The sequence below is a fragment of the Gossypium arboreum genome, chromosome 12 (assembly GCF_025698485.1).
Source record: "Gossypium arboreum isolate Shixiya-1 chromosome 12, ASM2569848v2, whole genome shotgun sequence".
NCBI classification, from domain to species: Eukaryota; Viridiplantae; Streptophyta; class Magnoliopsida; order Malvales; family Malvaceae; genus Gossypium; species Gossypium arboreum.
This window is the reverse complement of record NC_069081.1, coordinates 97,731,723-97,803,811: the sequence shown is the minus strand read 5'-3', so window position 1 is coordinate 97,803,811 and position 72,089 is coordinate 97,731,723. Positions and strand designations below refer to the sequence as shown.

At 37.5% G+C, this 72,089-nt stretch overlaps 1 protein-coding gene and 1 non-coding gene across 2 annotated transcripts; one reads left to right on the top strand and one right to left on the bottom strand.

Moving 5' to 3' along the window:
- Positions 1-12,188: 12,188 nt before the first annotated feature.
- Positions 12,189-12,294, bottom strand: LOC128286050 (small nucleolar RNA R71). Its single transcript, XR_008276597.1, has one exon. It is a non-coding gene; the product is annotated as a small nucleolar RNA R71 (small nucleolar RNA).
- A 28,294-nt stretch (positions 12,295-40,588) lies between these two features.
- LOC128285477 (uncharacterized) lies at positions 40,589-67,643 on the top strand. Its single transcript, XM_053022955.1, has 7 exons — positions 40,589-40,755; positions 40,939-41,020; positions 65,355-65,543; positions 65,988-66,080; positions 66,198-66,511; positions 66,578-66,716; positions 67,545-67,643. The coding sequence occupies exons 1-7, from the start codon at positions 40,589-40,591 to the stop codon at positions 67,641-67,643; spliced, it is 1,083 nt and encodes a 360-aa protein (XP_052878915.1).
- Positions 67,644-72,089: the final 4,446 nt, after the last annotated feature.

The window sequence follows — 72,089 nt, the reverse complement described above, 5'->3', positions numbered from 1 at the left end:
TACAGTCTTAGGTTGCTTCCAATCCAAGACAACCTCAATCTTTTGAGGATCGACTCTAATCTCCTCTGCAGAAACCACATGGCCCAAAAATGTTACTTCACGTAACCAGAACTTACATTTACTGAACTTAGCGTATAGTTGTTTCTCTCTAGAATCTATAGAACCACCCTGAGATGTTCATTGTACTCATCCTCGGTCTTCGAATACACTAGTATATCGTCAATAAATACCACTATGAACTAATCCAGATAGGGTGGGAACACTCGGTTCATCAAGTCCATAAATACCGCTGGTGTATTAGTCATTCCAAAGGGCATAACTAGGAACTCGTAATGTCCATAACGAGTCCTAAATGTCGTCTTATGCACATCAGCCTCCTTAACCCTCAACTAATGGTACGCTGATCAGATATCAATCTTAGAGAAAACCAAAGCTCCTCGAAAATGGTCGAATAGATCATCTATCCTTGGTAGAGGGTACTTATTCTTGATGGTCAACTTATTTAGTTGCCGGTAGTCGATACACATACGCATGGATCCATCTTTCTTTTTCACAAACAACACTGGTGCTCACAACAGAGACATATTAGGGCAAATAAACCCACGATCCAGTACTTCTTGAATCTGAGCCTTAAGTGTAACAGCCCAATTTTGGGCTTAGTCGAAACAGTGGTTTCAGGAGCATAAATCCGAAGTCAAGAAATTATTTTTATTATTATTTTGGTGTTATAACATGATTATATTAGTGTATGAAAAATTTGGTGAGGTAATTTTAGCATTTGTGAGCTTAATTCCAAAAAATGACTAAATCACATAAGGGGTAAAAGTTCTATTTTACTTGATAGATGTACCACATAGCTAGAGAACCAAAATTGGGGGTCTTTAAAGTGCAATTAGACCCTTTAGAAGCTGATGGTCGGCCATAGGGGACAAGAAAATCAAATGGTCAAAGGAGTTGGTGACTTAATGTATGATAAAATAATACCCTAGAGGCTAGCCTTCATTTTTTCATTCTCCCTTTCTCTATCACCGAAATTTTCACCCATTCTAAGGGTTTTGGAAGCTTGAAATTTCAGCCACTTATATCTCTTTCAAGTAAGTGATTTAGATGTTTATTTTTGATAATTTTGGTACTTTTGGAACCTTTATGGCATGAGCTAGCTAATGGGGAGACACTTTGTAAAATGGTTGATAATATAGGGATTTTTCATGAAAGGATTTATGATGTTTTCTGAGTTTTTATGGAAGAAAATGAATCTTAGTTGTGTAGTAAATAACTTTTGTGAAAGGACTCCTCATGAAAACCCTAATAAGACCGTTTTGTAAACTTTATAAAATAGATAGTAATGTTGCGAAACAATGGGAATTTTGGGTCACTATAAGAGCAAAAAGAGTTTTGCTAGGCTTAAGATTTGAAAAATTTCGATAAAAATCAATTTTCGAGCCTAGGGGTAAAATGGTCATTTTGGGAAAGTCTAAGGGAAAAATGGTCATTTTGCCAAAAATGTGAATTTATGATTTTTTAAATTTATTTAGAGGTTAAATGAGTAAATTTTTATTATTTTAGATCAAGAAAAACAAAAATCGGGCTTAGACCGGGGGAAGGCCAAACAAGTAGAGTAAATCATCTAGTCACCTAGATTTTGTAATCCGAGGTAAGTTGTATGTTAATAATGCAACTATATTGTTATAATGTGTCATTGAATTGAAATTGCATAAATTATTTTGATTGTGAATATGAGTATGCATGTTGAGAAATTAATGTAATAAATACTCCCGGTTGAACATTTGGAATAGATTTGGATATTCATGCTATGACATTGGATGATATGTGTGCTAGTGTAAGACATGTCTGGGACATGCATCGGCCACATTACGAGAGCCAGTGTAAGACATGTTTGGAACATGCATCGGCATTGAGACGAGAGCTAGTGTAAGACATGTTTGGGACATGCATCAGCCTTGAGATATACAAGCTAGTGTAAGACTTGTCTTGGACATGGCATCAGCTTGTTTAGTGTCAGTGTAAGACCTGTCTGGGACATGGCATCGATATCGATAGATGAGAGCTAGTGTAAGACCTGTCTGGTATATGGCATCGGCTTCGATGTATGAAAGTTAGTGTAAGACCTGTCTAGAACATGGCATCGACTTTGATGTGCTAGCCAGTGTAAGACCATGTCTGGGACATGGCGTCAGCATTTTATCCCATATTTGGGGCTATTGAATATCCTGTAGTATTTCAAATGGTTCAATGAGAGATTTTTGGTTTATATCGAAATGAGAGACTTTATGACCATGTGGTGAATGGTACAGGTACCTAAATAAGAATTACAACATTCGAGCTTCATTTACGTTGTATGTTTAGTAAATGAGGATAGTGAGTTTGTTATGCATATGACTACTTGTGTATTTTATACGAATTATGAGATGTGAGTTCAAACCAATGTTGTATGATTGGTGAGAAATAAATATTAACAAGTAGTGTTTATGAATCCTTACTTTCATTAGAAAATCAAGATATGTTGGGAATATGATCCCTTATGGTAGCTTATAGTTACTCATTATTGCATGCGACTTACTAAGCTTTGTGCTTACCTCTTTTCTTTTCCATTTTCTTATAGTGCCGCCAGAGTAGCTTGTAAATCATTGCCTTACGTCGAAGGAGCCAATCACACTATCCCTGAAGCAATTGTTATAGCTAGTTTTATCATTTTGATTATGGCATGTATAGGAACTAGTCTTTTTGTAATGGTCACATTGTTTTGAGCCAAATAAGTGGCTTGTCATAGCTCTTTAGTCATTTTGTATAATGCCATCGATATTGGCTAATATTGGTTATTGATAATTGCAAATGATGATGATTTTAAAGATGAGAAAATTGCGTGACTAATCAAGTTCTTGTTAGATTGTTAAAGTGCAATGTGGTTGTATTAGATATATTGTTGTGGTTGAATTGGCTTTGTGTTGCCGTGTGAATTGGTGGTATGTATTGCTTTATAGGTAGGTGTAAGTAAGGGTGGAAAAAAGGCTTGGTAGATACCCTATTTTTGTCCCCACGGCTAGACACACCGGCGTGTGCCTAGGCTGTGTGTGACACATGGTCAGCCCCAGGGGCGTGTCATTCGACCGTGTGTCCCCTGCACCTCGAATTTGCTAGTCAGTATGCATGGTAGTAAACACACATGCAGAGACACGGCCGTGTGTCTTAGGCATACCTTTGCCCACGGGCGTGTGCCTTGGCTGTGTGCCTCAAATAGGTTGTAGACATCAGAAACAGAATGTTAAGGTTTTTACACACGGGCTGCAACACGGACGTGTTATGGTTGTGCGAGGAACATGGGCTATAGACACAGGCTTGTGCTTGGCCGTGTGAAAAAATCCTGTAGGTTCGAATTTGGAATTTAATTCACACGGGCTCGAGGCACGGGAGTGTCCCCTTGTGCTTAGGCCATGTGAACCATACGGGCCTTCAGCACGGCCAGGTCAAAATGGCCACACGGGCATGTCATCTTTCCATATGGGCGTGTGCCCCTATCTCAAGTTATAATCTTTTCAAAATCTTTAAAGAGGTTCAGTTTTATCACGGATAGTTTCCCAAGGATGATTTGGGCCTTGTAAGCCCATATTGAGAATTTTTAGATTAAGAGCGAAAAGTTTTCAATTTGATTTAGTTATTATAACTCGAAAATGATCGTATGCATATGTTTAAGTCAGGTAATGCCTCATGCCCAGTCCCGGCCTCGAACTCGGGTGAAGAGTGTTACATTTAGTGGTATCAGAGTTATAGTTTAGTCGATTCTAGAACTAACCTAGCGTGAGTACGAGTCTAGCTATACATGTCATAATTGTATATTGATAATGTGATGACTCTTGACGAAATAAATTGTGTTTTTATATACAGTAAATGGATCCTGATATGGCTATGACGGATGAGGTGGAAAGTAATGCGCCAGCTCCCGTTGAAGGGACCACGCTAGTTGATAGTAGGCCCGTGACAATGAGTCAGGGTGGAGGGGCTAGATAAGCTTACCTCCATATGATGGACGAGTGGTACTTGGAGTTTATTCGTGTGAATTCGAAGATTCCACCTCCCCCACCTCCTCCAATTCCTCAAACAATCCCTATAGCTCCTCAAGGAGCAAAAATGTCTTGAAGAGAGAAACCTCCAGTAGACAAAATCTGTAAGCATGGGGCTAAAGAATTTTGGGCAAATATTGATGATGACCTAAAGAGGGCTGAGTTTTGGTTTGAAAATACCATTAGAGTATTTGATGAATTATCGTGCATGCTGGAGGAGTGTATGAAGTGTGTAGTATCACTCCTACAAGATTCAGCCTATCAATGGTGGAATACCCTCTTGTCAATGGTATTGAGAGAGAGAGTAACTTGGGATTTCTTCTAGGAGAAGTTCCATAAAAAGTACATTAGTTAAAAATTCATAGATCAAAAGAGGAAAGAATTCATTGAGCTGAAGCAAGGCCGTATGACAGTGATTGAGTACGAGTATGAGTTTGTGAGGCTCAGCAAATATGCGCAAGAGTGCGTATCTACAGAAGCCATTATGTGCAAGAGGTTTGAAGATGGTTGGAACGAAGACATCCATTTATTAGTTGGTATTTTAGAGTTGAGGGAGTTTGTGGTACTTGTCGAGAGAGCGTGCAAGGCCAAAGAATTGGCCAAAGAGAAGAGAAAAGCTGACATTGAGTCGCCTGACTCAAAGAAAAGATAGATAGGGAAATCATATCAAACCTCATCTAAGAGATCGAGAGATTTTCCTACTCGATCAAACGCGTCAGTGTTCTCGAGCAAGAGCAAGAATAAGTAGTACACAGTGACAAAAGCCCAAACCACTTCTATCGCAAGTGTTAGTAGTGCTCACCCAAATAGACTAGAATGTTTAAAGTGCGGTAGATGTCATTTAGGTGAGTACCGAAGAAATGAAAAAGGCTATTTTAAATATGGGTCGTTGGACCATTTTATTTGTAGCTGTCCCGAGATGGTCGAGAAAGATAAGGATCAAAGCCTAAGATCGGGTAATTCTTCTTCAAGAGGTAGACCGCATAGGAACCCGAGAAGTGGGGCTAGAAATAGAGGTGCACCTAGAGATGCCGCTGTGAGGTCCGAGGGCAGAGCGCCTGCAAAGACTTATGCTATACGTGCCCGTGAAGAGGCAGAGTCTCCTGATGTCATTACGGGCACCTTTTCTATCCATGATATATATGTCATTCCTTTGATTGACCCGGGTCTAGCCATTCCTATATTTGTATGAAATTGATACCCCGTATGAATGTGATAGTCGAGTCCACTGAATTTGTGGTAAAAGTGTTGAACCCTTTAAGCAAACATGCGTTGGTTGACCAAGTGTGTAAAAATTATCCCTTGATGATTAGATGTCATTGTTTTCCGGCTAACTTAATGTTATTGCCGTTTAATGAATTTGATGTAATACTTGGGATGGATTGGTTAACTTCTTATGGTGTTCTAGAGGACTGTGGACAAAAAGCTATTGAGTTGAAATGTGGGAGCGGGGATGTTCTTCTGGTTGAAATGGATGAATTAGGCAATTCGCTTGTAGTAATATCATCTATGACTGCAGAGAGATATTTGAGAAAAGGGTATGAAGCTTACCTCGCTTTTGTATTGAATACTCAAACATCTGAATTGAAGCTCAAGTCAGTACCAGTGGTATGTGAGTTCTTAGATGTGTTTTCGGAGGAATTACCCGGATTACCTCTGGTAAGGAAAGTTGAATTTGGAATTGAATTAGTCCCTGACGCGACACCTATCTCGATTGCTCTGTATAGGATGGCTCCAACGGAGTTAAAGGAGTTGAAGGTTCAACTACAAGGGTTAACGGATAAAGGGTTTGCGAGACTGAGCTTTTCTCTGTGGGGTACTCCGGTGCTCTTTGTGAAAAAGAAAGACGGGTCGATAAGGTTATGTATAGACTACAGATAGCTCAATAAGGTGACAGTGAAGAACAAGTATCCCTTGCCAAGGATCGATGATTTGTTTGATCAATTGAAAGGAGCCACCATGTTTTCCAAGATAGACTTGAGGTCCGGTTATTACTAGCTCAGAGTAAAAGAGCAAGATGTACCGAAAATCGCATTTAGGACGAGGTATGGGCACTATGAGTTCCTTGTCATGCCTTTCGATTTAACAAATGCCTTTGCGGTATTTATGAATTTGATGAACTGCATTTTTTGACCGTATTTGGATAAGTTCGTGGTGATCTTTATCGATGGCATATTGATTTATTCGCGTGATGAGAGTGAGTACGCGAAACATTTGAGGACGGTTTTACAAACCTTAAGAGATAAGCAGTTGTATGCCAAGTTTAGTAAAAGTGAAATTTGGCTACGAGAGGTTGGGTTCTTCGGACACATTGTGTTGGGTGATAGGATCAGAGTTGACCCAAGTAAGATCTCGACTACCATTGAGTAGAAACGGCCAAGGAGTGTGCCAGAGATTCAAAGCTTACTGAGTTTGGCTGGGTACTACAGAAGATTTGTAAATGGATTCTCGATGATAGCTACTCCGATGACAAATTTGTTACAAAAAGATGCCAAGTTTGAATGGATGGAGAAGTACCAATAGACTTTCGAGAAACTAAAGACCTTGTTGACCGAAACTCCAATTTTAGTGCAACCAGAACTAGGAAAAGAATTCGTGGTGTATAGCGATGCCTCCTCAAATGGATTGGGATTTGTGCTCATGCAAGAAGGCAAAGTGATAGCATATGCCTCGAGACAACGTAAGCCACACGAGAAAAATTACCCGACCCACAATTTAGAGTTGGCCGCCATCGTGTTCGCGTTAAAAATTTGAAGACACCATTTGTATGGCGAGAGGTGCCATGTAACATCTCGATTTTAGGCCTAGTCAGACTAGTGGTTTCAGGACCACAAATCCAACATAAGAAAGTTTATTTTTATTATATTTTTATGGTCTACAATTTCACAGGATGATTTAGTGAAAATTTCGTTCGAAAATTTTGACGTTTGGGCACTCAATTTAGTCAAAAGGACTAAATCGTAAAAAGTACAAAAGTTGAGTTCTAAATGCTAGAGGTGTCCAATTGTTATGAAATTTTAAATTGGAGGTCCTTCTATGGTAATTAGACCATTGGTTAAGTTGGTGGAAAAAATGGACATGGTTAGGCATGTTTTCAAAGTTTTTCATTAAGGGCATTTTGGTCATTTAGTTATTAAAATGAATTAAAAACAAAATTAAAAGCCAAATTTTGTCCATGTTCAACCTATTGGCCGAAAATTGCATGGAGAAACCATGGCTAGGGTTTTTCAAGCTTCCAAGCTCGATTGTAAGTCTATTCTAGCCCCGTTTTTAATGTTTTTTTACGTTTTTGCAATCCCCGTAGCAAGATCTATCTATTTCTACCATTAATTTGAGCTAGGGTTCATGTTTAAAAATTGACCCATGTGTGACATGTATGCATTTTGATGTATATTGGTAGAAAATGAGTGTTGGGTGTTAAATAAACGACTTTTACTAAGCGATTTTCGATGAAAACGTCCGAAAGGACCATTTTGAAAAAGTTGTAAAAATGGTATAAAAGGGTGTTTTAATGAGAATTGTAGTTTGCTATAGTTATAAAAATGGTTCGACTAGGCCTATAGAGTGAGAAAATTGAATAAAAATACTTTACGAGCCTAGGGGTAAAATTGTAATTTTAACAAAGTTTAGGGGAAAAATGCAATTTTGCCAAAAATGATTTTTGGATCACATTAAATAATGTAACTAATAATTAGACTAAATGTGATATTATAGATCAAGGAAAACGAGGATTGGACCTAGATCGGGTGAAAAATAGAAAATCGACGGTTAGGTTCCTTTTTACTATTTTGGTGTCGAGGTAACTTCGCGTGTCAATAATATTGCAATGCTATATTTGAATTTAAAATTCTATATTATTATTGCACGAATGGCATTATTTAATATATTGGAAAGTGATGAAAGAATGGTATATAAAATTTGTGAGAACAATGATATATGACTAGTAGCACATGAAATGTTTGATGGTTCAATCATTGATGGGTTGTTATATAATAGCTGAATATATTGAGAATTTGATATAACATGATGTTTTATTAAGTTAGATAACTTGCGAAAGAGTGAAAAGGAAGGTAAGTCCATTTGCAAGTAAATACAATGTGTGAGGTATGTTAATTGCTTAAATGACGATTATATGATAAATGTCTGCTCTTGATAAGAATATGATTTGAATGCTCAATGTATGAAAATTTATGAAACATTGACATGATTGATAATAAGAAGAAGAAAATTCTCGCTTGAATGAAATAGGATATTCGATGGATTCTTGAAAAGGAATTGATGGTGAAAAGGATCTAGCTCGGACAAGTGATCCAATCCCTATATAGCCCTCCTGAAGAATATCTGTAAACAGATTTAGACCGGACGGGTAATCCGAATTAGGTTATGAATTTAGCCTGGACTGGTAATTCAGATCCTAGCTCATTAGAGTATATGTCATTATAGGGGATTTAGCCTGGACTAGTAATTCCGTTGTAAGAAAGGAGGTTTGTGGGAATGTGCTTTTTAGAAAGGGAAAATACAAATTGACAGACATCAACTTGTAAAGTGATCTAGCCTCCCGAAGAATATGTGTGCTAAAATGGATTTAGCCCAGACGGGTAATCTGATTAGGATATGAATTTAGCCTGGACTGGTAATTCAGATCCGAACTCATAAGGGTAATTGTTGCTGCGGGGGATTTAGCCTAGACTGGTAATCCCGACATTACCATATGAGTTTATACTACGGGGGATTTAGCCTGGACTGGTAATCCCAATGTAAGAGTAAGGTTTGCGGGAGTGCGTATTTGAAATGATCACTTGTATGAATTGACGATGAATGGGATATCCATCGAGATTCTAAGAAATTCAATGAGATTAATATGAGAAATGAAATAAAAAGGTTCTTGCCATGATAAACTCATTTATGCTATATGATACTGTTATGATGCATATGAATTGTCACGTTTGGATGAGTGTTGTGCTAGATGATAGCATAGGTAAATACTCGAGACCCATGGACTTGTGATAAGAATGAAAATGAATGAGTGATACTTATCAGAGTAATTTCATGAAAATCTTGTGATGGTATCTTTATATTGTACTAAAATAGTTTGGACAGCAGCAGTAGTCCTACTTTGAAAATCCACCAAAAATTGTGGAAGTCAAATTAAAGGCCAAATAAAATATGGAATTAAATCTTATCGAGTTTAGTTTCTTATAAAGGAAACGGTGTAAGTAAAAGAATCTCCTATTATGAGACATTTGAATGTTTATGAAACAGGGTTAGAGTGATCTCAGACTCCCCTATCTTCAAATTTGGAAAATAATTAAAAATTTTATGAAAATAATCATGGGTTATAAATTGTATACTTAAAATCCTTAATGAGTCTATTTTCAAGGGAGATATATGAGAGTATTATCTGAGTCCCGTGCTATGAGATAAATAAATTTTAGTGAAGAAAGGTCAAAGTTGTAAAACAGCAAAATAGGGGAGAATTTGAATAATAAATTGTACTTATTGGCTAGAACAAAAATTATGAAAATTTTATTTTATGAAGATATATGAGTTTAGTCTCTAGAAAAATTAACGGTTCTCAATTTGAAGTCCTGTAGCTGCGGATATAAATAATTTAGTGACCGTGACTCGAGAAAATAGCTTAACTAGACTTTGAATAAATAGAGAGGAATTGAAAAATAGCATGTTAATACATTGCTTATTATTTTTCATGCCTTTCCATTTCATTTAGTGTTGTCAGGTCAGCTCAGGGTTGGAGATCGTCGGAGGCATCATCTCACTATTAAGCCAATACCTTTGGAGTATTGATACATATGTTAGAAATATCAAGTGAGTGGCATGTATAGGGACCTAGTTCTATGACCTGTGTTATTATGATCTGGCTAAAGTATTGGCCTATTTTGAGCTATTGTATATGGCCATGAGATGTGGCTCATATTGATTATGGCTTGTGAGTATAGCTAGTCAAGTTATGATTTATTGCTTATGATGTGAAGATATGATTATGTTTGTTTGTCATTGATAAACTGTAATTTATACATATTTTTATCCCATGCTTGGCACATTTTAAGGATGATTTTTCCTTAGATTTGGTGAATTCAATGCTCCTAATTCCTTAATTTCATGTTTTATACTTAGAAGAGCATAGGAGAGTGAAAAGAACGAGAAAGGGGCCAAAAACGGAGAAAATGGGCCAAAGTACGAAATCAACACGGCCTGGACTTCCTCACACGAGTAGACCACACGGCCTTGTCTATTTGGCAGAATCAAAGCACGACTCACACGGGTGGACCACACGCCCATGCCTATTTAACAGGCTTGACCACAGCCTGAAGTAATCACACACAGGCGTGTCCCTGTCGAGCTCAAGTTGAGTCCAATTCAGAAAAGGTCAATTTTGAGGGTTCTTAGGCATTCCAAAGCCTATAAATACACCCTAAAGGAGGAGGAAAAGGGGACGTACGAGAAAGAGGAAGGGAACTACTCAAGGAAAGCCGATTGATCCATCTCAGAGGCCGAATTTATCATTAAGACTGAAGATCTCCCCTCAATTTCCTTTCAGGAGTTTTGGGTTTTCTTTATGTTTTTATTATTATTCTTCTGAGATGTTTTCCTTTTTAGTTATGAACTAAACCCCTAAATACCTAAGGGGAATGAAACCTAAGACGAATCTTGTTATTATTTTCTGAACCGTATGATAAATATTTGGCTTGTTCTTAATTATGTGTTCTTAATTCTTGTCTTGATATTTTAGGATATTGATTCAAGTTAAGCTTTTATTCAGAGGAGGAATAGACCCTGTCTAAGAGTACATTTTTCATAATCAAGTGGAGTTGATCGTGCGCCTAGAGATAAGGTGACAAGATTTTGTCAGATTAGGGTGAAACCTAATAAGGGGATCCATAGATCGAGTTAATGCAACCCTAGGAAGTTAATTAGAAAGAGATTTCAATTATTCAACCTAGGGTTAGACGTTATTAGTCTCGAGAGGGATAATAATATAACTTAGGGATTTCTACGGATCAAGTCAAATGAATAAATCGTCTGATTCAGAGTCAAATAACAAGTGAAGTCTAGGTGGATTTTTCCTTAGGTATTGTCTTAATTCAATCGTTTTTCCAAAAGTAATCTCCCAATTCTATTTCCTGTGAATTCTTAGTTAAGTTAATTAGTTAGTTAAAACAAACCCCATTATTTTTAGGCTAGATAATAAAAAGACAGTATTACTAGTATTTTTAGTTTCTTTGGGTTCGACAATCCGGTCTTGCTAAAGCTATACTACTGTTCGATAGGTACACTTGCCTTTATCGTGATAATAGTTAGTTTCAAGAATGATTCATTATAAATATTTAAAACTTATCACACGCATATCACGATCATGTTTTTGGCGCCGTTGCCGGGGAACTAAGATATTAGGAACACTCAATTTTTATTACTTTAGCCATTTATTTTTCTTGCAAGTTAATTTTATTTTTTTATTATTATTTATTAATTTACTTTTTCTTTCTCTTGGAAGGTTTTTATAGTTTATGACTAGAAGAAACCCATCAGGACCACTACTTTTTGACGAAGAAATCGATCGAACAGTTCGTAGAAACCAAAGAGAAATAAGGCGAAACTTAAGATATACAGAGAATGAGCAAGAGGACGATATTCAAACCCCAACTAAGGAGATCGCTAAAAATCAAGACAATCAGCTACCTCCTACGACACCCGCTGAACTAGCAAATCAGAATCCTGCTCCTCGTACTATTTATGATTATGCTAAACCTACTTTAACAGGAACTGAGTCAAGAATAGTTAAACCTACTATTGCTGCGAATAATTTTGAACTAAAACCTAACACTATTCAAATGATACAGCAATTTGTTCAGTTTGATGGTTTGCAGGATGAGTATCCAAACACTCACTTCTCAAATTTCATGGAATTCTGTGATACATTTAAAATTAATGGCGTTTCTGACGATGTCATTCGTCTTCGGTTATTCCCTTTTTCATTGAGGAACAAAGCTAAACAATGGTTGAACTCGTTATCACGAGGGTCAATTACTACTTGGGAACAAATGACCGAAAATTTTTTATTAAAATATTTCCCGTCAGCTAAAATATCCAAATTACGTAATGATATCTCTTCGTTTGTACAGATGGATTTAGAAACACTCTACGATGCATGGGAGAGATACAAGGACCTTTTAAGAAGGTGCCCTCACCATGGATTACCTTTATGGTTGCAAGTGCAAACATTCTACAATGGTGTGAATCCCTTGACAAGACAGATGATTGATGAAGCAGCCGGGGGAACCATCAATAACAAAACACCTGAAGAGGCTTACGAATTTATTGAAGAGATGTCACTGAATAACTATCAGTGGCAAGTTATGAGAACAAAGCCAACGAAAACAATCGGTGTTTATAACATCGATTCGGTCACTATGCTCTCTACTCAGGTAGAACTCTTGAATAAGAAAATTGATGGTTTTCTTAGTTCTTTATAGGTTCACCCAGTAATGCAATGCGAAGCAAGTGGAGGTGGATCAAGCAATTCAGAATATCAACCTTATGGCCATAACATAAATAACGAGCCAACGAAAACAACCGGTGTTTATAACGTCGATTCGGTCACTATGCTCTCTACTCAGGTAGAACTCTTGAATAAGAAAATTGATGGTTTTCTTAGTTCTTTATAGGTTCACCCAGTAATGCAATGCGAAGCAAGTGGAGGTGGATCAAGCAATTCAGAATATCAACCTTATGGCCATAACATGGATAACGAGCAGTTAAATTACATGGGTAACAATCCTTGATCTCAAAACAATCCATATAGTAACACTTACAATGCAGGTCGGAGGAACCACCCAAATTTCTCATGGGGAGGCCAAGGAAATCAGAGACCACCTCCAGGCTACCAACACCCACCCTACCAATAGGAAAAGAAGCCTAACCTTGAAGAGATGCTAACCAAATTCATCTTGGTGTCACAGACTCGTTTTAAAAATACCGAGACGGCACTTAAAAATCAACAAGCATTGATCCAAGGGCTCGAAACTCAGATTGGACAGCTTGCCAAATTGATTTCTGAATGACCACAAGGTAGCTTGCCAAGCAACACAGAATCTAACCCAAGGGAGCAACTCAACGCGATTACTAGTCAAGATGAGGAAGGGTTAGTCACACTTGAACCAGAACCAAGGCAAGAAACTGAGATAAGCAAAAGCAAAGGTGAGGTAGACCACAATGAGTAGAAACCAGTAAGTACAGAATACAAACCTCGTGTGCCATACCCTAATGCGACAAGGAAAGACCGCTCAGATGAACAATTTGGTAAATTCCTTAAACTCTTAAAATAATCACATATTAACTTACTGTTTATTGAAGCTCTATCGCAGATGCCAAACGCAATGAAATTTTTTAAGGAGCTTTTAGCAAATAAGCGGAAGTTGGACGAGGCCTCGCATGTGGAGCTAAACGTAGTTTGTTCAGCTATTCTACAGAATAAGCTACCCAACAAGTTAAAAGATTCAGGGAGTTTTACAATTCCTTGCTTAATTGGTAGTTTAGATGTTAATAATGCATTACCTAATTTAGGGGCCAGTATTAACGTTATGCCCTACAAAATGTTTAAACAACTAGGTCTTGGGAAACCCAAACAGACTAGGATGAGCATTCAATTAGCAGATAAAACTATAAGATTTCCTAGGGGTATTATTGAAGATGTGCTAGTTAAAATCGATAAATTTATATTTCTAGTTGACTTCGTTGTTCTAGATATAGAGGAGGATAGCAATACCCCTTTGATTTTAGGAAGGCTGTTTTCAGCAACCGCTAGAATGATTATTGATGTTGGCACAGGTGACCTCACACTTCGTGTGGGAGACGAAACAATCACCCTTCAAGCTCGCAATTTCGGCAACACATCGAAAATTGAAGGTGATTGTCTAAACCATTCTACTAAAACTGACAATAAGGTGCAACCTACTTTGCAGGAGATTAGTTTGAAGGAAGCACATGAGCCATTTTCAAGCAATAGTAGATGACCTATTCATGAAGAACGAAGGCTACAAATCGAGGAGTTAGATGAATGGCGGACACATAAACCGAGAACACACGATAAACCAAAACTATGCCCGAACAAGCTCAATACCTTTCCAAATCAACTTAAGGTTGTAGATAAAGTTTTATTAGATGCCGCAGATCCTCACATTATCACTACCAAACCGAATGAAGAAATCCTCTTACGGTTTTAGCATTTTCCCATTCGCACAATGAGGTAAATCATCCTGTGTTTGGCACTTTTAAGGTAAACAATACCCGCCTAAAACCTTATTTTGATGAGATTCACAGCAGGAATGAGGAGTATAAACTCCTCGAACCACCATGACCATTCAATGGAAAGGTAAGTCGAGCTTAGACTATAAATAAGCGATTGTCGGGAGGCAACCCAAGCACTAACAATATTACTTTCTTTAAATTTTAGTTTTTAAAATCTAACATACTAACCAAATCATTGAACACAGGCTTTTCAGAACCACACGGCCAGGCACACGGGCGTGCCGTAGGCCGTGCACATACCACGGGACGAACCACGACCGTGTGAAAATAGGGCAAAAATTTCTTCCCCAACACGAGATGCGATAAGTAGCCATGGCCGTGTGACATGGCTGTGGGTGAAACTACCAAAATAACACGGGCGTGCATCACGCCCGTGTTTTTAAACCATGGGTAAACCTGTCAATTTAACAATGGCGTGCGCATGCATACACGGGCGTGGGAGAAGTGAACGGAGATCGACACGGCCGTGCAACATGGCCGTGTACACCAATGTGCCTAATTTTGAAAATTACGAACGCACGGTTGAGCTTAGCGACTGCAGTTATGCCTCACTACTGTGCCCCAATTTTCTATAAACACCTATTATTTATTTTATTTTATTTTTATCTCTATATTTTGAAATTATTTTTTTATTTCCTTTTAATACTATTTTATCCTGAGTTTTTTTTTTTACAATTTTTAATTTCGGCTAATTCATATTGAGTACTTACTCTTCCTTATATATTTCCTAAAAGAGTTCCTGATTCTATCACAGTTATAAAGAGCTCCAAAACTCACTATTACTCAGGAACTTGAAACTCCACTGGGAAAGGTTCTCCACGACTGCCATGTCCTACTCGACCACGACCATAGCTACCACCAGATATAATATTCTTTTGGCTCAGGACTTATGGTCTAATGAACCTCTACCACCACCGGAGTATTCTCCTCCACCCTCACGCCGATTATTCTCCAAAACTCCAGTTCAAGAAAATTCATACATCACTCAGGAAGTTTCACTTCTCTCTCTTTCTTTTATTTATATTCTTTTCTACATATCTATCTTTGTACATTAAGGGCAATGTACATCTTAAGTGTGGGGGGGTATTCATTTCACTATCAGAAAAATCCTTGAATGATTGCCTTGTTCTCTTGAAAAGCTCTCATATCATGTTTAGGATGAATTTTGATTGATTTGTGACTTTTAATGATATATCTTGAATTAAAACATAGGCATTTATTCATTGAGGGTTTAAACTTTAAGAGATTAGGGAATCAAGCATGATAAGTTGATTTTTGAAGAATTAAAAACTTTTAGGTTGTTTCCCCAAGTTTAGGTATTATCTTGAGTTGGAATTCAAAAGTTTAAACATCAAAAAGCCATAATTTTTGTGAGATCTTGAGCCTTTAGAGCATCTATTATTTCTTTCATGCTCACTTTCATTATAAGTGCGTCAGTATTGAATTGCTATTCTAGAACTTGCTTGATTATGCATGTCAAGACCACACCATTTGATTTGATATGTCAAAATGATAAAGGCACTTAGGTTTAACCCACTTACTCCATAAAATCCTACCTTCACAATTAACCCTTAGTGAACCCCCTTGAGCCTAACAACCCATTCATTGATTTACTCTCGAAATTAACCCATAACTCATTATCGTTGAAATCCCCTAAATTAATTTGATCCCTATTTTTGTCGAGATTTGAGTAGGAATAATTGCTTAGCTATGTTTTATTTTATTTTTTTGTAATTTGACTTGTTCTTTAAAAAAAATACATGTATACATATTAGTAGTAGTGATCTTTTGAGCTAAAGAAGTTAAATTCCATATTCTGAGAAAAAGCTCTATTGTACGTAATTGATGACTAGTCATTTTTCTAGTTAGGTTATTTTTCAATTCAATCTCAATTCTAACCCTTTATTTTAGCTTGTGACCACACCCTTTAACGAAAGACACGTTACAACACTCTAAAGACCTTTTGATTGATGTTTCATCTCAATTTATAGTGGTGGAGATTTGATTTTCATGCAAGCCTATGGTAATGACTCTTCATTATTGACTATTGAGTGCTTCATTTATTGTCCTTAAACACCTCGACTGATTTGAGTGAATCTTTAGTGAGGATGTGAAACTCTGTGATATTTTGAATCAAAGGTAATTACTTAAATGAGGGGAGACACCTATGTTTTCATGATAAAATGCTCAACTTGGAATGTTTGAAACTTTGATGTTCTTTCAGTTGAATTTTCAATGTATGATTACCTATGGATTATTTTGAGATATTAACGATAGAAATTATACATTGAGAAGAATTTATTTTGATTATGAGTTGAGGAGTTTGCTTGAGGACAAGCAAATGCTTAAGTGTGGGGGTATTTGATAAACCATAATTTATACATATTTTTATCCCATGCTTGGCACATTTTATGGATGATTTTTCCTTAGATTTGGTGAAGTCGATGCTCCTAATGCCTTAATTTCATGTTTTATACTTAGGAGAGCATAGGAGAGTGAAAGGAACGAGAAAGGGACCAAAAACGGAGAAAATGGGCCAATGTACGAAACGAACACGGCCTGGACTTCCTCACACGGGCAGACCACACGGCCATGTCTATTTGGTAGAATCAAAGCATGACTCACACGGGTGGACCACATGCCCGTGCCTATTTAACAGGCTTGACCACATCCTGAAGTAATCACACACGGGCGTGTCACACGGGCAGGTCCTTGTCGAGCCCAAGTTGAGTCCAATTCGGAAAAGGCCAATTTTGAGAGTTCTTAGGCATTCCAAAGCCTATAATACACCCTAAAAGAGGAGGAAAAGAGGACGCACAGAGAAGGAGGCAGGGAACTACTCACGGAAAGCCGATTGATCCATCTCAGAGGCCGGATTCATCATCAAGACTGAAGATCTCCCCTCAATTTCCTTTCAGGAGTTTGGGTTTTCTTTATGTTTTGTATTCATTATTCTTCTGAGATGTTTTCCTTTTTAGTTATGAGCTAAATCCCCTAAATACCTAAGGGGAATGAAACCTAAGATGAATCTTGTTATTATTTTCTGAATTGTATGATAAATATTTGGCTTGTTCTTAATTATGTATTCTTAATTCTTGTCTTGATATTCTAGGATATTGATTCAAGTTAAGCTTTTATTAAGAGGAGGAATAGACCCTGTCTAATAGTACATTTTTCATAATTAAGCGGAATTGATTGCGCGCCTAGAGATAGGGTGACAAGATTTTTTTGGATTAGGGTGAAACCTAATAAGCGGATCCACAAATCGAGTTAATGCAACCCTAGGAAGTTAATTAGAAAGAGATTTCAATTATTCAACCTAGGGTTAGACGTTGTTAGTCTTGAGAGGGATAATAATATAACTTAGGGATTTCTATGGATCAAGTCAAATAAATAAATCGTCCAATTCAGAGTCAAATAACAAGTGAAGTCTAGGTAGATTTTTCCATAGGTATTGTCTTAATTCAATCGTTTTTCCAAAAGCAATCCCCCAATTCTATTTATTGTGAATTCTTAGTTTAGTTAATTAGTTAATTAAAACAAACCCCATTATTTTTAGGCTAGATAATAAAAAAAAGTCATTACTAGTACTTTTAGTTCCTTTGGGTTCGACAATCCGGTCTTGCTAAAGCTATACTATTGTTCGATAGGTACACTTTCCTTCATCGTGATAATAGTTAGTTTCAAGAACGATTCATTATAAATATTTAAAACTTATCACATGAATATCACAATCAGTCATGCATGGTTGGCAATATGTCATGTGTGTTGAATGCGTGTTTTATAGCCATGAATTAAATGTGTAATATGGAGATAAACTAATAATGCTTTGAACATGGAAGTTTTATTATAAGTTGAAATAAATTGGCATAAAGATAACTATGGTATGACTAGTCTTGGTTTAATGTGAGAATGTGTAACACATGCATGTTGATAGGTAAATGATATGTTTGTGTCATAATTGAGGATGTTAAATGCCATTAGGTCCATTTATATGTGTGTGCATGAAAGGGTGACAAAAAGGCTTGGAAAATAGCCTAAGAATTAACTACATGGGATGAGACACGACCTTGTGTCTCAACCGTGTGAAGGACACGACTTGGTGACACGAGCGTGTGGCCTAGCCGTGTGGTTCAAATTATCTTTTGACATCATAAACAGAGAGTTACACGGCCTGAGGACACGGATGTGTTGATGGCACACGGGAGTGTCGTTGTGTCCACATGGGCGTGTGACCCTGTTTCATGGGAAAAATTTCTAAGTTTTTCCCAGAGCTTTCCAAAGTTCTTGGTTTAATCCCGAACCCTTTCTAAAGTATGTTTTGGGCTTTGTAAACCCAAATAAGGGACTATGTGCATGTGATTGAATGTTTTAAAATATGAATGAAATTTTATGGCCCGGTTTGCATGATTGTTTGTGTTTAAGTCCGGTAATGCTCAGACTCTTCCAAGATAGGACATGTAAGGGTGTTACATGCCAGGTATTTACTGATCATAAGAGTTTAAAGTATTTGATATGATACGTGATATTCGTGATAGGTTTTAAAGATTTATGAATGAATCGTTCTTGAGACTAACTTAGTATCACGATTAAGGTAAGTGTACCTATCGAACAGTAGTATAGTTCAGCAAGACCGGATTGTCGAACCCAAAGGAACCAAGAGTACTAGTATTTACTTCCTTTTTATTATCTAGCCTAAAAATTAAGAGTTTTGGTTATCTAAACTAATTATTAACCTAAGAATGTACAGAAAGAAAATATGGGAAAATACTTTTTAGAAAATTTGTTTGATTAAGACAATACCTAAGGAAAAATCCACCTAGACTTCACTTGTTATTTGACTCTGAATTAGACGATTTATTCATTTGACTTGATCCATAGAAATCCCTAAGTTATATTATTATCTCTCTCGAGACTAATAATGTCTAACCCTAGGTTGAATAATTGAAATCTCTTTCTAATTAACACTCTAGAATTGCATTAACTCGATCTATGGATTCCCTTATTAGGTTTCACCCTAATCCGGTAAAATCTTGTCACCCTATCTCTAGGCGCGCAATCAACTCTGCTTAATTATAATAATTTTAATCTTAGACAGGGTCTATTCCTCCTCTGAATAAGAGCTTAACTTGAATCAATATCCTAGAATATCAAAACAAGAATTAAGAACACATAATTAAGAACAAGTCAAATATTTATCATACAATTCAGATAATAATAACAAGATCTATCTTAGGTTTCATTCCCCTTCGATATTTAGGGGGTTTAGTTCATAATTATGAAAGAAAACATCTCAAAAGCATAAAGGTAACAAAACATAAGAAAACCCAGAACTCCTGAAGGAACTTGAAGGGAGATCTTCAGTCTTGATGAAGAATCCGGCTTTTGAGATGGATCAATCAGCTTTCCTTGAGTAATTCCTTACTTCCTACTCTGCGTCCTCTTCCTAGGTGCCTCTTCAGGTGTTTAAATAGGCTTTTGAATGCCTAAGAGCCTTCAAAATTGGTCTTTTCTGAATAGAACTATACTTGGGCTTGGTAGGGACACGCCCGTGTGTCACGCCCATGTGCGATTACTCCAGCTCGTTGTAAAGGCTGTTGAATAGACACGGACATGTAGTCTACCCATGTAAGTTGTGCTTCAACCCTGCCAAATGGACACAGCCATGTGACACACCCGTGTGAGGAAGTCCAGGCCATGTTGATTTCTCATGTAGGTTCATTTTCTACGTTTTTGGCCCGTTTCTCGCTCTTTTTACTCTCCTATGCTCGCCTAAGTATAAAACATGAAATTAAAGGATTAGAAGCATCGAATTCACCAAATCTAAGGAGAAATCATCCGTAAATGTGCTAAGCATGGGATAAAAATATGTATAAATTAAGGTTTATCAAATACCCCCACACTTAAGCGTTTGCTTGTCCTCAAGCAAAATCCTCAACTCACAATCAAAATAAATTATTCTCAACTTATAATCCCAATCAATAATATCTCAAAATAATTCATAAGTATTCGTACATTGAAAATTCAACTAAAATTACATCAAAGTTTCAAACATTCTAGGTTGAGCTTTTTATCATGAAATCATAGGTGTCTCCCCTCATCTAAGTGATTACCTTTGATCAGAATATCACAGAGTTTAACATCCTCCCTAAAGATTCACTCAAATCACTCAAGGTGTTCAAGCAAATCAATTAAAACACTCATTAGTCAATATGAAAAGTTATTACCATAGGCTTGCTTGAAAATCAAATCTCCACCACTATATATTGAGCTGATACATCAATCAAAAAGGTCTTTTAGAGGGTTTTAATGTGGCTTTGGTTAGGCGTGTGGTCACAAGATGAAAGAAAATGTTAGAATCGAGATTGAATTGAAAAATTACCTAGTTAGAAAAATAACTAGACATCAGTTGAATACAAGTGAGCTTCTTCTCAGAATATGGAATTAACATTCAAAAATGACGAATTACTACGAATATGTATGTAAGTATTTTTTTTAAGAACAAGTCAAATACATAGAGAAACAAAACATAGCTAAGCAATTAGTTCAAATCAAATCTCGACAAAAATAGGGATCAAATTAGGGGATTTCAACAATAATGGGTTATGGGTTAATATTGAGGGTAAATCAATTAATGGCTTGTTAGGCTCAAAGGGTTTCACTAAAGGTTAATTATGAAGGTAAGCTTTTGTGGAATGAGTGGGCTAAACCTAAGTGCCTTTATCATCTTAACATATCAAATCAAATGGTGTGGTCTTGACATGCATAATCAAGCAAGTTCTAGAATAACAAATCAATACTGACGCACTCAAAGCAACAACAAAAGTGAGCATGAAAGGAATAATAGATGCTCTAAAGGCTCAAAATCTCACAAAAATTATGACTTTTTGATGTTTAAACCTGTGAATTTCAACTCAAGATAATACCTAAACTTAGGAAAAACAACCTATAAAATTTTAAATTCAAAAATCAACTTATCATGCTTGATTCTCTAATGTCTTAAAGTTTAAATAATCAATGCATGAATGCCTATGTTTTAATTCAAGACATATCAATAAAAATCATAAATTAATTAAAATTCATTCTAATAGTGATATGAGTGATTCACGTGAGAAAAAAAAATTTAGGGATTTCTAATGATGATATAGAAGACCCCCCACACTTAAGATGTACATTGCCCTCAATGTACAAAGATAGATATATCGAAAAAGATAGATATTTAATCATAAGATAAGGAGAGAAGTGAAACTTCCTGAATGATGAATGCACTCCTTGAATTGGAGTGATGGAGAATAATCGGCCAAAGCAATGATGAGGGTGGATGAGGATACTCCGGTGGCGGTAGAGGTTCATTAGTCCATAAGTCTTGCGCCAAAAGAATATTATATCTTGTGGTAGCTATGGTCGTGGTCGAGCAGGACATGGCAGTCGTGGAGAACCTTTCCCAGTGGAGTTTTTAGTTCTTATGCGATGATGAGCTTTGGAGTTCTTTATAACTGTGATAGAATCAGGAACTTTTTAGGTAATATAAGGAAGCATAATTACTTGTAATGAAATAGCCCAAAACTAAAAATTGTAAAACTGAAGATAAAATAGTATTAAAAGGAAATAAAAAGTTATTTCAAAATATAAAGATAAAAATAAAATAAATAATAGGTGTTTATAGAGAAATTAGGGCACAGGGTTGTGGGGCACGCCCGTGTGCCTTCATTTCAGCCCGTGTGTTTTGTGGTTTTCAAAATTGGGTGCATTGGTGTACACGGCAATGTTGCATGGCCGTGACAATCTTCGTTCGCTTCTCCCACGCCTGTGTATATAGGCGTAAGCCCGTGTTATTTTGTTAGGCTCGACCACTGTCAGTGGGCACGGTCGTGTCTCTCGCCCGTGTTACTTTGGCAGGATTGCCCACGGCCACATCTCACGGTCGTGGCAACTTTATCGGATCCCGTGTTGGGGAAACATTTGTGCTCTATTTTCACAATGCTGTGTTGCATCCCGTGGTATGTGCACTGCCTACGGCACGCCTGTGTGTCTGGCCGTGTGGTTTTGAAAATCCTGTGTTCAGTGACTCAGTTAGTGAATTAAATGTTAAAGATTAAAATTTAAAGAAGTTAACATCGTTAGTGCTCGGGGTGCCTCCCGAGAAGGGCTTGTTTATAGTCTAAGCTGGACTTACCTTTCTTCTGCATGGTCAAGGTGGTGCGAGGAGTTTACACTCCTCATCCCTGCTATCAACTTTATCAACATCTACTGCATCTAGTAGTACTTTGTCTCCAACCTTAAGTTGATTTGGTGAGGTATTGAGCTCGTCCTGGCTCAGTTTCAGTTTATCTGGTGTTCTCAGTTTCTGTGTCCGCCATTCATCTATCTCCAAGATTTGTAGCCTTCGTTCTTCATAGATAGGTCCTTTGTTGTTGTTTGAACACGGCTCATATGCGTTCTTCGAAACTATTTCCTACATAAAGGGTCTCACCACGTGATCAGTACTAGTAGAATGATTTATACAACCACCTTCAATTTTTGTTGTGTTACTCGAATTACGAGCTTGAAGGGTGATTGTTTCGTCTCCCACACGAAGTGTGAGTTCACCTATACCAACATCAATAATGGTTCTAGCAGTCGCTAAAAAGGGTCATCCTAAAATTAAATGTGCGTTACTATCCTCTTCCATGTATAGAACAACAAAGTCTACTGGGTATATAAATTTATTGATCTTAACAAGAACATCTTCAATGATACCCCTAGGAAATTTAATGATTTTATCAGCCAATTGAATGCTCATCCTAGTTTGTTTGGGTTTCCCAAGACCTAGCTGTTTAAACATTTTATAAGGCATAACATTAATGCTTGCCCCTAAGTCAGCCAATGCATTATGAACATCTAAAATACCAATTAAACAAGGAACCATAAAAATCTCTGGATCTTTCAATTTGTTGGGTAGCTTATTCTGTAGAATGGCTGAGCAAATTGCATTTAACTCCACATACGACGCCTCATCCAACTTTCGTTTATTTGTTAAAAGCTCCTTTAACAATTTGACTGCGTTTGGCATCTGCGAAAGAGCTTCAATAAATAGTAAGTTAATATGTAACTTTTTTAATAATTTAACAAATTTATCGAATTATTCTTCTGTGCGGTCTTTCCTTATCGCGTTTGGGTATGGCACACAAGGTTTGTATTCTTTACTTACCAGATTCTGGTCATTGTGGTCCACCTCACCCTTACCTTTACTCACCATAATTTCTTGCCTCGGTTCTGGTTCAGGTGCAACTAACCCTTCCTCATCTTGAATGGTAATTGTATTGATTTGCTCCCTTGGGTTAGATTCAGTGTTACTCGGCAAACTACCTTATGGTCGTTCAGAAATTAGTTTGGCGAGTTAGCCTATCTGAGTTTCAATCCCTTGGATTGACGCTTGTTAATTTTTAAGGGCTGTCTCGGTATTCTAGAAACGAGTTTCTGACACTGAGATGAATTTTGTTAACATCTCCTCGAGGTCCGGCTTCTTTTCCTGCTGGTAAGGTGGTTGTTGAATACTCGGAGGATGTTGTGGCCTTTGATTCCCTTGTCCACCCCACTAGAAATTGGGATGGTTCCTCCAACCTGCATTATAAGTGTTACTATACAGGTTATTTTGGGGTCTAGAGTTATTGTTACCCATATATTGGACTTGTTCCTCCTCGATGCTAGGGTTGAAGGGTTGATATTTTGTGTATGCTCCTCCTCCATTCAAATTGCACCTCATCACTGGATGTACCTGAGTAGAACCACACAAATCATCAATCTTTTTATTTAAGAGTTCTACTTGGTTAGATAGCATAGTAACCGCATCGAGGTTGAAAACACCAACTGCTTTCGTCGGCTTTGTCCTCATAACTTGCCACTGATAGTTATTCAGTGACATCTCCTCAATAAATTCATAAGTTGCCTCAGGTGTCTTATTATTGATAGTTCCACCAGCGGCTGCGTCAATCATCTGCTGAGTCGAAGGGTTCAGGCCATTGTGAAAAATTTGGACCTGTAGCCAGAGTGGTAACCCATGGTGAGGGAATCTTCGCAAAAGGTCCATGTATCTCTCCTATCCATCGTAGAGTGTTTCTAAATCCATCTGCACAAAGGAGGAGATATCATTACGTAATTTGGTTGTTTTAGCCGGTAGAAAATATTTTAATAAAAACTTTTCGGTCATTTGTTCCCAAGTAGTGATTGACCCTCGTGGTAACGAGTTCAACCACTATTTAGATTTGTTTTTCAACGAAAAAAGGGAATAACCGAAGGCGAATGGCGTCATCAGAAATGCCATTAACTTTAAATGTATTGCAAAACTCTGAGAAATTCGCCAAGTGAACATTAGGATCCTCATCCTGCAAACCATCAAACTAAACAAACTGTTGTATCATTTCAATGGTGTTAGGTTTCAGTTCAAAAGTATTTGCAGCAACAGCAGGCCTAGCTATGCTCGATTCAGTTCCTGTTAAAAAAGGTTTAGCATAATCATACATAGTATGTGGAGCAGGATTCTGATTTACAGCAATCGCAGGAGGTAGTAGATTTTCTTGGTTTTCAGCCATCTCCTCGGTCGTAGTTGAAGTATCGTCCTCTTACTCTTCCTCTGTGTATCGTAAGCTTTGCCATATATCTCTTCAGCTTCTGCGAACTGTGCGGTCGATCTCACCGTCAAAAAGTAGTGGTCTTGACGGGTTTCTTCTGGTCATAAACTAAAAAAAAACTGTCAAAAGAAAATAAATGAAAAATTAGAGAAGAAAATAAAAATTTAAATTGCAATAAAAGTAAAATGGCTAAAGTAATAAAAATCGAGTGTTCCTAATATCCTAGTTCCCCGGCAACAGCTCCAAAAACTTGATATGTGATATTCGTGATAGGTTTTAAAGATTTATGAATGATTTGTTCTTGAGACTAACTTATTATCACGATTAAGGCAAGTGTACCTATCGAACAGTAGTATAGTTCAGCAAGACAGGATTGTCGAACCCAAAGGAACCACGAGTACTAGTATTTACTTCCTTTTTATTATCTAGCCTAAAAAATAAGAGGTTTGGTCATCTAAACTAATTACTAAACTAAGAATAAACAGAAAGAAAATTTGGGAAAATGCATTTTAGAAAATTCGATTGATTAAGACAATACCTAAGGAAAAATCCACCTAGACTTCATTTATTATTTGACTCTGAATCAGACAATTTATTCATTTGACTTGATCCGTAGAAATCCCTAAGTTATATTATTATCTCTCTCAAGACTAATAACGTCTAACCCTAGGTTGAATAATTGAAATCTCTTTCTAATTAACCCTAGAATTGCATTAACTCAATCTATGGGTTCCCTTATTAGGTTTCACCTTAATTCGGAAAAATCTTGTCACCCTATCTCTAGGCGCGCAATCAACTCCGCTTAATTATGATAATTTTACTCTTAGACAGGGTCTATTGCTCCTCTGAATAAGAGCTTAACTTGAATCAATATCCTGGAATATCAAAGAAAGAATTAAGAACACATAATTAAGAACAAGTCAAATATTTATCATACAATTCCGATAATAATAACAAGATCTGTCTTAGGTTTCATTCCCCTTAGGTATTTAGGGGGTTTAGTTCATAATTATGAAATAAAACATCTCAAAAGCATAAAGGTAACAAAACATAAGAAAACCCAAAACTCCTGAAGGAACTTGAAGGGAGATCTTCAATCTTGATGATGAATCCGACTTCTAAGATGGATCAATCGACTTTCCTTGAGTAATTCCATGCTTCCTACTCTGCTTCCTATTCCTAAGTGCCTCCTCAGGTGTTTAAATAGGGTTTTGAATGCCTAAGATCCCTTAAAATTAGCCTTTTCTGAATAGAACTATACTTGGGCTCGTTAGGAACACGCCCGTGTGCGATTACTCCAGCCCCGTGGTCAAGGCTATTGAATAGACACGGGCATGTAGTCTACCCGTGTAAGTCGTGCTTCAATCCTGCCAAATGGACACGGCCGTGTGACACTCCCGTGTGAGGAAGTCCAGGTCGTGTTGATTTCCCACGTGGGTCCATTTTCTTCGTTTTTGGCCTGTTTCTTGTTCTTTTTACTCTCCTATGCTCATCTAAGTATAAAACATGAAATTAAAGGATTAGGAGCATCGAATTCACCAAATCTAAGGAGAAATCATCCGTAAATGTGCTAAGCATGGGATAAAAATATGTATAAATTACGGTTTATCATGATAACTCAAAAAGAGCTGAATTTATGGCAACGAATATGGTTGGAGTGGATAAAGGATTATGAGTTGGTGATTGACTACCACCCCGAAAAGGCAAATGTAGTCACCGATGCATTGAGTAGGAAATCATTATTCTCCTTGAGGGCTATGAATACTCAATTGACTGTTATTGATAATGGTTCAATTCTAGCCGAGATGAGGGTTAAACCAATGTTCCTTCAAGAGACTTGTGTAACTCAGAAAGGTGATAAGGATTTGTAAGCTAAGATGGCTTAGTGTGAAATGAGAAATAAATCAGAATTTCGTGTTGGTACCGACAGTTGTAGATATACCGAGATAGGATTTGTGTGCCTAAGGACAATGAGATTATTCAAAAGATTTTACGAAAAGCACATAGTGGTTGCTTATCTATCCATCCGGGTAGTGTGAAAATGTATAACGACTTGAAGAAAATGTACTGGTGGTCAGGAATGAAAAGAGACATTTCGAAGTTTATTTCTAAGTGCCTAGTTTGTCAACAAGTGAAAGCCGAACATCAAGTACCTTCAGGTTTACTTCAACCTGTGATGGTTGGAAATAGGACTGTGTAACCATGGATTTTGTGTCAGGGTTGCCTTTGACACCAAGGAAAAAAGTTTGGATCATTGTTGATAGATTAACAAAGTCTGCACATTTTATACCAGTGCGAACTGACTATTCTCTTAAGAAATTGGCTGAATTGTACGTTTTTGAGATCATGAGACTCCGTGGAGTGCCCTTGTCAATTATTTCGGATAGAGATCCAATGTTTACCTCGCGGTTTTGATAAAAGTTGCAGGAGGCATTAGGAACAAAACTGAATTTTAGTGCGGCATTTCACCAGCAAACCGACGGTCAGTCAAAAAGAGTGATTCAAATCTTAGAAGACATATTGCGGTGTTGGGTTCTCGTGTTTCAAGGCAGTTGGGAAAAGTACTTACCGTTGGTAGAGTTTGCCTACAATAATAGTTATCAGTCAAGTCTGAAAATGGCACCTTATGAGGCTTTATATGGACGCAAGTGTCGGACGCCCTTATATTGGACCGAACTTAAAGAAAATCAGATTCATCGAGTTGATTTAGTCAAAGAAATCGAAGAGAAAGTTAAGGTGATTCGCGACTATTTAAAGGCCGCTTCGGATAGACAGAAATCCTATAAGGATTTGAAATGAAAGGAAATTGAGTTTCAATTCGATGATAGGGAGTTTTTGAAAGTATCCCCTTAGAGGAAAGTCCTCAGATTCGATAAAAAAGGCAAGCTGAGCCCTCATTTTATAGGACCTTATAAGATTATCGAGAGAGTAGGGCCTGTTGCCTACCGATGTGTCCTTTCCCTCAGAGTTGGAAAAGATCCAGACGTGTTTTATGTGTCCATTTTACGTCGATATAGTTCGGATCCTTCACATGTGATCGCGCCAGCTGAGGTTGAGATTCAACCGGATATGACTTATGGTGAAGAACCGGTTAAGATTTTATGCTAGGGAGGTTAAACAATTAAGGAATAAGAGTATAACAATTGTTAAAGTTTTGTGGCATAGACATGGAGTCAAGGAAGCCACATGGGAACTTGAGGAGACCATGAGAGATCAATACCCAAACCTATTCACCGACAAGATTTTCGGGGACGAAAATCCCTAAGAAGGGAGAATTGTAACAGCCCGATTTTGGGCTTAGTCGAAACAGTGATTTCGGGACCATAAATCTGAAGTCAAGAAATTATTTTTATTATTATTTTGGTGTTATAACATGATTATATTAGTGCATGAAAAATTTGGTGAGGTAATTTTAGCGTTTGTGAGCTTAATTCCGAAAAAAGACTAAATCACATAAGGGGTAAAAGTTCTATTTTACTTGATAGATGTACCACATAGCTAGAGAACCAAAATTGGGGGTCTTTAAAGTGCAATTAGACCCTTCAGAAGCTGATGGTCGGCCATAGGGGGCAAGAAAGTCAAATGGTCAAAGGAGTTGGTGACTTAATGTATGATAAAATAATACCCTAGAGACTAGCCTTCATCTTTTTCATTCCTCCTTTCTCCATCACCGAAATTTTTAGCCATTCTAAGGGTTTTGGAAGCTTGAAATTTCAGCCACTTATATCTCTCTCAAGTAAGTTATTTAGATGCTTATTTTTGATAATTTTGGTACTTATGGAACCCTTATGGCATGAGCTAGCTAATGGGGGGACCACCTTGCAAAATGGTTGATAATCTAGGGATTTGTCATGAAAGGATTTATGATGTTTTTTGAGTTTTTATGGAAAAAAAATGAATTTTAGATGTGTAGTAAACAACTTTTGTGAAAGGACTTCTCATGAAAACCCTAATAGGACCATTTTGTAAAGTTTGTAAAACGGACAGTAATGTTCTGAAACAATGGGAATTTTGGGTCACTCTAAGAGTAAAAAGGGTTCATCTAGGCTTAAGATTTGAAGAAATTCGATAAAAATCAATTTTTGAGCCTAGGGTAAAATGGTCATTTTGTGAAAGTCTAAGGGCAAAATGGTCATTTTGCCAAAAATGTGAATTTATGATTGCTTAAATTTATTTAAAGGTTAAATGAGTAAATTTTTATTATTTTAGATCAAGAAACTCAAAAATTGGACTTGGACCGGGGGAAGGCCAAGCAAGTAGATTAAATCGTCTAGTCACCTACATTTTGTAATCCGAGGTAAGTTGTATGTTAATAATGCAACTATATTTAATAATGTGTAATTGACTTAACATTGCATAAATTGTTTTGATTGTGAATATGCCTATGCATGTTGAGATATTAATGTAATAAAGACTCCCGGTTGAACATTTGGAATAGATTTGGATATTCATGCCATGACATTGGGTGATATGTGTGCTAGTGTAAGGCATGTCTGGGACATGCATCTACATTGAGACGAGAGCTAGTGTAAGACATGTCTGGGACATGCATCATCCTCGATATATACAAGCTAGTATAAGACCTGTCTTAGACATGAGATCAGCTTGTTGAGTGTCAGAGTAAGAACTGTTTGGGACATGGCATCGACACCAATAGATGAGAGCCAGTGTAAGACCTGTCTAGGACACAACATCGGCTTCGATGTATAAAAGTCAGTGTAAGACCTGTCTGGGACATGGCATCAACTTTGATGTGCTAGCCAGTGTAAGATCATGTCTGGGACATGGCATCGGCATTTTATCCCATGTTTGTTGCTATTGAATATCCTGTAGTATTCCAAATGTTTCAATGAGAGATTTGTGGTTTATATTGAAATAAGAGAACTTATGACCATGTGGTGAGTGGTACAGGTACCTAAATGAGAATTACGACATTCGAGCTTCATTTATGTTGTATGTTTAGGAAAGGAAGATAGTTAGTAAGTTATGCATATGACTTCTTGTGTATTTTATATGAATTATGAGAAGTGAGTTCAAACCAATGTTGTATGATTGGTGAGAAAAAAATATGAGCAAGTAGTGTTTATGAATCCTTACTTTCATGAGCAAATCAAGATAAGTTAGGAATATGATCCCTTATGGTAGCTTATAGTTACTCATTATTGCATGCAACTTACTAATCTTTATGCTTACCTTTTTTCCTTTCCATTTTCTTATAGTGCCACCAAAGTAGCTCGTGGATCATCGCCTTACGTCAAAGAAGCCAGTTACACTATCACTGAAGCAATTGGTATAGCTAGTTTTATCATTTTAATTATGGCATGTATAGGAACTAGTCTTTTTGTAATGGTCACATTGTTTTGGGAAAAATGAGTGGCTTATCATAGCTCTTTAGTCATTTTGTATAATGCCATGGATGGTGGTGGGAAAAATGAGTGGCTTGTCATAGCTCTTTAGTCATTTTGTATAATGCCATGGATGGTGGCTAATATTGGTTATTAATAAGTGCAAATATTGATGATTTCATAGATGAGAAAATCGCGTGACTAATCAAGTTCTTGTTAGATTGTTAAAGTGCAATGTGGTTATATTAGATATATTGTTGTGGTTGAATTGGCTTTGTGTTGCCGTGTGAACTGGTGGTATGTATTGCTTTATAGGTAGGTGTAAGTAAGGGTGGAAAAAAGGCTTGGTAGATAGCTTATTTTTGTCCACACGGCTAGATACACGGACGTATGCCTAGGTCATGTGTGACACATGGTCAGCCCCAGGGGCGTGTTATTCGACCATGTGTCCCCTGTACCTTGAATTTTCTAGTTAGTATGCATGGTAGTAAACACACAGGCAGAGACACGACCATGTGTCTCAGCCATACCTTTGGCCACAGTCGTGTGCCTTGGCCGTGTGCCTCAAATTGGTTGCTGACGTCAAAAATAGAATGTTAAGGTATTTACACAGAGGCTGTAACACGGGCGTGTTATGGCTGTGTGAGGAACACGGGATGTAGACTCGAGCGTGTGCTCGGCCATATGAAAAACCTTTGTAGGTTTGAATTTGGAATTTAATTCACATGGGCTCGGGGCATGGGTGTGTCCCCTTGTGCTTAGGCCATGTGAACCACACGGGCCTTAGCACGACCAGGTCAAAATGGCCACACGGGCGTGTCATCTTTTTACATGGTCGTGTTCCCCTATATCAAGTTACAGTTTTTTCAAAGTCTTTAAAGATGTTTAGTTTTATCACGGATAGTTTCCCAAGGATGATTTGGGCTTGTAGGCCCATATTGAGAATTTTTAGATTAAGAGCAAAAAGTTTTAAATTTGATTTAGTTTTTATAACTCGAAAATGATAGTATGCATGCGTTTAAGTCAGGTAATGCCTCATGCCCAGTCCTAGCCTCGAACTTAGGTGAGAGGTGTTAGATTAAGCTCGGTAAACTCTTTTAGTGTCATTCGGTAGAGGGCGATAAACACCGGAGCTGTCCCCGGAATAAGTTTAATTCCAAATTCCACCTCTCAATTCAGAGGTAAACACGGAAATTCATCAGGAAAAACGTCCAAAAAGTCCTTAACTGTCCTGATGTCCTTAACCGCAGAATCCCCCGAATTAGAAACACTGATGTAGGCCAGATATTCCTCATATCCCTTAAGCACCAACTTTTCTGCCCTCAAAGAAGAAATCGCATTCGATAAGTAGTTCTGACGCTCCCTAATTACGACTACCTCGTCTTCCCCCTCAGTTCTCAAAACAACCCTTTTAGACGCACAGTCCAGACTCAGTGCTTAACCAACCAATCCATCCCCAGAATCAAGTCGAAATCCCCAAACCGAATCTCCTTCAAATCAACCAGAAATACTGTCCCTTGAACCTCCAACGGAACGTCTCTAGATAGCCTACTAACCCGAACAAATTGTCCCAATGGACTCAATACAGTCTCCTCACTAGGAGTATTCTCAAACGAAATCCCCAAAGTTTTTGACACAATGCTAGCAATGTAAGAGTGTGTAGAGCCTATGTCTATTAGAGCAAGATAAGGTACATTATAAATTAAAAATGAACTCGTAATGACGTCTAGAGCATCTTGGTCCTCTCAGCAACGAGCAGCATAAATAAGATGAGGCTGTCTCACCTTAATATGTCCAGCACTTCTGCCCAGTGCTCTCTGTCCACGGCCCATGCCGTTACCACCCCTGGCCAGACCACGGCCCCTAGGTGGCTGCTGAACTACCCTCGGCAGTTGTGCATTACCTGAACCCACAACTTGCATCTGATCAGTCCTCAGCTGACACTCCTTAACACAATGCACAGTAGACCCACATCTCAAACACGCCGCAGTAGTCCTCCGACACTCGCCCAGATGGCATCTACCACAATGCTTACAAGGTAAGATCCCAGTAGTGCAATAGGGGCCCTAACTCTGACTGGCCCATCAGGTCTGGCCTTTTTCTTAGGCTACATCACTGAACTCGAGGGCTCCGAATCCCTATTGTTCTTACCTCTCTCATGATCCTTGTTTTGGCGCTCCACACGCTTAACATCCTCAGCAATCTAGCATTTTCGACTAGAAGAGCAAACTCACGCTCCCTATACGGAGCTATCAGCACCCTCAGGTTATCTCTAAGGCCGTCTTCAAAACAGACACACTTTTCATATTCAGACACCACATGCCTCGCACATATCGGCTCATTCTCAAAAATTTGGCCTCATACTCAGCCACTAATCAATCACCCTAGATGAGATTTAAAAACTCACGTCTCTTAGCGTCATGTAGTTTGCCCCTACATACTTACTCTGAAATGCTGTCTTATAGAAATCTTATGATAGACGCTCAAGCTGAGTGCCCTCCTTAACAGTCAGTCACCATTGGTATGCTTTATCGTGAAGCAAGGAAACAGCGCCCTTCAGTTTCTGCTCGGGGGTAAAATCTAAACCATCCATAATTCTTTCAGTGGCCTCAATCCAGTAGTTGGCCATGTTAGGGCGACTCCAGTGACACCCCAAAATAACTTAGCCCCATTGGACTGAAGTCATTCCGTAACCGACCCTCGGCCCCTACATCCAGCATTGTTCCTAGCAACCCTCTCCAAAATCTTGAGCATAGCCTAGGTCAATGCACCGTCCCTAACCATACAATCACAAGACCTAGTCTCAGTAGCAGGCGACACTGGCGTCTCCCTCGTGTCCAAATTTGGTATATTATCCATGGAAGAGGACTCAGCTCGAGCCCCTCTACAGCCTCTACCACGGCCTCTAGTACCTGTCTGTGGATACCTTGTGCGCTCATTGTCTAATCAAATTTATTTGTATTACAAATTTTATGGATCAATTACAGTTTCAGTATTTATTAACAGATGTTTTATGCAAAACAGTATCAAAAGTTTAGAGTTTGTTGTCGTAAGTCGCAGTCTCACTACAGCTTTCAGTACGATTTACTACCTATAATAGTTTCAGAATAAACTATCTACAGTATTGCGAAATAAACAATACAAATTTCAGAAAACTTACAGCATCGGCGTCGGAGACTTTGTGAACCACACACTTAACCAGAAAATTTAAAAACATTTGGAAATAATTTCTTTAAAAACCAATTTTAGAACCAAAATTCACAGCAGAGTTTTGAAACCTTGCTCTGATACCACTAAATGTAACACCCTAAACTCGACCTGGATGTTATGACCAAATCTGGCGATGTCACATAAGAGTGTTTTTGAAAATGCATTGATACATTAAAATCGTTCCAGTTATTATCTTTTACTTAGTTCGAAAAATGTGTTCTCATTGATTTGCTTTAAAACACATCTCTTTTACGCGAAAACTTAAGAAAACATTTTATTTTAGAAAAATATTCGCTTTTAGAGAAAATCGGATTCTAAATCTTGCTTATCAATAACAAATCTTCAACAGAATAAAAACTGAATTAAAAACTAGAAATGTCCAAAGTCCCAAACATTTACATCAAAAACCTCCAACACATAACCAGAATAGGAAAAATAGCGAAAAATAGTCCAAAATTTTACGAGTGGCCGCCGTCGAGACCTCTGCTGCACTGATCCACCTAATGCTGGGATTACCTGAATAGATTAAATATAAAAAGGTGAATTTTCGTAAACCCAGTGTGTAATCCCAATAGAAAATATACACACAGCACAATATCCAAAATCAGTCATATATTTATACGTAGTTTGGGCCTTAGCCCTTTATAGAATCAGTGTGAACCTTAGCCCACTCAGATATAGAATTAGATACAAATTAGAGCCTTAACCCATCTCAGATATAACATGCAGAATAGAATAGAATAACAGAGTCCTACCCACCAGCCTCTACACACCAACTCCGTCCAACCCTACACACCATGGTATAAAATCGACCCACCCATCCCTGCATACCATGCTGTACTGAAATGCGACACATAATTAGATAATTGCAACTAAGCTTCCAGATATCAAGCTTAAGAGCCTTTCAGAATACTTCATCCAAAACATCAACCCAACCCCTATGCAATGCAACATACAAATATGACATGCTAATATGCAATCTATCAGATCATACAATCAATTTAGATATCACAGTTCATGCTCACTACAGAAATCAGACAGTTAAAATACTCGTTTAGGGGTCTAAGTAACGCTTACTGACCTATAGTAGGTCCACAGTCGACTTGGGCGACCTGTGCAACCTTACAGATCACTTCAAAAAAATGGGCTCACACGCCTCTGTGGCCTACCCGTGTGGCCTATAGAGACCAAATTAGCCTTGGTCTGTGGATCACACGGCCTGGCCCAAAATCCCACACGCTCGTGTGGTTTACCCGTGTGGGCCCAAATGCCCTTGTGGCCCACACGGGCCAAAAGGTCTACCCCGTGTGTCGCACACTGCCTTACTCCACCATCACACGGCTGTGTCACTTTCGCACGGCCTAGCTTGTCGATCACACGGCAGTGTTGTGGCTTGCAGCCTTGCACACGGCCTACCACATGACCTACCACACAGCCATGTAAAGCTAATAGAATCATTTTTTGACTTTTGTCGATTCTCATTTTTTGGTTTTTGGGTACACACCTGGTTTGTTTTCGCTGCTAACCCAATCCTGAGCACTCCAGACCCTGAAATTGATAATCCTGAGTCTAAGATTAGTCACTTAAAATGAGTAATTACGAACAGAAAAAACCTCAATCTTAACGGAACCCCTACCTTTGAGCGGACACTGACAGAAATGCACTTCATCGACACCGTTTAGAGAATCACAGCCGCTTCACAAACCTTCTAAACACAAAACACTCGTTTTAGTAATCATTCGTGAAGAACAGATAAAATTAATCAAAAAGTATCACTTATCGACTGCGCGCTAATGTAGAGTAGAAAAAGTAAAAAAGAAAACGGAATCAATAAAAGGAAACAGAGGTTTGGTAGGAAGAAAAAGAGGAATTGAAGGTCAAAAATTTGCAGAGAAGATGGAGGGTGCCGAATTTTCCAAAACAAAAATCAAATAATCAGAATTAGATTTTTTGATAACCCCCAACTCACATTCCGTTCATTCTCTCCACCGAACACTCCACTATTAGCATTTCAATTCCAATGAAACTCATCCACCCCTCCACATGCCACATGCAAAAAGAAACACTCCCTTGCTCCCACAAAGATTAGAACATAAGATCTCTGTAACAGCTCGATTTAGACCCTAGTCAAAATAGTGGTTTTGGGACCACGATCTGACATTAAAAATTTTATTTTATTATTATTTTAATATTACAGCATGATATTAGAATTGTGTGAAAATTTCGTGGAGAAATTTTACCGTTTGAATGGTTAATTCAGTAAAAAGGACTTAATCGCATAAAGTGTAAAAGTTTCATGCTATTTGTTAATGTGTTATATTTCTATGGCCTTTATAATGTAGGGTCCTTACGTTGATATTAGACCATTAAATACATGGGTGGACATATGTGGACAACCATTACAGGATTTTAAAGGTTATTCATTGAGGGAAAAATGGGAAATTGATTAATAAAGTTAATATAATAAAACAAAACAAGAATTTGGCTTTATTATCATCAAGTTCAGCCGAATGTTAGAGAAAAAGAAAAGCCATGGATGTGTTTTAGGGTTTGGTCATGATAAACTTGATAAAAGGTTCATTTTTAATCTGTTTTCGATAATTTTTATGTTTTTGTAATCTTAGCTTAGCATGGAAAATATTAAATTTTGTGTATTTTGTGATTTTTATGAATAATGACTAAATTGTAAAAATGTGAAATGTTAGGTGGAAAAGTGTAATTAGCCCATTTATGTGTTTTTATATAAATTTGATTGAATATATGATTAAATATGTTGAATTTGTATTGAATTAGATCAAGAAATGAGAAAATCATATTTGGATTAGGGAAATTCAAAAATTATCGAATAGTTGTTTCGGTCCGTTCGTGTTAGTACGAGGTAAGTTCATAAGTAAATAAATGTTGTTAAATTAAAATATATGTGCATTATATGTACTGAATTGAGTTGTAAAGAAATATAATTGTGAAGTTGAAATATGTAAAATGTGAATTGAATTTGAGGCACTAAGTGTGCGATAAATGAAATAGATACGACTATTAAAATGGCACTGACTGTGCGAGATTATAACAGCATTGGCTGAGAAAAGGGTACTATATGTGTGATACCGATATAAGTTCGATTTAATTAATTAGCACTAAGTGTGCGATACAATTATAGCCTCGGCTATTAACTAGCACTAAGTGTGCGATACAATTATAGCCTCGGCTAATTATGTAACGCCCCAATTTTTGGGAATTCTGTGATTGTTTGGTAAAATTTAAAATTTTGTGTTCTTTCTGCTTGATGAAGGTTTCTTTATGATAGGGGGCCTCTAGAAGGCCCAAGCTTAAGCTAAAACCCAGTAACTTTGTGTGATTTTAATCCATAAGAGGAAAAGGAGGTTCTGGTTAACAGGGGTCTTAAATATTATTTGGGTAAAATAAGACATAAGGAAGCAAGTGGAAAGGTGGCATGTGACGCCACTGGGAAGGCTATAAAGTGGCGTGTAGAAGGGTAGGAAAAGCCCAGGTTCGAGCCGCAAGACAAGCAAATAAGGTGTTTATTTTTTTGTGCACAAAAAGGGGAGGTGATGGAATTCAAGGGGGAACTCTGTTAGGGGGAGTTTAAGATGATAAGGGGATTGAGTAAGGATAAAGATAAGGGAGGAAATCTAGGAGCTAATCAAGGAACAAGAGGTGGCCGGCCAAGGGACTTTAGCATGGGAAATTCGACTAGGGTAGTGCTTGTATAAATTCGCCACAAGGGGGTAAGTGAGCCGTTTTCTAATCACTCTTCCTCTCCTTTTATTTTTATTTTTCTCTCCATTTGTTATTCTTTTCTTATTCTGTTCCCCATAACCGAATCCTTCAGCCACCTTACTCTATACCACCTTCCTTCCATTATTTTTAAAACTATAGCCGATTGCCTCAAATTTCGAAATCCCGAAAACTTGATTCCTCTTATACCGATTTCCCTAGCCAATTCTCTTAATTTTTCTCATCATCTTTGGCCGATTCTCTTATCCTCTAAACCTCAAGTTTCTGTCAACAATACCACAGTAAAACCCTCATATTTTATCTTTCTCTACACTATTGCAAAAAAAAGCCGAAAATCCCACACTATCCTAGGGACATAGCCGAATACTGAGATCACTGAAGGCTCGACTTTTGTTATCGTTTAAGGGATTAGAGCTGCATCAAAATCAAGTAGGAACTAAGGGGGGACGTTGACTGAAAGAATCGGTGGTAAGTCTTTCCAACTTAGTCTATCTTTTGTATTTTAAGAAAAGCCGAAATCCCTAAAAGTTAGGGAGGTTGTCGATTTGGACTTGTAGGGGGTTGTGATAACAGTATTATTTTGGTAATAGTGTGATTAAGAGGCTGTTGATCAAGGGCTTGGACAAGTGGAGTGAACAGATCTGGATCGAGACGCTACTTTCGGCAAAGGTAGGAACGCTAAGGCCTAAGGTGTTATTGGCCGAATTTGGTAAGGAGTTAATATGTAGTTTGTTTCGGTAGTTAGATTAACGTGGTAGTAGTATAATTGTAGGCAGTTCGTACATGGATCTCGTCAGCGAATCGTCATAAAACAAGTGTGTAACTGACACCCTCTCATAGATTAGATTGGCAAAAGCCGAAAAGCCGAAATGCTAAAAAGTCAGTATTTTGGGAATTTGCGAGTGTACGAATGCTCACAAGATAGTTGGGTTTGTATATTTGGTAATCTAAAGTAACAAACTGCAGTACGCGCGATTTCGTGCATTTTGATAATTTGGGCTTAATGGGCCAAAAATCGGGTTCATGGGCCAACGGGCCCAATTCGGTAAAAATGTGCGGTAAGTGTTCTGATGGTACGTAAATGGTTAGCATATGCATGGAAACCCTAAAAGTATCTAAATTACTATAATACCCTTATGTATGGAAAATTACCATGATACCCCTAGGTGTAAATGACCGATATGCCCTAGGGTTAATTTTGTCTGAAAAGCATGTTGATTTAAATCTGTATGTTGTATGCCATGAATGAATCTTTGTTGCATGGGGACATGGGTTATATTTTGGAGGAAGCGTCCTGATGGCTATGCCACAATTATCTGATCTGGTGGCTCTGCCACATATTTCTATTCGTGGCTCGCCACGATTATTCAGATCCGTGACTCTGTCACATTATCTGTTCTGGCAACCATGCTGCATATTTCTGAGGCGTGTAGCGGTTGGGTGGGTCGAGTAGTCTCCCCACATGGTGAAAGGTTGGTAAGAGGGTGCATGTGGTTGGTTATGGGTTGGGTTTTGCATATACATGAAATATCTGATCTGATCTGTTATGGGCCTATGGGCTTAATTCTGTATTATGTGGGTTAAGCTGATATGGTCTATGGTTGGGTTAATTTTACACACTGAGTTTCCCCAAACTCATCCCTTATTTTCATCCATGCAGGTAATCCCCAACCATAGTGGGCTTGGAGCTGCGAGGGATTCGGAGTGGCCACTCGTTCTACACTATGGTTTTCTTCTGGTGAATTGGATTTTATTTTTCATTTACTTTGATGATTTAGGTTTTATTATGTAATAAGGCCGCTCTATTATTTTTTTATGGGTTTGGTTTATATTTTATTATGATGAACTTAATTTATATTAACTATCAAAATGGGCTAGATCTAGGGTTCATTTTCAAAAACATAAATTGATTTCAAAGTAACACGATCTCGAGCAAGGCTTCTACTATGATAACGTTTCCCAAAATTAAATATGTTTTATTTTAAAATGAACATAATTACAATGGTAACCTAAAGGAATACACGATGTTAGAGTGTGGCGATGGCGGTGTGCATGTCTAGGATTGGATCCGAAAGAGCTTGATACTTAAGCAGTCCGATGGACTCACCTCCTCTTTTCCGGTTTCCTACCTGGTGCACAGCTTCCATTCACTTTAACCCTTAATGAATTAATCCTTTGAACATCAAGTACGATTTTCTGGACTAAGAATGGAAAAATGTTTTAACGCTTTAATGTGGCACGTCGGATCCGATCATAATGTCTAGGCCGGGTTTGGGGTGTTACATTTAGTGGTATCAGAGCCAAGTTATGACAACTCGGCTGTGGAATGAGTTTACAAAAACAAAATTTTTTTTAAAAAAAAAGAAAAAAAATTTGAAAAAAGTTCTTGGTTTTTAAAATTTGGATCTTCTGAAGGTGGCATTCTGAATCTCTGGCCCAAGCCTGTAAGTATCATTCTGAATTTCTCTGAATATTTTTCTGGATTATCCATCTGTACTGAAACTCTGCTAGGATACTCTAGATAGGATGATACTAAGACCATAGGAAAATTTGATAAGAGACTGAAACTGTAGCTAGACTTCGGTTCTGCGAAAACAATCTCTGAAATACTGTCTGATTCATAAAACATCTGTAATAAACATTGGAATGTTATTAATGCATAAAATTCGTAAACAGATAATACGATATGAGTACAAGAGCCACTCGTGGAAGAGGCCGTGGACGTAGCCGAAGAAGGGCTCGAGCGGTATCTTCGTCTTCGAGACATATGCCAGTGGCAGATGCACCGGTACCGTCGGCAACAGAAGTGGAGTCTCATGATCGTGGTGCCGGGGATGACGCCCTGTCGCAGGCAATGTTTCATGTTCTAGAAAGGGTTGCCGGGGCAAGTACGGGCAACGGAGTTCGGGGATCTATTTCTGAACGACTTTGAGCCAACGAAGCGGAGATCTTTAGAGGTGTGTCAGGTATCGCCCCGAATGTGGTAGAATATTGGTTGGAGGCCACAAAACAAATTATGGATGACTTGGATTGCTCTGTGGAGCAGAAACTGAAGGGAGCCGTATCGTTGCCACGGGACGAGGCTTACCAGTGGTGGCTCACTGTGAGAGAAGGAACCCCAGCTGATAGGGTAACTTGGGAACTATTTAAGACGGCCTTTAAAGGTAAGTATGTTGGGGTAAGTTATGTAGACGCTCGCAGAAAGGAATTTTTGAATCTGGTGCAAGGAGGTAAAACAGTTGCCGAGTACTAGGCCAAGTTTATGAGGTTGAGCCGGTATTCTGTGGGCATAGTTGCTACGGAATATGAGCGAAGTGTGTGCTTCGAGGATGGTCTTAAGGATGACCTGAGGGTGTTGATTGCTCCGCAGAGGGAGCGAGACTTTGTGGTCCTGGTGGAGAAGGCAAAGATAGCAGAGGACGTTAAGCGGTCTGAAAAACAGAATTGAGAGAAGGATCGAAATCGTTTTCGGAGGGATTCAGGACCCTCGGGTGGTGCTAATAGGAATGTTAAAAGAGCAAGGGTGGAGGAACCAGTTCGAGCAGTGCCGATGAATGTGGTTAGACCACCAATCTATGGAGACTGTGGTAAGGTACATTTGGGCGAGTGTAGGAAATGTTCCGGTGCATGTTTCTGTTGCGGATCTATGGAGCATAGAGTTAAGGACTGCCCTCAGAGAGCAGAGCCAGCTCAGGTTGCTGTACAGAGGGTTGTTCAACCCATGAGAGGTAGACCACAACCACCGAGAGGACGTAGACAAGGTAGGGGTGGAAACGAAAATGGTCGAGGTCAAGGGGCACCTGGCAGGGGTGTCGGAAATGCTGAAGCTCGACAGCCAGCTTTGGTATATGCAGCTCGTAGTCGAGAAGAGGGCGACGCACCTGACGTCATAACTGGTACGTTCTTGGTTTCTGGCATGCCATATACTGCTTTAGTGGATATTGGATCTACTCATTCCTATGTTGCATGTGCCATATCTGGGTCATTGGGTGTGCACTCTGAGAAGATTGTGAGTGGGGTATCTGTGTTAAGTCCTTTGGGTCACTCGGTTAGGGTAGACAAACTGTATAAGAATGTACCCTTAGAAACTCAAGGCAAGGTTTTTCCTAGAGATCTGATGGAGTTACCGTTCGGAGAGTTTGACCTCATTCTGGGAATGGATTGGCTTATTAAGCATAGGGTGACTTTGGATTGTGCTGCAAAACGAATGGTGTTAAGGACCACGGAGGGTGAAGAGGTTATGATGATAGGCGAGCGAAGGGATTATTTGTCTAATGTGGTGTCAGCATTGAGGGCCAAAAAGTGGATTCGGAAAGGTTGTGAGGCCTATTTGGCATTTGTAAGTCAGTTGAAAGAAGAGGGGCTGATAGTGGACAAGGTTAAGACTGTAAAAAAATTCTAATATGTGTTTCCAGATGAGCTTCCGGGATTGCCTCCAAACCGAGAAGTGGAGTTTGGAATCGACTTGTTGCCTGGAATGGCGCCAGTGTCTATAGCACCTTATAGAATGGCACAGAAGGAGTTGGTGGAGCTAAAGGCACAAATTCAAGAGTTGTTGGATAAGGGCTTCATTAGGCCAAGCGTGTCTCCATGGAGAGCACCGATGCTATTCGTAAAGAAGAAGGATGGTACAATGCGGATGTAAATTGATTATCGCCAGTTGAACAAACTGACAATTAAGAATAAGTATCTACTGCCAAGGATTGACGATCTATTTGACCAGCTTAGAGGGGCTTCTGTATTTTCTAAGATCGACCTTCGATCTAGATATCATCAGTTAAGGGTTAAGGAGTCAGATATCCATAAGACAAAGATTCGGGACTCGGTATGGTCATTACGAGTTTACGGTTATGCCGCTTAATGATTTAACGCCCTGCAAAGATTTATGGATCTAATGAATCGTGTATTCCAACCATTTTTGGATCAGCCAGTAGTCATCTTTATTGACGATATTCGGTATATTTCGGCTCAAGCAAAACATGATGAGCATCTCGTGTAGTGCTATAGTTGTTAAGGAGAAGGAACTTTATGCGAAGTTCAAGAAGTCTGAATTTTGGTTGAGGAGGTAACTTTCCTAGGACATGTGGTCTCTCGCTGAGGGATTAAGGTGGACCTCAAAAATTGAAGCGTTTTGGAGTGGAAGATGCCTAGGTCGGTGTCGGAAATACGGAGTTTCCTAGGTTTGGCGGGGATACTCTAGAAGGTTTGTGGAAGGTTTTTCGTGTTGGTGCACCTCCGACAAAACTCATAAGGAAAGGGGTACCGCTTGTATGGATGAGACCCAGAAGAAGCTTTTGAGAAGTTGAAGAAAGTTCGATGAAGCACTGTGTTAATTCAAATGAGTCCGGGAAGGATTTTACTGTGTACAGCGACGCATCACATGTAGGTTTGGGCTGCGTGTTAATGCAGGAGGGTAAGGTGGTTGCATATGCGTCACGGCAGCTTAAGCCTCACGAGGGGAACTATCCTATTCATGATTTGGAGTTGGCGGCAGTGATATATGCACTTAAGATTTGGAGACATTACTTGTATGGAGAAAGGTGTATTATATACACAGACCATAAGAGTCTTAAGTATTTGTTGACGCAGAAGGAGTTGAACCTTAGGCAAAGGAGATGGATTGAGCTGCTTAAGGATTATGATTGTTCGATCGAGTATCACCCAGGCAAGGCTAATGTGGTAGCCGATGCTTTGAGTCGTAGAACCGTATCTGATCTGAGAGCAATGTTTGCTCATTTGAGTCTATATGATGATGGCAGTTTGTTGGCTGAATTGCAAGTAAGGCCAACCTGGATGGACCAGATTAAGGAAAAGCAGCTGGAAGATGAGTCTTTGGTCGCTCGTTTTCAACAAGTTAAGGAAGGGGGAACTTCGGAGTTCGGTTTAAATGGTTATGGAGTTCTGTGTTTCTGAGGAAGAATTTGTGTTTCGAAGGATTTTGATTTAAGGCAGACAATATTGAAGGAAGCTCATGGGGGACTATGTGCCATGCATCCTGGAGGGAATAAGTTGTATCAGGACTTGCAAGAATTGTACTGGTGGCCTGGACTTAAGCGAGAAGTAACGGAGTTTGTAGGAAAATGTCTGACATGCCAACAAGTGAAAGCTGAGCATCAATTACCTTCTGGACTGTTACAGCCGGTGAAGATACCACTTTGGAAGTGAGAGAGGGTAACCGTGGACTTTGTGAGTGGGTTGCCGTTGACATCATCGAAGAAAGACTTGGTATGGGTGATTGTGGATAGGTTGACCAAATCGGCCCATTTCATACCAGTACGTACTGACTTTTCACTTCAAAAGTTAGCCAAGCTGTATGTGGCGGAGATTGTACGACTTCATGGAGTCCCAGTTTCGATTATCTCTGACCGGGATCCCAGATTCACATCTCGGTTTTGGCAAAGGTTGCATGAGGCGTTGGGGACGCGGTTGAACTTCAGTACGGCTTTCCATCCCCAAATTGATGGTCAGTCGAAAAGGGTCATTCAGATTCTGGAAGACATGTTAAGGGGATGCGTGATTGACTTTCGAGGTAGTTGGGAGGATTACTTACCATTGATAGAATTTGCATACAATAACAGTTATCAGGCAAGTATACGAATGGCACCGTATGAAGCACTGTATGGACAAAGGTGTCGTACACCTAGTTGCTGGACAAAGCTAGGGGAGCGACAAGTTCTTGGACCAGAATTGGTGGCTGATACTGAGGATAAGGTCAGAATAATTAGGGATCATTTAAAAGAAGCGTCGGATAGGCAAAAATCGTATGCAGATTTGAAGCGTAAGGAGATTGAGTACTCAGTAGGAGATATGGTCTTCTTAAAGGTTTCTCCTTGGAAGAAGATATTGAGGTTTGGTAAGAAAGGCAAGTTGAGTCCGCGGTTCATTGGGCCTTATCGGGTTTTGAAGCGAGTAGGCCCAGTGGCTTATAAGTTGGAATTGCCTCCGGAACTAGACAGGATTCACGATGTTTTTCACGTCTCCATGCTAAGGCGTTATCGTTCTGACCCTGCTCATGTCGTGCCGGTTGCAGAAATTGAAGTGCAAACTGATTTGACATTCGAGAAAGAGCCGGTGCAAATATTGGATCAAGATGTTAAGGTTCTGAGAAGGAAATCTGTCCCCTTAGTGAAGGTGCTTTGGCGTAATCATGGCAGAGAGGAAGCTACTTGGGAGCCGGAAGAGGCGATGCAACGACAATACCCTCATCTGTTTGGACCAGGTAAATTTCGAGGACAAAATTTCTTTAAGGAGGGTAGAGTTGTAACGCCCTAATTTTCGGGAATTCTGTGATTATTTGGTAAAATTTAAAATTGTGTACTGTCTGCTTGATGAAGGTTTATTTATGATAGGGGGCCTCTAGAAGGCCCAAGCTTAAGCTAAAACCCAGTAACTTTGTGTGATTTTAATCCATAAGAGGAAAAGGGGTTACAGTTAATCAGGGTCTTAAATATTATTTGGGTAAAATAAGACATAAGGAAGCAAGTGGCCAGGTGGCATGTGGTGCCACTGGGAAGGCTATAAAAGTGGCGTGTAGAAGGGTAGGAAGAGCCCAGGTTCGAGCCGCAAGACAAGCAAATAAGGTGTTTATTTTTTTGTGCACAAAAAGGAGAGGTGATGGAATTCAAGGGGGAACTCTGTTATGGAGAGTTTAAGATGATAAGGGGATTGAGTAAGGATAAAGATAAGGGAGGAAATCTAGGAGCTAATCAAGGAACAAGAGGTGGTCGGCCAAGGGACTTTAGCATGGGAAATTCGGCTAGGGTAGTGCTTGTATAAATTAGCCACAAGGGGGTAAGTGAGCCGTTTTCTGATCACTCTTCCTCTCCTTTTATTTTTCTTTTTCTCTCCATTTGTTATTCTTTTCTTCTTCTGTTCCCCATAGCCGAATCCTTCAGCCACCTTACTCTATACCACCTTCCTTCCATTATTTTTAAAACTATAGCCGATTGCCTCAAATCCCGAAATCCCAAAAACTTGATTCCTCTTATACCGATTTCCCTAGCCAATTCTCTTAATTTTTCTCATCATAATTGGCCGATTCTCTTATCCTCTAAACCCCAAGTTTCTGCCGGCAATACCACAGTAAAACCCTCATATTTTATCTTTCTCTATACTATTGCAAAAAAAAGCCGAAAATCCCACACTATCCTTGGGACATAACCGAATATTGAGATCACTAAAGGCTCGACTTTGTTATTGTTTGAGGGCTTAGAGTTGCATCAGAATCAAGTAGGAACTAAAGGGGGACATTGACTGAAAGAATCGGTGGTAAGTCTTTCCAACTTAGTCTATCTTTCGTATTTTAAGAAAAGCCGGAATCCCTAAAAGATAGGGAGGTTGTCGATTTTGACTTGTAGCCCTAAGGGGGTTGTGATAACAGTATTATTTTGGTAATAGTGTGATTAAGAGGCTGTTGATCAAGGGCTTGGACAAGTGGAGCAAACGGATCTGGATCGAGACGCTACTTTCGGCAAAGGTAGGAACGCTAAGGCCTAAGGTGTTATTGGCCGAATTTGGTAAGGAGTTAATATGTAGGTTGTTTCGGTAGTTAGATTAACGTGGTAGTAGTATAATTGTAGGCATTTCGTGCATAGATCTCGTCAGCGAATCGTTATAAAACAGGTATGTAATTGACACCCTCTCATAGATAAGATTGGCAAAAGCCGAAAAGCCGAAATGCCAAAAAGTTGGTATTTTGGGAATTTGTGAGTGTACGAATGCTCGTAAGATAGTTGGGTTTGTATATTTGGTAATCTAAAATGACAAACTGTAATACGTGCGATTTCGTGCATTTTGATAATTTGGGCTTAATGGGCCAAAAATCGGGTTCATGGGCCAACGGGCCCAATTCGGTAAGAATGCGCGGTAAGTGTTCTGATGGTACGTAAATGGTTAGGATATGCATGAAAACCCTAAAAGTAGCTAAATTACTATAATACCCTTATGTATGGAAAATTACCATGATACCCCTGGGTGTAAATGACCGATATGCCCTAGGGTTAATTTTGTCTGAAAAGCATGTTGATTTAAATCTGTATGTTGTATGCCATGAATGAATCTTTGTTGCATGGGGACATGGGTTATATTTGGAGGAAGCGTCCGGTGGCTATGCCACAATTATTCGATCTGGTGGCTCGCCACATATTTACGCTACGGTGGCTCGCCATGATTATTCAGATCCGTGACTCTCACATTATCTGTTCTGGCAACCATGCTGCATATTTCTGAGGCATGTAGCGGTTGGGTGGGTCGAGTAGTCTCCCCACATGGTGAAAGGTTGGTAAAAGGGTGCATGTGGTTGGTTATGGGTTGGGTTTTGCATATACATGAAATATCTGATCTGATCTGTTATGGGCCTATGGGCTTAATTCTATATTCTGTTCTGGGCTAAGGCCGATTTATTCTATTTCTGTGGGTTGAGCTGATATGGGCTATGGTTGGGTTAATTTTACACACTGAGTTTCCCCAAACTCATCCCTTATTTTCATCCATGCAGGTAATCCCCAACCATAGTGGGCTTGGAGATGCGAGGGGTTCAGAGTGGCCACTCGTTCTGCACTATGGTTTTCTTCTGGTGAATTGGACTTCATTTTTCATTTACTTTGATGATTTAGGTTTTATTATGTAATAAGGTCGCTCTATTATTTTTTTATGGGTTTGGTTTATATTTTATTATGATGAACTTAATTTACATTAACTATCAAAATGGGCTAGATCTAGGGTTCGTTTTCAAAAACATAAATTGATTTCAAAGTAACACGATCTTGAACAAGGCTTCTACTATGATAACGTTTCCCAAAATTAAATATGTTTTATTTTAAAATGAACATAATTACAATGGTAACCTAAAGGAATACACGATGTTAGAGTGTGGCAACGCCGGTGTGTATGTCTAGGATTGGATCCGAAAGAGCTTGGTACTTAAGCAGCCCGATGGACTCACCTCCTCTTTTCCGGTTTCCTACCTGGTGCGCAGCTTCCATTCACATTAACCCTTAATGAATTAATCCTTTGAACATCAAGTATGATTTTTTGGACTAAGAACGGAAAAATGTTTTAACGCTTTGATGTGGCACGTCGGATCCGGTCATAACGTCTAGGCCGGGTTTGGGGTGTTACAAATTAATTGGCACTAAGTGTGCGATACAATTATAGCTTCAGCTAATTAATTGGCACTAAGTGTGTGAGTTCGTTGAATGTTCAGGGACGATCGAATCAATTAGTGTTTCAATCATTGAAGTGATAAATGTGATAGATAAGAACGTAATGGTACAGGTATGTACGGAACCTTTGTGGTTGATGATGTTAAGTATGAAGTAGATGAAAATTATGTAAATGAATGATGAAATGAGATGGATTGGATAGCATTATTAATGCTATTTAAAAGATTAAAGATTTGGAATAGAAGTAAGATATGGCTTTGAATAAAGGTGAGTAATATGATGTGTTATATATACTCGTTACATGAAATTGTGGTCTTATGTTTCAGAGGTTTTGATGTATGATTGTTTGGTTTGAAAACTTGAACAGATAATGAAATTAAAATGGTTGAGTTGGCTATATGATTCATGTATGTGAATTTGGTTTATGTGAATAAGGAAATTATGGATTTTTACGTTTGGAAGTGTTTATAAAGAAGTTGATATAACTTTATGTATGATTTGTAATAAATGACCATGGTTTGGTCGACGATGAAATGAATATGTGTAAGTTTGATTTATATGAATGAGCTAACAGTTGTTAGCCGAGTTTGAAAGCAGGGGTATACATTCATTAATAAATAAGTTAAGTGAATTATTTAATGTGGTTTCATGAATTTACGAGTACAATGAAGGTATATGTGATTGAGAATTGTTAATTTCGATTTAGTGATATTGGTTTATAAATATCATTGAAACGATTTAATTGCTTATGACTTACTAAGCTTTTAAAGCTTACTCCGTGTATTATCCTATGTCTATAGAGTTTCAGAGACTTGCTCAGGTTGGAAGTTGGAGGAGACATCATCACACTATCCGGTTATCGATTCAGTAAATAAAAGCTTTAAGTTTTGGTAATATGGCATGTATAGGCTAGTTTTGAGATGATTCATTTTGACTTGTGTATTTATATATCCATGCGAAAATGGCTTATTCATGATGTTAATATGGCGTATATTTGGTTATGTATTGAGCTCATTTTTGGGAAGTGTGGTTCATGGTTTATATGTATGGTGAAATATTGCATGTATTTTTGACTTATGGTTCATATTCCTATAAGTAAAATGATGATTATAACATTGATGATGCATTAGTTATTTGAATACGGTTTAAAAAGGTAAATAATATGATATGTTTAGAGATATACATATATGTGTATATGGCCAAGTGAAATGGTCATTTTGGTATGTTCATAGTTGAGAATTTGGGTAATGTTTAACATATGATTTTAGTATGTTTTGATATAGAGAATGAATATGAAATCGGTTAATGATATTATGAATTGATTGATACATGTTTGGATTTGAATTTGGCTGAAAATGTTGCATATATGATGCTTGATTTTGGAATTTTAGGAAGGACCCAAATAGGGGGCATACTGGCCTTGTAAATGGCCTACTTTTTCCCACACGAGCAGGGACACGGGCGTGTGTTTCTGCCGTGTTACTCAAAGGCCATTTCGAAATTAGCCTAGGTAGACCACACGGTTGTGCACACACGGTGTGACAGTCCTAAATTGACCCTAGTCGGGAAGTGGTTTCGGGACCACAAAACCTAGTTAAAAATTTTGTAAAATATTAATTTCAGTGTTTTTGTTATGTGAATTACCTATTGTGAAAGTTGGGTGGTCTAATTTAGTTAATTGGATGCTAAATTATTTAGTTGGGATTTGATTGTATAAAGGAAAATTTTAGAAGTCTTTTTCTTAAAGTGGCCAATTGTTAACATGGCTAAAATGTGGGGCTTGCATGTCAATTAGACCCCTTTTATTTTAGTGGACGGCAATGATGAAGGGAAATTTGTATCTTTGTGCTTTTTATATTAGTAAAATAATGATAATTGGTTTTATAATATGAAATGAATATAAATATTATAATGAACACTTGGTGAAAAAAACAAAGCTATATGTTATTTCTTCTCACCTTTGCCGAGAATAAAGAAAGAAACTAAGGAAAGAAGGCTTTGGATAATCGACCATGGAGGTCTAAAATTCAAGGAATTTCTTGATTATTTGAGCTTCATCTTGATGAATTGAGTTCCTTGCTTGGTACCCTCCTTGACCCATGTTTCTACTTATTTTATCTTTGAAAGTGATGTCTTGGGAACATTCGGTTATAGGGGGGAGTTTTGAATGTGAAAGCTGTACTAGAAATGGAATTTGGAGTGTTTAATGGACTCCATGTTGCTAAAATTTACATGAATAGAAATTTCTAAGCTTAAATTGTAAGAATTTGAGTTGTGTGGTTTAAATTGTCAAAGATGCATTTGGCAATCGATTATAATTTGTTAAAGGGTGTAAAGTATTGATAGTTCTAAATGGTACATAGTTAAATGAAGATGGAAGCTTGATAAAATTTTATTTAGAATGAAAGTAGGAGAAATGTGTATTCGGCCATGTTGTGATGAGTTGAATTTGAATAGTTGATGCTTTAGTTTATAAATGGTCATTAGATGAGTTTTAAACTTGTTAAAGTTTGATAATTTGGGGGTGTTAAATTGGGGAAAACGTGTAATAAAAATGGGTTGATAATGTTTGTTTGTTAATTGATGTTTGCACCATTGTCGAATGTGCTTAACATTAAGGCATGATTTAGTTAAATGCAAACTAATGGAAGAATGGAATTTAGCTTTGTCGTACATGTGTTAAAATGATGGAATTAGTAGGAAATGGGTATGAGCTTGTCAAATTTTTGAAATTAGGACCTTGTGAACTAAATGATATTCGGCAATGGTACTTTTTACATGAGGAATTCGGTGTTAATTGTATTAAATAAAGTTGAGGTAGTTGCCGAATGTGTTTATAATTAAGTAAGGTTAATAATAGAGCAATGAGTGGCTAGTAGAATCTAGTTAGTCTTCTTGTTATATTCGGCCATGAGTTTGTATAATTGGTTTGTAATAGATTAAATTTGTTTATTCAAGCTCAAGAGCTTAGGGAGTCTAATTCGGATAAGAGAAAAAGCTACCTAACCGAATAGTCGATCTGTAATTGTTCGACAACTTCCGAGGTAAGTTCTTAAGTATTTGAGTTTGATTCCTTTGTAAGTTTTAAGTTTTTAAATGGGATGAATATGAATTAAGTATATACGTTAGGGTCAATGACTTTTCTAAATGATGGCATAGATGATATTATGTTTTAAATATGTGAATGAGAACTTTACAGAATAAATTTGTATAAATCTGCTTGGGACAGCAGCAGTAGTGTGTTTTGGAAAAATTACCATAAATTGTGGGAATTGAGTTAAAGGCTGAATAGATTATGTAATTAAAGCTTGATGCGTCTAGTTTCGTATAAAAGAAATCGTGTAAGTAAAGGGGTTGCTGATAATGAGATTTTTTTTAAAAGTTGTGTGAGACAGAGTCAGAATGGCTCCGAAATCCCCTATCCAGTATTTGGAAAATCATTATAAATCGTACAAAAATGATTATAAGATAAGATTTATATGCTTAGACTCCTTAATGAGTCTAGTTTCAAACAAAATAAACGAAAACATATTTTGAATTCTGTACAATGAGAAATTCAATTCTTAGTGAATAGTAGTCAGAATAGTCAAGCAGTAAAATAGGGGAAACTTTAAGAAAAATCTGGTATTGATTAGCCAAACCAAAAATTCTGAAAATTTTGTGGATAGAAGATATACGAGTCTATTTTCATGGAAAATTAACGGCACATCATTTGGAGTTTCGTAGCTCAGTTACAAATAATTTAACGACTATTGCTCGGAAAACAGCTTGTAGAGAATATGTGATTATGTTGTAAACATTGATAAAACTTGTTTTGTTGCTCATAAGCTATTGATTAAACCCATACGTGAATTCTAATTTGTGACATTATAAAATGATATATGAGTGTTAGATGGATCTTTGATATTAAAATGGTGAAATTGTAAGTTTATAAGTATTCGAATATGAAATGATAGTATGGCTTGAAATTGAATTATTCATTGGAAAATGATAGATGTAGATTCACCAAGACAAAGTGTATACATGAAAGTTTATGTGGTATATGAAGTATATTTGGATAATTGTGATGTGAATATATGAAAATTTATATTTTGATTCAGAATTTTATGTGATGAATGTGAATGTGTATATATGAGATAAGTAGAATGGCCAATGTGATGAACGTGAAAGTGTATATATATATTGTGGCCAAATGACAAACTGTGGAAGGTGTGTTTTATTAGATATTTGATGAGGCAAATGAATTACAAATATGATAGTCTATGTGAATGTTGTAACATGTGAATAAATATGCATGAAACTTTGTGATGTAAATCCGGGATTTAAGACCCGATGACTATATGTGGTGACTATGTCCGGGTTAAGACCCGCTGACTTCGTCTGGAGATTTCATCTGAGCTAAAGGTCTCGCCGATAATCCGAGTAGAGTTTAAAGCTATAAGACTTCGCAATAAGAATTGCTTATAAATATATTCAATGCGAAAGGTTAAACAGGTATGTACTCCGAGTTTATATGTGAGCTTGATGTGAACTAAATCATAAGGTAGTTATGTGATACATACGTGAGCAATCTATGAGACTATTCCTATGATTATGTGGCATCGGATCAGTGTGAAAGGTTATGTGAAATTATACAATATATCTATGTTACATGAGCTCACTTTTATGTGAAAGTTTATCTACCTATTGTATATGATGAGATGTGCATATTCGGTAAAGGGATGATATACCCAAAGGAAGAGTGAAATAAAAATACGAACAACCATGTTATAATTTGATTATTATTTGTTGACACTGCTTAAAACTTACTAAGCATTGTAATGCTTACTCCGTTTACTTTGTTTCCTCTGTTTTATAGATCTCATTTGGAAGCTACAGACTCGGGGATCGTCAGCAACTTGTTACCCTATCACTATCCACTGCTTGGTATTGTTATGTTTTGGGTTATTTTATGGCATGTGTAGAATAGACCAATTGGCGTAAGAATATTTTGGTTAATGTATATAAGCAAGCGAAAATGGCATCTTTTGAATGTGTACTTATAGAAGTTTAAATTGTATCCTGGTGTCTTTAGTATTTATCTAAAGGAATGTTCTTTATTTCAAAAAAAAAATTCAAAATTTTTTACGTTCGATATGAGTTTCAAGTCCAGAATGCCCTTTACCTATTAAACGACGGATACGGGATAGGGTGTTACATTTATTAGTATCGAGCTACGGTTTAGTCAATTCTAGGACTAACGTAGCACGTGTGAGTCTATTTACACATGCCATAAAGTGATAAAATGATAGTGTGATGATTTTTGACTATTAAAATGTGTTTGTTGTATTGTAATGAATCTTGATCTCGATCGAGCTGTAGCAAGCTTCTAACTATGAGAATTTGTGATATAACTTCACTTGGATATGCTTAAATTATTAAGTTGATCAGGTACGTATCATGTACTCGTATTTGAATTTTGATTTGGATTGAATTATAAGGGTATAAGTGATGCAATTTTGAAAGAGTGTTATGACTATAAATGTGATCTTTGTATGTGGCTATGGAACTGAAAGTTGAATGGTCGAGAAGCATGCTGTGTTTGTATTCAAGTAATGTAAATGATATACTAATGTGTATTGTTATATATGTATATGTACATGAGAATTGAGAGTTATATATCCGGGCTAAGTCCTGAAGAGCATTCGTGCTGGTGTTATATCCGGGCTAAGTCCCGAAGAGTATTCGTGCTAGTGATAGAGCATTCGTGCTAGTGATATATCCGGGCTAAGTCCCGAAGAGTATTCGTGCTAGTGATATATCCGGGCTAAGTCCCGAAGAGCATTCGTGCTAGTGATATATCCGGGCTAAGTCCCGAAGAGCATTCGTGCTGGTGTTATATCCGGGCTAAGTCCCGAAGAGCATTCGTGCTAGTGATATATCCGGGCTAAGTCCCGAAGAGCATTCGTGCTGGTGTTATAAGGCACTGTGTGTGCAAGCTCTTCAACCGAGCACTATGTGTGCCAGATTGGTATTTGAGGCACTATGTGTGCGAGTTCTTTAATCTAGCACTATGTGTGCGAAATCAGTCAGTGGGCACTGTGTATGCGAAGTGTGTTTCATGTATGACCTCGTGTGAGACGATGGCATTGATTTGTAATAGTAAGTAAGACTTAAAGAGAAAATTAGTTAAGCGGACTAAACACCGGTGAACTAATTAGAGTGGAGATTATACAACATTGTGCTAAATTGGTAATGAAATAAGTTAGAGACATTAAATTGACAAGGTATGTGATATATATATACATTATAAATATGAGATTCTCGATATATGCGTTATATGTGCTATTGTGAATAAACACTATTTTGTTAATCATGTTCGAGAAATTATTTCGATTAAGTTTCGACATTTGAAAGTTGGTAAGAATTTCGATGAATGGTGATAATTTTGGATATATGAGTTATGTGCTAGAATAAATCTCATGCCAATATATTATATTAGGCTTTATGCTTATTCGATTTGTATACGAGTAGCGTTAACTATGAAAGAATTTGCTAAATGAAATAAATGTTCAGTGCGTGGAAGTTGATTTTTCCTTTGGAAATAAGTTAAGTTAAATATTGATGCAAGATGTTAACATAATCTTGTATCAGCTTATGTATGTTGCTGAATTGAGAATTTAAAACCTTCAGCTACTATATCAGTGGTTACTTGAAATAGCCGAAGATAAAGGATAGTATTAAATTCTTATTGATAGTGTTTTATTGATGGATGAGTGTGTGAAAGATTATCTAAGTTATATGTATAAAAAAAAATTATAAGATGTTAAATGAGTGTTGTCATGAACCAAATGAATATATATATATATATATTTGAGTTATTCAGGCCTTGTGCCTAGTAGGTTTGGGACCGGTGAATTGTATACTAGGCTAATAGCCAAATTAGTTGATGACTGTCAAGTTTATTCAGACTTTGGGTTAAGTAGGCTTAGAACCTGTGTGTGGGGTTCGAGCCTATACCTAGTAGGTTTAGACCGATGAGTTAAATTGTGTTATACCTATTTGCGTTATTACCGAAATGAAAAGTAAGTGAGTAAATATCAATTCTGTGGATCTCTGTGATTTATTATGATCAAACTAAGAAAGTTTTGTTAGTTAAAGCACTGAAGCGTAAGTTCGGAGTTGAGGAAACTAGGTGGGATCTAGAGAACTCAACGAGAGAAAGTTACCTTATCCTATTTGCCGGTAAGATTTTCAGGGACGAAAATCCCTAAAGGGAGGGAGAGTTGTGACAGTCCTAAATTGACCCTAGTCGGGAAGTGGTTTCGGGACCACAAAACCTAGTTAAAAATTTTGTAAAATATTAATGTCAGTGTTTTTGTTATGTGAATTAACTATTGTGAAAGTTGTGTGGTCTAATTTAGTTAATTGGATGCTAAATTATTTAGTTGGAATTTGATTGTATAAAGGAAAATTTTAGAAGTCTTTTTCTTAAAGTGGCCAATTGTTAACATGGCTAAAATGTGGGGCTTGCATGTCAATTAAACCCCTTTTATTTTAGTGGACGGCAATGATGAAGGGAAATTTGTATCTTTGTGCTTTTTATATTAGTAAAATAATGATAATTGGTTTTATAATATGAAATGAATATAAATATTATAATGAACACATGGTGAAAAAAACAAAGCTATATGTTATTTCTTCTCACCTTTGCCGAGAATAAAGAAAGAAACTAAGGAAAGAAGGCTCTGGATAATCGACCATGGAAATCCAAAATTCAAGGTAATTTCTTGATTATTTGAGCTTCATCTTGATGAATTGAGTTCCTTGCTTGGTACCCTCCTTGACCCATGTTTCTACTTATTTTATCTTTGAAAGTGATGTCTTGGGAACATTCGGTTATAGGGGGGAGTTTTGAATGTGAAAGCTGTACTAGAAATGGAATTTGGAGTGTTTAATGGACTCCATGTTGCTAAAATTTACATGAATAGAAATTTCTAAGCTTAAATTGTAAGAATTTAAGTTGTGTGGTTTAAATTGTCAAAGATGCATTTGGCAATTGATTATAATTTGTTAAAGGGTGTAAAGTATTGATAGTTCTAAATGGTATATAGTTAAATGAAGATGGAAGCTTGATAAAATTTTATTTAGAATGAAAGTAGGAGAAATGTGTTTTCGGCCATGTTGTGATGAGTTGAATTTGAATGGTTGATGCTTTAGTTTATAAATGGTCATTAGATGAGTTTTAAACTTGTTAAAGTTTGATAATTTGGGGGTGTTAAATTGGGGAAAACGTGTAATAAAAATGGGTTGATAATGTTTGTTTGTTAATTGATGTTTGCACCATTGTCAAATGTGCTTAACATTAAGGCATGATTTAGTTAAATGCAAACTAATGGAAGAATGGAATTTAGCTTTGCCGTACATGTGTTAAAATGATGGAATTAGTAGGAAATGGGTATGAGCTTGTCAAATTTTTGAAATTAGGACCTTGTGAACTAAATGATATTCAGCAATGGTACTTTTTACATGAGGAATTCGGTGTTAATTGTATTAAATAAGGTTGAAGTAGTTGCCGAATGTGTTTATAATTAAGTAAGGTTAATAATAGAGCAATGAGTGGCTAGTAGAATCTAGTTAGTCTTCTTGTTATATTCGCCATGAGTTTGTATAATTGGTTTGTAATAGATTAAATTTGTTTATTCAAGCTCAAGAGCTTAGGAGTCTAATTCGGATAAGAGAAAAGCTACCTAACCGAATAGTCGATCTGAATCGTTCGACAACTTCCGAGGTAAGTTCTTAAGTATTTGAGTTTGATTCCTTTGTAAGTTTTAAGTTTTAAATGGGATGAATATGAATTAAGTATATCGTTAGGGTCAATGACTTTTCTAAATGATGGCATAGATGATATTATGTTTTAAATATGTGAATGAGAACTTTCTGAGTAAATTTGTATAAATCTGCTTGGGACAGCAGCAGTAGTGTGTTTTGGAAAAATTACCATAAATTGTGGGAATTGAGTTAAAGGCTGAATAGATTATGTAATTAAAGCTTGATGCGTCTAGTTTAGTATAAAAGAAATCGTGTAAGTAAAGGGGTTGCCGATAATGAGATTTTTTAAAAGTTGTGTGAGACAGTCGAATGGCTCAAAATCCCTGTCAGTATTTGGAAAATCATTATAAATTGTAAACAAATGATTATAAGATAAGATTTATATGCTTAGACTCCTTAATGAGTCTAGTTTCAAATAAAATAAACGAAAACATATTTTGAATTCTGTACAATGAGAAATTCAATTCTTAGTTAAGAGTAGTCAGAATAGTCAAGCAGTAAAATAGGGGACACTTTAAGAAAAATCTGGTATTGATTAGCCAAACCAAAAATTCTGAAAATTTTGTGGATAGAAGATATACGAGTCTATTTTCATGGAAAATTAACGGCACATCATTTGGAGTTTCGTAGCTCCAGTTACAAATAATTTAACGACTATTGCTCAGGAAAATAGCTTGTAGAGAATATGTGATTATGTTGTAAACATTGATAAAACTTGTTTTTGTTGCTCATAAGCTATTGATTAAACCCATACGTGAATTCTAATTTGTGACATTATAAAATGATATATGAGTGTTAGATGGATCTTTGATATTAAAATTGTGAAATTGTAAGTTTATAAGTATTCGAATATGAAATAATAGTATGGCTTGAAATTGAATTATTCATTGGAAAATGATAGATGTAGATTCAGCCAAGACAAAGTGTATACATGAAAGTTTATGTGGTATATGAAGTATATTTGTATAATTGTGATGTGAATATATGAAAATTTATATTTTGATTCAGAATTTTATGTGATGAATGTGAATGTGTATATATGAGATAAGGCCGAATGACCAATGTGATGAACGTGAAAGTGTATATATATATTGTGGCCAAATGACAAACTGTGGAAGGTGTGTTTTATTAGATATTTGATGAGGCAAATGAATTACAAATATGATAGTCGATGTGAATGTTGTAACATGTGAATAAATATGCATGAAACTTTGTGATGTAAATCCGGGATTTAAGACCCGATGACTATATGTGGTGACTATGTCCAGGTTAAGACCCGCTGACTTCGTCTGGAGATTTCATCTGAGCTAAAGGTCTCGCCGATAATCCGAGTAGAGTTTAAAGCTATAAGACTTTGCAATAAGAATTGCTTATAAATATATTCAATGCGAAAGGTTAAGCGGTATGTACTCGAGTTTATATGTGAGCTTGATGTGAACTAAATCATAAGGTAGTTATGTGATGCATCGTGAGCAATCTATGAGACTATTCCTATGATTATGTGGCATCGGATCAGTGTGAAAGGTTATGTGAAATTATACAATATATCTATGTTACATGAGCTCACTTTTATGTCAAAGTTTATCTGCCTATTGTATATGATGAGATGTGCATATTCGGTAAAGGGATGATATACCCAAAGGAAGAGTGAAATAAAAATACGAACAACCATGTTATAATTTGATTGTTATCTGTTGACACTACTTAAAACTTACTAAGCATTGTAATGCTTACTTCGTTTACTTTGTTTCCTCTGTTTTATAGATCTCATTTGGAAGCTACAGACTCGGGGATCGTCAGCAACTTGTTACACTATCACTATCCACTACTTGGTACTGTTATGTTTTGGGTTATTTTATGGCATGTGTAGAATAGACCAGTGGCAGAAGAATATTTTGGTTAATGTATATAAGCCATGCGAAAATGGCATCTTTTGAATGTGTACTTATAGAAGTTTAAATTGTATCCCTGGCTGTCTTTAGTATTTATCTAAAGGAATGTTCTTTATTTCAAAAAAAAAATTTCAAAATTTTTTTCTGTTCTTATATGAGTTTCAAGTTCGGTAATGCCCCTTTGCCTATTCCAGCGACGGATACGGGATAAGGGTGTTACACACGGGCGGGTGCCAGGCCGTGTGGCCAAGTCAGTAAGTATGCCCTATTTCGCCACGGCCCAGACACATCGGCGTGTCTAATGCCGTGTAAGGCACACAGCCTGTTCACCCAGGCGTGTGACTTTATAAATTAGAAATTGTTAAGTTTTGGAAAAAAAATTTATGTGTTCGGTTTAGTCCCAACCTCTTCCTAATGCTTGCTTATGGTCTCATTGACCTAAGAAAGGGACTTAATGTTAATGTTTGACTATGATATGACGATGCATGACTTTTGATTGTGAAATGATCGTGAAATGTTCCAATATGTCCGGTAATGCCTCTTAACCTTAGTCCAGCGATGGATACGAGTTAGGGGTGTTACATTTGTTGGTATCAGAGTTATGGTTTAGTCGGCTCTAGGACTACCATAACGTATGTGATTCGAGCTATACATGCCACGTTTAACCTGTGATAGTGCGATATCTTCCGACTCTGACGAAAATTGTTTTGATGAGACAGATAAGTTTTCAAACTGAGTAAATTTTGATAGTATGGAATATGTACTCAAATGTTTGAGTGAAAATGTGTTGGTGATGAGTTGAGACTCATAGAGGTATGAAATTATATGAAATTTGGCAATGAAAAGTATGTATGTATATGATTAATTATTATGTGAGCTATTTGAAAATGTGATGAGTTTATAAGCAAGTGACTATGAATATTTGAGCCATATGAGAAACATGAAATTTCTTTTGAATTGTGGCATGATTTATATGAATGAAATGATGAGTATATAAATTGTGATATGTCACTTATGATTGCTATATGAACGCTTTGATTGTGAATTAGTGAGTTGAGTTGGCATATGAACTATGTGTTAAGAATAAAAGTGATTAAAAACAAATGATTATTAAATGATTTGAGAATGTGAAATTAATAATGAATTGGTTATTTGTGATAATATGTGTTGTGTACATTTATATGTAAGTTAAATTTGAGGCTTTACTACCTCACCCCCCTTATCCGTAAAATGTTACAAGGAAATCTGTAAGATATGGGTTGAATAAGCTCACGAGGGTGAAGTTACAGAAGTCCATGTTAGGAAGATTAATAATGTGACCAGAAAAGTGAATGAATCAGTAAATGAAGATAGTATTAAAAGAGATATTGGATAGTTCTGAAGATTATTCAGATTATGTGATGTCATTGTTACTGAAGAAGTTAACTCTGATCAATTGATTTATTCAGGTATGTTATCTAAAGAAAATATTAGCTAAAAGCTTTTTTGAATTGACTTCTGCTAGTGAAAGGATAATGTGAAAATTTTTGGTGGCAGAATTAGATAGTTGAAATAATGATTGAATTGTATTAATGGATGAGTGCAATTCTCAGAAGTAAATGTGATTGTTTAGTTCAGAAAGAATTCTTATTGTATGAGAACATTAGCTAAACATACTAATAGATGAAGGTATGGTTGGTCTGTTTGGATTATGTTCGATATTGCTAGGTCCATATTTGGTATTTATTCTGTTGAGTGAATATGAATATTGACTGTAAAGTCTGTATAAGGCTAATACTCTATTTCTACTGGTTATTGTTCTGATGAAAATATGTGAAGATTATATTACTTTTGTTACTGTGGATTTTAATATTTATGAGTGACATTATTCTTTCTGGATCTTACCTGGGATATCATCAGAATTGATATCATTCTACATGGGTTGTAACTTTCTGATACTCTGTGTAGCTTCAGACATTGAAATTTCGCTATCCGGTTTTCTTATGATTCCATGTGGTTATCTGCAAGAGATCTCTATCTCACCGGAATGATTATATTATTATAATCATAATTTCTGTTTTGAAATTTGGGAGTACCGCAGTACCGTTATTAGAATTATAAAAGTTGTGCTTCTGCATTGATTGCTGTTCAAATCATATTTGATTTTCTTTTGTGGTCAAATGTTTTATTAATAGTCGGGAAATTATCTATTGTTACGGTTAAGACGTCAGACTTATTATGACATTATGATTTCTATATGATGGTTGTGGCTTTTGTATAATGATATGTCTAGGTTATCCTTTTAACGAAAAGAAAAGATTTCTTCGAAAAGACCGATTCAGTGGTTTAGTTTGATTTGAATTATTTGATTGAAAGGATAATTGGGTTATACGTGTTTGAATATATTTGCTGGACTAGAAATAAACTTTGAACATACATGTGTGATATCTATTAGAACAATTCTATCTAAGAAATGCTGAGAAAAATTAAAGTTAGTTCAAATGTTGAAGCTTTCTTTGGACGAAGACTTATTTAACCGAAATGTCAGTTCTGGTTCAGTCTAAGTTGAATAAAGAGTTATACGATATATATGAAGACTACAAGAGTTTAAAATGTTTAATGTCAGAAAAAGATCCAAACTTGGCACAGCAAAGTTAGCTCGAATTGTCAAAAAAATTTTGAGTCTGTAAGTGATTCTTATCCGAGGAAAATGATTATAGTTTCGGATATTTTGAATGGGAAACATTTGTCTGATTTTTGAGCGATGAATACGTGGTTGATCTTAGAACAGTTGTTAGATGAATTAGAGGTTAAATAAATGTTTTGTGAATTGTATAACTCAGAAATGTGTCAGTGTATTATAAGTTAAAAAGGGGTTCAGCATAAATTGATTTCTGATTCAGAACCTTAGATGTAGTATAGATGATTATTTGTTATTTCGAGATAGAGTGTGTATACTGAAAAGCTCTATGAATATACAGCAACTGCTACAAGAAACTCTCAGTGATAGTTTATCTATTCATATGGGATTTAACAAGATGCACAATAGTCTGAGATGTGATATCGATAATTGAGTGTGAGATGTGATATTTATGACTTTGTTGATTATTGAAATAGAGTGTGGATGAATTCTGTATAGGAATTATCCTTATTATCGAAAAAGATAGAGTTATTCGAAACATTGTTAACTGTCTGAAGAAATCTCTCGGTACGTATAGATTTTCTCTTTTGATTAAACAGCTGAGTTATCCATTTCTGTAATAGTAAGTCTGCTTTTGGTGGCAGTCATTTTTGTTTCGGATTAAGATATGAAACTCATTTACAATAATCTGTGAGTATGAGATTGTAGTGAAATCGAGGAATGCAAATCAAATTCTTGAAATATTGATGTATGTGACATTGATACACGTCCCATTGTATGTAATATCCGTAATTGTTTTGAAATGTACGGTAATGCTCTGTAACCCTGTTTCGGTGACGAATAAGGGTTAGGGGTATTACATTTATTGGTATCAGAGCTTTGTAGGTTTAGCCGATTCTCGGGCTAAATCGAGCTCAGAATTGAGTGTAGAGGTACATGCCGAAATTAAGTCAAATTGATTCGGGATTTGGATGTTGATATATATATATATATATATATATATATATATATATTTGTTTTATAGTTGTCAAATGATTATAATGATGATGTTGATCAAGAAATGTATATCAGAGATAATATTTCCAATGAATTAGATGAAACTTAATCGGCAACACCGAGTGTTAACCCAGTTAGTACTCATCAACCTAATGTTGAACGAGGAAATATAGAAGAAAGAGATAATTCACAGTTACTTAAAGCTATAGTTGATGCTCTTCAGCGAGTAGTGGGAACTACATCCATTATGACAACTACCCCTACTGTTCGATGAGATCCTATTAAAGAATTGCGTAATTATGGTGCAACTAAATTTTTAGGTCTGAAAGAAGTTGATCCTTCTGCGGCTAAAATCTGGATTGAATCTACTAAAAGAATTTTGCAACTTAAATGTAATCCACGAAAAATTTTATTATGTGTTGTTTCTCTACTGCAAGGAGAAGCATATACTTGGTGGCAATCAGTTATACGTCATGTACCTATAATGCCCTGGGCTTTATATTTCTGTTTCTGTGTAAATGTGACACAAATGTGTATTTGCTTCAGTGGTTAAGTGTTCTAGGTGTTTGTGTGAGGTCCCAAGTTCAAGCCCTAGCTTTGATAAATTTCGTTATTTTTAGATTTAAGTCTTATCCTTGATCAGTAGGTTTATGTTAAATTGCTTGTAATCCCATATCAGAACGAGCCTGCTAGTTCGAGTGGTAAGGGTGTTGGTGTGTTGGAGGTCCTATGTTTGAACCCCTGCGTTAGCATGGGCATTTATTTTTGGTTCAATTATGGGTAGTGTTTTGGTGGAGTTGGGTCTTTGAGTAGTGGCTGTTAGTGGGTTACTAGAGAGGAATTTTAGGGATTCCTCATATTATCTATTTACTTTTCTTTTCAAAGTTTTCCTCTCTCCTCTCAAATTCTCAAAATTTCTGACGTGCATTCTCATTCTTTCTGCTCTTTGTTGTTTCTCCTCTCTTCTTTTGCGTCGATTTAGTTTTTTGTCTTCCTATCTGCTGTCAAATTTTAGCATCTCTTCCTTGCGTGCGTTACCGGTAAGTTGGGTAGAGTAATTGTCTTTCACTTGTTAATTCTTTATTGATTGGTGTTGTTAATACTGATTAGAGGAAGATTCAAAGGCTCGAAATCATTGGTTGGGGACTTAGTTTCTTGGGATTTACCGTTGTTCGATTGAAGGTAAGGTTTAGTGGCCTTTTGGATGAATAGCTTGATTTAGGTTCGACTTTAGTTTGGTTCTAAACGACTAAATTAGTGTCTTATTGGATGATTTAAGGTTCTAGGGGTCTTGGAAGCGTCTTTGCATCGAATCGATACCAAGTGTGTACCCGAAATGCAAAAATTGAGGTTTCGACAAAAGTAAAAAATGGTCACTATTAACGCCACACAGACGTGTGGTTGCACGTGTGGTAGGCTGTGTGTGAGAACACGGCCTTGTGATCGACGAAGGCATGGCTGTGCGTAAGACACGGCTATATGGTGGCTCGAGTATGGCCGTCTAGGTCACATGCACTAAGGCAAGTTGGGCGAGTGGGCCACACAGGCGTGTGGGCCCATACGGCCACTTCACACTGGCATGTGGATTATTGGGCCAAGCCGTGTGGGCTACACGGGCAAAGCCAATTTGGGCATGTGGGCTTACACGGGCATGTGGGCCCATTATACTAAAATTTTCTGTAGGGTCACACAGGTCACCTTAATCAACTGTGGGCCTACCATAGGGTCGATAAAGGCTTACTAACCCTAAAGCTATGTGTTCTGCTAAACTGTAGTACTGTTCTGAGCACGACTAAGTTATGTATATCTTCTATCCATTTATATAAGCATGTTAAGCATATTCTATCTGTTTATTCTATATGTATACTCTGTATCTGTTTTGGGGTGGGACTTGTATATGAGGAGGAAGTATTCTGATCAGCGTTTAATGCCTATATTCTAACAACTTGACTATATATATTATCTTATATGTGTCTTCACGACATGACGTGGTGTGTAGGGATGGGTGGGTGTTTTTAACCCAATATGGTGTGATGGGATGGTCGGAGATGGTGTGTAGAGGATGGGGGTAGGATTTTGCATATTTTATCTCAGATGTCAGATTACATTCTTATGATCTGAAAAGGACATGAGTCCGTATCTGTATCTGTTTCTGGTTATGTATATGATGATTATATACTTGCATGCTTAATTCTGTTAGGTTACACATTGAATTTTCGTAAATTCACTTTTGTTTGTTTTTCTGTTAAGTAATCCTCAGTCTTAGGTGGATCGGTGCAGTAGAGACTCAGTGGTGACCACTTTTCTGTTAAACTGCTTTAAATTACTTTATGGTTTATTTTTACTTTGGGATTCCATTTTGGAGTTGTAATTTTTGAGAACACTCTGGACTATTTGGTTTTTAACTAGTTATGGTTGGATTATTTGCGTATTTAGTTACTTTACTAAAATGTTTTATTAAAAACGAAAGTTTTTAAGCAACAATAGTTTTCCTAAAAACCCGACTGTGTTTTCAAACATAAATGATTAAAGCTTCTGCTGTAATAAGTGATTGGTAAATAAACTCTTAAAATAATGTTTTCTGTATTAAACACGAAAGAATGTGGGTTTTATAAATGATTAGTTAATTAATTCAACCCGTCTTCAAAATCATTCCATGTGACATCACCAAATTCGGCCATAACGTCTAGGCCGGGTTTGAGGTGTTACATTTAGTGTTATCAGAGTCAGGTTGCAAAACTCGGCTGTGAATTTTGGGTTCCAAAATTTTTTTTTTAAAAGTATTGGATTTTATATGCTGTGAGTAATTGAGGAAGTATGTGGTACACCAAGTCTCCAACGTCAATCCTGTAAGTATTTCTGAAACTGAGATAGTTTATTCTAAAAATACTGTAGATGGTACCTTCTAAGACTGTACTGAGATAGTTAGAAAACTGAACTGAAACTTCTAGAAACACTTCTGAACTACTGATAAATTGTGCATAAAATATCTATTAATAAATACTGAAATTGATGTATAAAATTTTGAATATAGATAAAACAGGAATTAGATAATGAGCGCTCATGAAATTAGCGGACGTGGTACTCGTAACCGTAGAAGGGGCCGTAAGGGGCTCGAGATGATCTTTCTTTTTGGACAATATGCCAAATTTAGATACGAGTGAAACACCAGTTTCACCTAATACTGAGATTGGGTCTTAGAGTCACTCGGCTAGGGATAACGCACTGTCCCAAGCCATGCTGAGGATTTTGGAGAGGGTCGCCGGACCCTATTCTGGAGCTGGGCGCTGTGGGTCAGAAACTGAATGAATCTGGTCTAATAGAGCTGAGCTATTTAGGGGTGTCTTTGGAGTCACCCCTAGTGTAGCCGAGTATTGGTTGGAGGCCACAGAAAGGATACTAAATGATCTAGACTGCTCTTCTGAGCAGAAACTGAAGGGTGCAGTCTTTCTGCTTCGCGATAAGGCTTATCAGTGGTAGTTGATGATTGAGGAGGGTACTCAGCCTGATCATCTGACCTGAGACTTTTTTAAGACCACTTTCCAGAGCAAGTATGTGGGAGCGAGCTATGTGGATGCTCATAGGTGTGAGTTGATGAATCTCACGCAAGGGGATAGATCTGTGGCCGAGTATGAGACTGAATTTATGAGGTTGAGCTGCTACGCTCGAGGCATGGTGGTGTCTGAGTACGAGAGGTGTGTCCGCTTTGAGGACAGCCTGAAGGATAGCTTAAGGGTTCTGATTGCTTCAAAGAGGAAGTGACAATTTGTTGTTCAAGTGGAGAAGGTGAAGATCACTGAGGATGTTAAGAGCGTGGAGTGCCAAAATAGGGACAAAGATAGAGGTAAAAATAAGAGGGATTTTGAGCCCTCTAATTCTATTCCGAGGCCTAAGAAATAGGGTAGACCTGATGGGCCAATTAGAGTGGGGACTCATGTTGCTTTAGCTAGGTTGTAGCCACGTGGTGGTTGTGGTAGGCGCCATCTGGGCGAGTGTTGGAGGAGGATTCGGGCGTGTCTGAGGTGTGCGTCTGTTGAGCACCGTATTAGGTAGTGTCCATAACAGACAGGTCAGATGCAAGCTTTAGCTCCGGGTTCTGTACAGCCTCAGAGGGCAATTCAACAGCCACTTAAGGGCCGTAGTCAAGCTTGGGGTGGTAATTGTGTGGGTCGTGGGTAGAGAGCACCGGGCAGAGGTGCTGGTCAGACCGAGGCAAAGCAGCCTGTACTAGTTTATGCTGCACGTTGTCGAGAGTATAGAGATACTCCTGATGTAATCATCGGTACGTTCCTTATATTTGATGTGCCTTATACTACTTTGATAGACATAGGTTCTACTCATTCCTATGTAGCTAGTACTGTATCTGAAACTTTTGGGATTTTTTTTTAGAGCACTACTAGTGAGGTTACTGTACTAAATCCGTTGGGGCAGTCAGTTCGAGTTATTAAACTCTATAGAGATGTTTCGTTAGAGATGCAAGGGACTATTTTTCTAACGAATCTGATGGAGCTTTCGTTTGGGGAGTTCAACCTATTTCTGGGTATAGACTGGTTGGTGGAGCACCAAGTCAGTTTAGACTGTGCATCTAAAAGGGTTGTTCTGAGGACCAAGGGTGATGTGGAGGTGGTTATGATTGGTGAGCGTCGAGACTATCTGTCTTATGTGATCTCCGCACTAGTGGCTGAAAAACTGGTTCGAATAGGGTATGAGGCGTACTTGGTTTAAGTCAGTGTTTCTAATTCTAAGGACTGTTCTCTTGGGAATATCAGAACTGTAAGGGATTTTTTGGATGTTTTTCTTGAGGAGTTACTGGGTTTACATCCGAATCGAGAGGTTGAGTTTGGCATTGAGATTTTTTTGGGTACAACTCCGATGTCAATCGCTCCCTATGGTATGGCACGGAAAGAGGTAACTGAGTTAAGGCTCAACTACAAGAGCTTCTAGATCGTGGTTTCATCTGTCCTCGTGTGTCTCCGTGGGGAGCACCAGTTCTTTGTTAAGAAGAAGGATGAGACCATGAGGATGTGCATTGATTATCAGCAGCTGAATAAGTTAACTGTGAAGAATAAGTATTCGCTTTTGACGATCAACGACTTGTTTGATCAATTCCGATGGGCTTCAGTGTTCTCCAAGATAGATCTTCGATCTGGGTATCATCAGTTGAGGGTTAAGGAGGTTGATGTTCATAAGACTGCCTTTAGGACTCGTTATGGGCATTATGAGTTCCTAGTTATGCCTTTTGGTTTGATGAATGCTCCGGCTGCCTTTATGGATCTGGTGCACCAAGTCTTTCAGCCTTATCTGGATCAGTTCATCATGGTTTTCATCAACGACAACCTGGTTTACTCTAAGTCTGACGATGAGCATGTTGAACATCCTAAAGTAGTGCTTTAGATTCTTCGAGAGAAGCAGCTCTACGCCAAGTTGAGCAACTGCGAATTCTAATTGCAAGAGGTAACTTTTCTAGGGGACGTGGTTTCTACTGAGGGGATTCAAGTTTATCCTTGAAAGATTGAAGCAATGCTTGATTGGAAGTAGCCTAAGAATGTGTCTAAAATCCACAATTTTCTGGGTCTGGTGAGTTATTATCAGCGGTTTGTTGAGGGATTTTCTTTGATTGTGGCTCTACTGACTAAGCTTCTGCATAAGAGGGTTCCGTTTATCTGGACTGATGTGTAAAAATCGAGCTTCGAGAAGCTCAAGTCTATTTTGACTCAGGCTCCTATTCTGATACAGCCTGAATCTGGAAAGGAGTTTATAGTGTACAGTGATACATCGCACGCCGGTTTAGGATCTGTTCTGATACAGGATGGTAGTGAAGCTCTATATTTTTGAAATTGTGAGACTGCATAGGGTGCCTATTTCGATAATTTCTGATGGATATCCTCACTTCACGTCTCGGTTCTGGAAGAAATTGCATGAAGCTCTAGGTTTGACGTTGAACATTAATACTGTGTTCCATCCTCAAACCAATGGTCAATCTGGGAGGGTGATTTAGATATTGGAGGATATGCTTCAAAGCTATGTGATTGACTTCAGAGGTAATGGGGAGGATTATTTATCGCTGGTCGAGTTCACCTATAATAATTGCTTCCAGGCTAGCATTCAGATGGCACCATATGAGGCTTTGTACGGTCGTAAGTGTTGCACTCTGTTACGCTAGACTGAGTTGGGTGAGCGACAAGTATTGGGTCCTGAGTTGGTTTCTGAGACCGAGGATAAGGTTAAATTGATTCAGGATCGTCTAAAGGCAGCTTCTAACAGACAGAAATCCTATATGGATCTGAAGAGGCGTGATATTGAGTACTCTGTAAAGGGCTTTGCTTTTTTTATGGTTTCTCGATGGAAGAAAGTTCTAAGATTCAGTTGTAAGGGCAAGTTGAGCCCTAGGTTCATTGGGCCATATCAGATTTTGAAACGTTTGGGACCCGTCGCTTATCAGTTGGAGCTACCTCAAGAGTTAGATTGCATACATGATGTGTTCCACATTTCGATGTTGTAACACCCCACACCCGTGCCCATTCCGGTTCAGAATATGACGTATTACCTAACCAAAACTTATGCATAAAAACGTCTTTTTAACACCAAAACATGGTCAAATTAAAACTTTTTAAATTTTAGATATAAACTCCTCAATAAGAGCTTACACGGCTTAAAACATTCATTGAAACCCATTAGGAATTAATCTGAGGCTTTAAACGAATCCTGAAAATAACACCTAACACAGGGGCACACGCCCGTGTCCTGAACCCGTGTAGAATTAATTTTAAATGCACACCTACAGGGTTTTTCACACGGCCTGGCACACGCCCGTGTCCCTATCCCGTGTCTTTCACACGGCTAGGACGCGTCCATGTGTAAAAACTTGGACATTCTGTTTCTGATGTTAGTAATCCATAAGGGCGACAAGGCCAAGGCATATGTCTGTGTGCTAGGCCGTGCCTTCACACGGCTGTGACAAAAATCCGTGTCTCTGGCTGTGTGTTTACTACCATGCATACTGACTTGAAATTTTTACGTGCAGGGGACACACGACTGAACAACACGCCCATGGGGCTGGTCGTGTGTCACACACGGCCTAAACACATGCCCGTGTATCTACCTATGTGGACAAAATGAGGCTATTTACCAAGCCTCTTTGCCACCCTTACAAACACCTATTTATATAAGATCAACCAAGTTCAATACCAACATAATATGCACAACCAAAACAACCATAACCATTATAAATTTGCATCATCACATTGAATAATAATTAGCATTAGCCAACATTCATGCCCTATACAAAATGAGTATCATAATCACATATGAGCCAACACATTTTGGCTACTTTACAAAATGCTAAACAAAAGACTCAAGTCCCTATACGTGCCAGTAAACAAAACAATTAAACTAACTATACCAAGGTCTTGAATGATAGTATGATCGAAGCTTTTGACGTTACTGGATCCTGGATGCTAGCTTGGCGGCACTATAAGGAAAGAAAAGAAAGGAAGATAAGCATGTAAGCTTAGTAAGTACATATATGCAAATAAAGTGTAATTAAAAGAAAACATATTTATCAAACGATAAATTGACATGCATAAAATATTTGAGTCACTTAGACTTCTCGATCTTATTCTTCCTTTCATTTATATATGCTTAAAGACATCTCATCATAGACTCAGGCTTTATCCATGAGTTCAGTCTACGTACCTCATCAAATTTTCACCAACTAAATCTTTGCATTACCCATTGAACTCTCAGAATACATAGGAATACATAGGAAATTTTCATATAAATGCCATATAGATAGTTAGGGCTACCTCATACTATGATGTGCTCACATTTGACCTACTCACGGGCCTTTTTATCAAGTAAGGACCAAGACCCCATGGCTATTATGTAACGTTCGCTCATTGAGCCACTCAAGGGCCTGTGCACAAAGCCAATACCCGAACCCACGTTACCTATAAAAATCATCTAATGAACTCATACTCAACTCATGAGTTTAGACCACATAATTTTCATGACATGCCCCTTCGTATCCTATGCTATATCCAGGGTTCAACGGGATTTCATGTTTAACTGAATAGCATCGCATTTGCTCGTAATATATTATACTCGAAGAACATGTCATTTACACATTCATGGCAACAATTTAAACTTTAGATACATAACCACAATAAGCTAATTGCACATGTATATTATCAAGGTATTTTTAAGTAAGTTTTGTTAACACATTATTTACATATATACTTACCAAGATACAAAATGATGAAGACGAGCTTAATCCTTGTAAACTTTATTTTTACCCCGATCAAGACCCGAATCACGTTTCTCTTGATCTAAATTCATAAAATTCATTTATTTCATCAGCACATCGATTTATACACTCAAATTTCATAATTGGGTAAAATAACTATTTTGCCCTTAGACTTTCACAAAATGACCATTTTACCCCTATGCTCGAAAATCGATTTTTATTGGACTTCTTCATATAATAAGCCTATCCGAACCCTTTTTGCTCTTATAGAAATCCAAAATTTCCACTATTTCACACATTTATCATCTATTTTACAACTTATACCAAATAGTCCCTAATAGGGTTTTCATGAGAAATCCCTTCACAAAAGTTGTTTATTACCCATCTAAGACTCATATTCTTCCATAAAATTTCAGCTATCAACACACGTGCTCTCATGGTAAAACCCTAAACTCTTGTCTATCTTGCAAAATAGTCCCCTCATTTGAAAGCTCATGCTTCAAGGGGTTCAAAAATGTAAAAATCATTAAGAGAACTCATGAGAATCTCTTACTTGCAAAGGCTTAGATTTGCTGAAATTTTGAAGCTCAAAAACCCCTCTAATGGATGAAAATTTTGGTGATAGGAAAAGAGAATGAAAGGATAAAGTTATATTGTCTTATTTTATTCAATTAAGTCACCAAACCACCTAAACTTTTAACTTTTTGACCAAATTGTTCCCTATGGTCGGCCAAGCTCTTAGGAAAGGGTCTAATTGCCCTTTAAAAACCCCTAAATTAAGGTTCATAGGAATATAATACCTTTAGCTAACAATTTAAGACTTTTGTACTTTATGCGATTTAGTCCTTTTTCGCAATTAAGCAAGCAATCACTAAAATTAATTCACCAAAATTTTCATGTACTTATTTAATCATGATACAATACATAAAATAATATAAAAATAATAATTTCCTCGACCTTGGTTTAGCGGTTTCGAAACTACTATTTCGACTAGCTCCAAAGTCGGGTTGTTGCAATTCTCCCCAATTTAGGGATTTTCGTCCTCGAAAATCTTACCGGCAAAAAAGTTTGGGTATTGGCTTTTCATGATTTCTTCGGGTTCCCATGTGGCCTCTTAAACCCCATGTCTCTGCCATAACACTTTCACAAAGGGAACGCTCTTATCTCAATTACTTAACTTCTCGAGCTAGGATCTTCACATGTTCCTCACTATAAGACATATCCGATCTAATCTCTACTCCAGTCAGAGAAATCACATGTAAAGGGGCCAAACGGTATCGACATAGCATGGACACATGGAATACGTCATGGATCTTTTCCAATTTTGATGGTAAGGCTAACTGATAGGCTACCTGCCCGATTTTCTCAATCACTTCATATGGTCCGATAAAACGTGGACTCAGTTTTCCCTTTTTACCAAATCTAAGAACTTTTTTCCATGGAGATACTTTTAGAAATACCTTATCACCGATTTGAAACTCGATCTCTTTTTGTTTCAAATTAGCGTAGGATTTCTGTCTATCAGCGGCCTTTAAACAATCGCGAATCACCTTAACTTTTTCTTCGGTTTCCTTGACTAAATCGACCCCATGAATCTGACTCTCTCTAAGCTCATCCAATACAAAGGCATTTGGCACTTACATCCATACAACGCTTCATAAGGTGCCATCTTTCAACTCGACTGAAAGCTATTATTATAAGCAAACTCCACTAGTGACAAATACTTTTCTCAACTGCCCTGAAATTCCAATACACAACATCAGAGCATGTCTTCCAAGGTCTGAATTACTCTCTCTGATTAGCCATCGGTCTACGGGTGGAAAGCCGTACTAAAATTCAACTTTGTTCCCAAAGCCTCTTGTAACTTTTTCCAAAACCTCGAGGTAAATCTCGGGTCCCTATCTGAAATAATCGACAAGGGTACCCCATATAGTCTCACAATCTCAGAAACGTACAAGTCAGCCAATCTCTCAAGGGAGTAGTCAGTACGCACTGGTATAAAATGTGCCGACTTTGTTAGCCTATCTACAATAACC

What these genes read in the sequence shown, in the direction of transcription:
- LOC128285477 (XM_053022955.1), top strand. Translation starts at nt 40,589, where the DNA reads ATGAGGTTGAGCCGGTATTCTGTGGGCATAGTTGCTACGGAATATGAG. An exon ending in ATAGCAGAGGACGTTAAGCG is followed by an intron (nt 40,756 to 40,938) that starts GTCTGAAAAACA and finishes GGGCGAGTGTAG; the next exon opens with GAAATGTTCCGGTGCATGTT. An exon ending in ATGGTATGGCACGGAAAGAG is followed by an intron (nt 66,717 to 67,544) that starts GTAACTGAGTTA and finishes ATTCTGATACAG; the next exon opens with CCTGAATCTGGAAAGGAGTT.